Raw genomic sequence first — 72,089 nt, forward strand, 5'->3', positions numbered from 1 at the left:
AGTATATATACATGTTCGCATATAAAGAAATATATAAAAATCATCTGCTTGAAAACTCATGAAAAAAAAGTAGGGGCACTTTCACAGTAACCTTGCCTGAAAAGTGAAAATTCTTATTTTACATAGGAAAAATCCTAAAGAGACTATATTTTTAAATCATATTTTATAAACCACTTGATGTGGCGGTCGATGGTGAATTTTTTTTTTTTTTTAATGATTTAAAAAAGGAATTCAACCATCAACTACTACATATAGTGGTGGATTTAGGATTTTAAATTTGGGTGGTTCTAATCAAGTGATGTTAGGCAATAGTCCAGCGGCGGGATAGGGCGCCTATGCGCCTAGACGAGATCTAGGCAACGGACTAGGTTGACTAAATAGATTTAAGTAAACTTACTATACCATACAAGTAAGTGCCTATTTACACTTACAAAAAGACCATACTTGTATTGAGAATTTAAGGTTTATTATTTTGATTAGCTTTATTATAGAGCATACAAAAAAATAAAAGAATTTTTGTTGTACTAATTTAATGAATTTGATGGTATGAGATGAAAGTGCAAGTGACTACGAGTTCATAGTATATTACAAAATACTTTTAAGAGGTAGTATGAATTTATAGGAATTTTAAAAAATAACAGTAACAGACATATGTTATAAAAATATTGGTTAAAATTCACTGTTTTAAAAATCCACGCCTAGAGCCGCCTAGGCCCTGCCTAGGCGCTAAGCGGTTGGCCACCGTCCTGATTAATGCCTAGGTGTTTGAAAATTAAGAAAGAGCATCTAGACCTATTGAGGTGCCAGCCTAGACCGCTTAGAGACCTGCCTAGCCCACCTAGACCCGCCTAGACACCCGCCTAGGTTGCGATTCATTTAGACAGAAAATAGATAACTTTCATTTTGCATTTTATTTTTTTAATAAATTGTAAGAAACTTGTTGAATAATTAAAGGAACACACATTATATACTTGTTCCCCATGTTTTCATTATGTTCCAATAGCTCATAATATATATGTCATTCTATTTTGTAGTTTATGATGAAATCATATATATTTTAAGTACAAACGGATACTTATTTACATGAAATATAATAGATTTAATTAAATCCGCCTAATCTGCCTAAGTGCCCGCCTAGACCCCGCGTAGGCGCTAGGCCCCAGCCCACCGCCCGCGTAGAGTCTAGTGTCTTTTAGAACCTTGGGTTGAATAATACATCATTCCTTTGCTAATCAAAATCCTAGGGTGGCAATACAACAATTAAAAAAAGTGAAGAGTTGGTCATGTGGGAAATGAAGAGAAAAAATATTTCTTCTTCGTTGTAACCAAGGTCCAAAAACAGTAAAATCATGGTGGTCTTCTCTCTTCCATCACATGTCCAGACTGTTAGGTAGTCCTCAGAGGTTCTCACAGGCGCTTCTTCGGACGTCCGGGTGGTCCTGGAACCACCTTGGTCCAAGAATGGCCCTGGCTACATTATGTGTTTTACAAAATATAATTCAAGAAGATGGTCCTTCTAGCATCACCCTTTACATAGAAAACAACTGTTCTAAATTGTTTATGTATGTTTCACCTCATAAATTTTTTTTTTCTAGCCCACTTCCCTTGAACTTTGATGGATCTCTGTAACTTCAAAAGGTTCTTCTCTGAACACTATAAATATGGGGTTATCTCCAATCAAAAGCCAATTAAGAAACCAGCTGCTTCCTCAGGAAAAACAGGAAGGTTGTAATCTTTGAGATATCATGGCAATGCTGTCATCAGATCCTCTTGTCGTTGGGAGAGTTATTGGAGATGTTGTTGATTACTTCTCCCCAAGTGTAAAAATGACAGTCTCTTACAACTCCAACAAGAAGGTGTATAATGGGCATGAGCTATTTCCTTCCTCAGTAACCATCAAGCCTAAGGTTGAAGTTCATGGAGGCGATTTGAGGAGTTTCTTTACACTGGTACGTGCATATGTTACCCTCCCAGCTGCTATATATTCTCATGTTATCATGTATACATATACCATAATTTATTTTCTTAAGTAAGGGTTTTAATTTAAAACAATCATTTTGTTTTTCGTAGGTTATGACGGATCCAGATGTTCCCGGCCCCAGTGACCCATACCTGAAGGAACACTTACACTGGTAAACCTTTCCCTGAGAGAGATGATCATAAAAAAGCAATCCGAAATAATGAAAAGAAATAAAAGGCAATCATTTTCCCGGCCCTAGCGACCCTTATCTGAGAGTTCACTTGCATCTACTTCTAATTAATTAACTTGGCCATAATATTATTTCCACCTGAAGATTAAAATTAATATGAAATACAAACCTTTTATACCATTGAGAAATATCAGTTATTAGGGGAGTTTCCATTAAAATTAACCATGTTTTAAACTATGTATATGCTTCTTTTTCGTTATGTAAAATAAAATTAACTATGTTTCCTTGAATCTTGCTAGTCTTTTTTTTCTTCCAATCAATAAGTTCGTATGTTTACATGGTTGACTTGGTAAATTTATTTGGTTTATTTATTTATTTTCCTGTTAGATCCTGGATGCAGGGAGTTTCCATTTCCTTCTAATTATTTTTGGATAAAACTTACATGATCAGAATACAGAAGCTTCTATTGCATATATACTCATGCATTCAGTGTGATATTTTGGTTACAAAATTTGGACTAAATAATTTGCCATCTTGATTACAGGATTGTGACCGACATCCCAGGCACGACTGATAACACATTTGGTAAGTCCATTATATGTTCTGAGAGAGAGAGAGAGAGAGAGAGATGATGATGATGATGACGCTGAATATGATTAATATGATTTTTTGTTTGTTTGTTTGAACGTGTGATAATATAATTAAAAACAGGAATAGAGGTGGTGAAATATGAAATGCCAAGGCCAAACATAGGGATCCACAGGTTTGTGTTTCTTCTGTTCAAGCAGAAGGGCAGGCAGACAGTGATCCCTCCTGCTTCAAAGGACCACTTCAACACCCGAAAATTTGCAGAGGCAAATGACCTTGGCCTTCCTGTGACTGCTGTTTTCTTTAATGCTCAAAGGGAAACTGCTGCAAGGAGACGCTAAAACAATAGTAATAACCGAAAAAAATTAAGAAAAACCCTGCTCTGCTCTCCAAGTTGTACCTGGAAATGAATTGCGACAATAACCAGAGGGGACTGTGTGTTTAATATTTGTTTTAAGAGCACCCTCTGGCTTTATTAACCTAACAAATGTCTATTAGTTTACGGTTGTATACTTTATGTAACTTTTCTCAAAATAAATATAATAATATGGGAAAATTATACTGTACGACTAAATTTCTCTCACAAGTTCATACTAATAATTAAACAATTTAAGTATTCTATAGGCCGCGATAGGTTCTCTGCTCTAACCGCTTGAGGGTGGAGAAGGTATAAACTGTCATAGTAGTCCGATGATTAGCGTAATTATGTAACTTTATCCGGCGGAAAAAAATTTAGCGGGGCAAAAGTGGTCAACCGTCAACATTTTGGTTTTTTTTTATTTTTTTTTATTTATTTTTTTTTTCCAGAGATTTTAGGGGAAACGTTCGATGGGCAAAATAAATTTTGTCGGGCAAAGTTTTTGTGCCAAGAGAGAAAATTGGCACGAATTACGCCACCATCTTGACAGAAGAATAGGTACATCGGCAAAGATAACTTTGGCTGATGAAAAATTTGACGGGGGTAAATATATCGATCGTCGGACAAAAATCCACGATGACCTGCCCTAATTTCTACCGACACGTTTTGTCTGACATTTTTTTAATGAGTTTGTCCGATGAATAACATTTGTTCGACGACTTTGGTAACTTTGCCTGACGAACCATTTCGTCACGCAAGCCCCAATTCATTAAACAAGCCGTGCTGCCTTCTCCTTTCTTCTTTCTTTCCCAGCTCTCTCTCATTTCTGCTTTCTCTCTCACTCAGACCCTCATCACCCATCTCTCATTACCCAGCTGTCACTCTCCCTCTCCTAATTAATATAAGGTTTGTTGTAGCTTACGATTGAATTGGAAAAAAAATTAAAGTCAAGGTATGTATTTGTTTCTCAATTTAATTTTTGTAGTAAATTTTAATTTATTTAATTATGATATATATGTATGTTGAAATTGTGGGTTTTGGAAAATTTTGAGTTTGTGGGTATTGAAACAAATGTAGCTTAGGTGAATTAAATTTGTGCAGCATTAGCCTAGGAAACCCTGATTTGAAATTTGTTAAAATTGATTGTTTATACAAAGTTATATATGTTGAATAACTTCGTTTAATAAAATAAAAAAAACAAAAAAAAACTTACACCCGTTTGAGAGTCTGTGGGATATATGTGTAGACGCAGTATGCGTCTCCGACATCCAACTAATTCTTGAGTTGTCCAGTTCAAACAGTTCGGACAGTTCAAGAGTGCACTAAGATGTGTTTAGGGTTTGTGGTGAATGCAGCTAAGTTTAAATCGTTTTAATATAGTGCTTCGTTGTAATCACTAATCATGATAAAATATTTCTTAGTAATCATTAATCATGATATAGTGTTCACTGGAAAAAAATATATATCACGATATAGTGTCATGTTGACTATATTAATCGAATGATATAGTGTTTAGTGTGCACTACTATACGAAAAGTACGTTAAGTGTACATCAATATCTTCTAAAATGTTTTGAAGTAGATACTAGGGAACAATGAACAATTCAATAATTAGACTTTGGTTTTGTTATATATTTTATTGTATGGTTTGGGGTTCTTTGAGCGGAAACTTGAAGTCCTACTCCCAATTAACTACATAGAAAGAAGGAACTAGATCAAACTATTTTTTTTAGTTTTTTTGTAATTGAGTTAGTTGAATTGGGCCTCCAAATATGTATTATACAAGAAATACGAAAAAAAGCTATCGTTATTCTTACAACAAATTTAATTAGAGTTGAGAATATATATATATATATATATATATATATATATATATATATGTAAGATATTGATGCAAGATACCTTATTGTGGGGATTAATTGTGGGACTCACATCGAACTTCAACGATCCAAACGTCTATTTTTCAAGTTGGGCCTCATAGATCATCCTTTTAAAATATTAGCCAAATCGGAAATATTTGAGACATCTAATTGAGTTTTATGAAATTGACGAACACTTTGTTCTACAATAAACAATGAAACTTCATCATAATAATTAAATAGGCAAATGGTTTCAGATTAAATTGAATTTTTGTAAGGATGATCTATGAATCGAAACTTACAAAATAGACTGTTTGAATTGTTGAAATTTGACGTGAAGTGGGCCCTACAACTAGTCCCTATTTTTACCCAACAATGGGGATCCCTTTGGATAAGGGCCTATATATATGGTTAGGATTTGGAGACACCTTGTTCACACACATTTTGACGGTTGGATCATTGAAATATATTCACAGTGGGCACCACAAAAATGTGTATCAAAATATATATATTAAGGGGGTGTGCTATCTACACACCCATTTTTACTTCTCACACAGTCCTTGTTAATTTTTGTCATTTGATATTCTTTAATTCAGTCAGTTCAAAGGCCGTAAATCAAGAGGATGTGCATGAAGGAAAAATGTGTGTGTGGATAGCACACCCCTATATTAAGTATTATTCTTGTCAAGCTTAAACTACCGACCAAGCTCATGCCTACCTCAAGTTGTCTCGTAAATTTTTTTTGAGGTGCCCATGAGATTTATAAGCCGTACATACCAATTCTTAAGATTGACTTGTTTATTAATCAGCCGAATTAAACTTGGCTTGGTTTTTTCAAAAATCGAGCTTCGACGAGCCAAACATGAGATGAACCCAGTGCGATCTTGAACAATTTCTAGCCAATTTACTGCCCTATTTGCAGATCCTGAGATTTGCTATTGGATTCTAGCCAATTACTTTCCACACCATTGCAATGAATGTCTTAACTTTCTGATTTTTTGGTTATTTTTCAAATGATTTCTATTGAATCTTAGCTTGTAAGAAAACTCAGAGGTGTAAAAAATACTTCTTCTCAGTTCATTAAATGACTAAACAATGTACACATTTCAGTATATATAGGTACAATTCAATTACACATAATTGACCCTAACATTTACAGCTAATTACACATAAGCCCTTCGCTAACTAATTCCAACTGTACAAGTACTATTAGACTTTTTACACCTCTTAAGCTGAGACTTGCTGGAAGCTTGGACAGTAGAAAACTAAATCTGTGGTTTGAAAAAGATTTGGTGTGTATATCAGCTAGTTGATCCTAGTTGAAAACGTATAGAACTTTAACCAGATTTTCCAAGGCTAATTCCCTGATATAATAATAATAGTCAATTTCAACATGCTTTGTCCTAGCATGGAAAATAACGTTAGAGGTAAGAGAAATAGCTGAAATGTTTTCACACCAAATAGTTGGAACTTTAGACAGAGGGGAACTGATATCAGAAAACACTTTGCAAATCCATGTAATTTTTGCTGCAGTGTGTGTTAAAGAACTATTTTTAGCTTATGTTGAGGACTTAGCTATTGTGGGTCACTTTTTGGAACTCCAGGACATACGCCACTTGTATATCTCCTATCAAAAGTGCAGCTTGCCCAATCTGTATCAGAGTATGCAGTGAGTTGAAGATAACCCTTTTTAAACCATAGACCTGAAGGATTATTTTGGAAGATGACATGTTCATTTAAGCAACATCATTAGCATGCAATTAACAAATTAAAGGCGGAATCATGCTAGCATGCACTTAAAAACAAAACATTACCCATGAATGTTCAAAGCCTAGTAAAATGGTGAACCAATAATCAACTCAAAACAAAGTGAGTTGAAATATATACCTTTGTAGATTCCTCTTTGTATTTAAACAAAGGCTAATCACCCAAAGAGAGGGCCTTTATTCCTTGCATCTTAGATCTATGGATTTGGATGGATGAAAAAGGTTTCTCCAAAGTTCCCAAAATTGAGAACCTCTAATGATTCATCACCAAGGCATAATGAAGAAGAAATGAGTGACCTTGGAGGAGTTTGATTGCTAGATGATCCCTCCAAGGTGGCCGGAATTTTAGAGAGAAAGGAGAGCTTGTGTTCTCATCCTTTCCCCAAAAACAACCCTTAATGAATTTTAGGCTATAAAGTCCTTTATATAGTCCCTTCAAATAAGTGACCTAATGGACCAAAAGCCCTATTCTTCTAACATGGCCGGCCTATAAGGTTTATTGGGCTTTCAAGCCCTTTGTTTATTCAAGTTGTCATACAACTTGAGTTAATGGGCTTGACATTCAAATCCCATTGGGCCTTGCGGCCCAATACTAACCCGAGGTCTTTAACGAACTTATTCGTTTGATTAATTAACATATTAATTAATCCTAGCCTTAGATAAATAATTAAACCATTTAATTATTCTTACTCATCTCTGTTGTTTCTTCAAACTCTACCTTACTCGGTGAACGATCCATTAGGTTCCTTTTAGCGAGGCAGTGGGCGATTAAAACTCTTTCTAATCGATTGTGAATTGAAACTTACTTTCAATTCTCCCGTTAGTGATAATACACTTTTAGGGCTTCCACAAACCATGGTTGACGCCTAGCAGCATGTCATGGTTACCCAAGCTAATCAGAAGAGGTGGAGAACCTATTCAGTTTTAGGATTACAAATGCAATACGGTCTTTCTCTAATACAATACTCTTGACCACATTGTTTGGTTTGATAGTTTATTCATGTCTACTATCCAATGTGAGTCTTGTGCTTATATGATTACCTTGAATGTGATTTGGAACACATTCCTAAATCTCATTCATACTTTGGCCAAAGATTCTTAATCATATCATAGAGTATTCTCCCTCAAACAGTTTGAAGGTTAGAGATCCCTTGTTGCGCATTCACTTGCCTCCATGGCTAAGTGGCTTAACCCCAACGATGTCGTGGACACCCTCCTGATGGAGTGACTTTGACATAATCAAAGATTAAGGACCTAACCACAAGACAACTGTGATGCCTTAGGTCAAAAGACTAATTTGCATTATCCCAACCATGAGTTCTCATGTGACATGAATATGAGAACTCTTCGTTGATCGTGTTCAGTGAACTCATTCTCTATTGAGCACCTACGTACTTGTCTTGATGTCACACACACCAATGACTCGAGACTAGTCACTCTCCCTGAGAGAAGACATAGCACGTACTGATCTTAACGGACTGTTAATGCCCAATTGACAATCCTATGATCAGGAACGTTTATGATGTGTCAATGAAAGAATGGTCTCATGAATCTAACTTCTTTAGATCGCATTCTTCCAATCACATATTCCTTGGACTTATCGTTTAAGCATATAACATTTATATGAGACGGCTCAAACAATAATCTTTGCCCTTTACATTTAAACTACATTAGTTTAACTTTGTGAAATGTCCGTAAAGTATCATCATATGATTGGTTTTAGGGCACATTTCCAACAAGACCATGTGTAATTATGCCATTGGGAAACCTGAGAATCATTTTTGCAGCTTGCATATGTTGTTTCCTTAGGGCATGCATGAATTGACAAACTTGGTTTACTGCAAAGGAAAGATCAGGTCTTGTCCAAGTGAGATTTTGCAGGCCACTCATTATAGACGTATATTTAGTGGGATTAGAGAGGATAGACCATTGAGGTCGAGTTTAGAAGTACCAAGATGAGTGACACAAAGCTTTGCACCTCCCATATTAGTTTTGGTAAGGAGATAAAGTAAATATTTACTTTGATGCATGAATATGCGCTCAAGAGTCATTTGTACCTCTAAACCCAAAAAATAATGAAGGGGTTCCAGGTCTTTAACAGGAAAAAAGTTGACTAAGCTTGTGAATAAACTGTTGGCAGATGGTTGTATGTGGTCAAGTGACAAAGATGTCATCAACATAGACCAAAACAATAACAAGAACTACAGCTTGAAAAACAAACAGTGAGGCATCTGAGGAAGATTGCTTGAATCCAAATGTGCACAATGCTTGAAAAAGTTTATCAAACTAAGCCTTGGGAGCTTGTTTCAAGCCATAAATGGATTTGTTGAGTTTGCTGACATGATGAGAAAGATTAGAATCAATGAAACTAGGTGGCTGAGTCATAAAAACACCTTCCTTTATATCCCCATGTAAGAAAGCATTGCTAATGTCCAATTGGTTGAGAAACCAATCAAATTGAACTACCAAAGTCAATAAAATTCAAATTGTGATTTGCTTGGCTACAGGACTAAAAGTCTCTTGATAGTCAATACCTTCTTGTTGATGAAACCTTTTAGCTACTAAACAAGCTTTGTATCTATCCATTGTGCCATTAGGTTTCATCTGATCATGAACACCTATTTACAACCTACAATATTCTGAGACTGAGAGTGAGGTATCAAGTTCCAAGTACTAGCGAGTTGGAGAGCATTAAACTCTTCCTGCATAGCTTGTCTCCAATGTTCATACTTGGAGGCTTGTAAATATGTAGTGGGAACAAAATCAACATTTGTAGGTAAGGGATGCTTGGTTACAGAATAAGTTATTGGTTTAAAGATGCCTACCTTAGATCTTGTAAGCATAGGGTGTGTCTGTTTGTAGCAACAACAGGAGATTCATGAGTGGATGCAAAACTATAGGATATTTCTGGAGAAGAAGTACTTCCAGTAGAGGAAGGCACATGGTGATGAGCTTTAAGCCTTGAAGATGAATTAGACTCATGAGAAATGGGAGTAGGCTCGTGTGGTATTGAGTATTGCAAATCAATAGAGTAGATGGAGATTGAGAGAATTGTGAAGTTGATGTAGTGGAGATATGATGAAATGGAAACTGTGATTCATTGAACTGCACATGTCTTGAGATATACATTCTCTGAAAAGTAAGATCAAGGCAACAATAACCCTTGTGCCGCAAGCTATATCCCAGAATTACACACTCTTTGCTTTTGCCTTCTAACTTGGAATTAACATAAGGCTTTAACCAGGGATAACAACAACAACAACAACAAAAAACCCTTTAACTTGGAGTAACATGGTGAAGATTTAAACAAAATTTCCCATGGAGAAGTATTAAAACTAGAAATGGGCAATCTATTTATGAGATAAATGGCAGTAGAAAATGATTTAGCCCAATACAAATAAGGGACTTTGGATGCTACTAAAGTCCTTGCTATTTCAACTAATTGTCTGTGCTTTCTTTCAACACAACCATTTTGTTCAGGAGTATGTGTATAGCTGAGTTGATTAGATAAGCCATGAGTTCGAAGAAATTATGTAAACGGGTTACTAGTAAACTCACCCTCTGAGTCTGATCTCAAACACTTTATTTTATTACCAACAAAATTTTCAACGTAGTTTTTGAATACAATAAAAGTGATGTATACATCAAACTTGGCTTTTAAAGGGAAAAAACCATGTATATTTACTATAATCATCCACAATTAAGAGATAATACTTATAACCATAGACGATAACAATTAGAGCTGGGCCCCAAACATCACAATGCAACAAACTGAAAATGGTAGTTGAAGAAGAACTAGAATGCGTAAATAGAAGCTTAAGATTCTTCGCAATTGCACATTCAGAGTAGAAGAAATCAATAGAGTGTTTCCCTTGCAGTGCAATCGTAATAGTGGATATAACTCTCCTGAATATGGAAAAAGATAGGTGCCCCAAGCGATTGTGCCAAATTTTCACAGGTGCTTTAGTACATACTAAAGCATGAGATGGCAAATTAGATTGAGGTAGAGAAGCATGGATACCTTGAAGATCATAGAAACCATTCTAACCAGTCCCTGTAAAAGCATATTCCTCGTAAAACAATCCTTAACAACGGATTCATTGGAATTGAAAGTCAAAGAATAGTAATTATCTTTGAGAAATTGACATGTAGAGAGTAATTCATTGTTTAATTGAAAAGAAGCATGAGCAGTATTTAAGGATGAATTGCCAGTATGATAGATGGACAAACCTTTACCATTGTCGATATACACCTTGTCTTTACCTGTGTAAGGAGTTGGGGATGAAATATTGGAAATATCATGTGTGATATGAAAGGTAACACCAAAATCGAGAGTCCAGGAAGGAGATGGTTTGGATGTATAATGAGTATACATGGCTGCAAGCTTGGTAGAAGGTATTTTCCCAAAGATGATTGGATTCATTCGATCATAGCAACCAATGGCTTCATGACTTGTTGATCCATAGATTTGACATGTATTGTGAGAACCAAAGGAACCTTGAGAACAAAATCCTTGATTGTTATACTTATTGAAGCCAGAATTGGAATGATTTCTTCGATTGTTTCCTTGAAAATTGCAATTTCCTTTGTTGTTGTGAAATCGATTGTTATTCCTGCCACGGTTAGAATTGTAACGAAAAGAATTGTGTAGAGGCTAATTTTGAGCTGTATAAGTTTGAGATGAATGTGGTATGGGAAGTAGTGGTTATTCGTTTTGAGTTGCACAAGTTTGAAACGGTTTAGCAGCAACATAAGAGATCTGTTTCTATCGATGAGCCATTGACAATTCTTTGGAAAGAAGAATACCATGAAGTTCATCTAAAGTATTAGATGATAATTGAAGAGTAATGGAATCAACAAATGAATTAAATTCCTCTGGTAGGCCATGTAACATAGCAGCAATTAAGTTACAATCGGACACAAAAGCACCAACTATTGTTAAGGAATTTGAAATTTCCTTGATTTGCTGCAAATACTCAGAGATCGATTGAGATCATTTCTGAAGAGATTGAAGGCGAGATTAAAGCTGATGAACATAAGCAACAGAGACTCCACCAAAGTGCTGTTCCAATTTGAGCCACATATCATGAGAAGAAGAAACCCCAACAGTGAAATAAATGAGTGATCTCTTCTGAAAGTGTAGAATTCAACCAGATCAAGAGGTTTTGATCTTTTTTCATACCATAGTTCAAGCTCAGGATTGAGTGAACCATCTGGGAGTAGAGGAGATGAACATGGCTCAGAACCATCAATAGCTCCGATGAGTTTGTACCGACGGAGAATTGGAGCAAACAACGCACACCATGGAAGGTAATTCAATCTCTTGAGATTAATAGGCACCATACTCATAATATATTGGATCGTGAGAGAGGTATAACTTTGCACCGAATTAGGGTTTGGAATAGAAGAATTTGGGAGAGAAGACGAACAATCGGACGCCATTCTTGAAAGAAAGATCAAGATTCAACTGATTTTCAAAACAATGGACAAGAATTCAAGAGAAAATTCACTAGAGATCGAAGCGGAGAAGCAATGAGGTGGTGGCGATTGATACCATATTGAATCTTAGCTTGTAAGAAAACTTAGAGGTGTAAAAAATATTTCTTATCATTTCATTAACTGACTAAACAATGTTCACATTTTAGTATATATAGATAGAATTCAATTGACATGACCCTAACATTTGCAACTAATTACACAGCCCTTGGCTAACTAATTCCAACTGTACAAGTACTATTAGACTCCTTAATTTCATGTTGTGCTTCATGATTGGTTGATCGGCCAATGGAAAGGAAATGACACTTTTACTCTAACATTTGACAAAAAAATGAGATTTTTTTTTTTGTTTCTGTTTTTTTGGGACTATGAATGCTAAAGGACTTTAGTACAAGGTTACGACTAATAACTTTTTGACCACATAGATTGATTTAAATGTAAGATCTGACCACACTGATCACAAGAAAAATGGTAATGTTAGGGAGATTAAATTTATATATAAAATTTTGTAAACTAAATGACATGAAAGTTAATGATTGAACTATATCTACAAATTTAGTCTCTTTAGTATTACCCTAAGAAAAAAAAGTGGCTTTCCTTTTTATCAAAGCAAGAATGCAATTTCAGTATTCATTCAACATATACATCAGCTTGGAGAGTAGGTGACAATGTAGAGCAAACTTGGCATGCTTGTAGTCCGCCATCACTGTGACTCATGAAATAATTCATTAAATCAAAATCTCGTAATTATACTTACATCACAACTTAACTTGAAGCCTTTGCCACGGTAAGAGTCTTCTATACCTTGGAAGAGAGAGGAAGGGACCATTTCTAAATTACATGAGGATATCACTTTTTTTTTTTTTTCCCCCAAATTACGAATACATTTAATATACAATTAAACCAAATCCGTAGATAGGCTATATCCAATTTAAAGTTCAAAGTTATTGAATGATATTTGATTCCAAAAGTCATTTCATCTGAAATGCATAAATTAGAGCAATCATTTTAAAAGAAAAAATTGGAGTCAATATGGTTGTGCATATTATTCCAAGAGTTACTTAGAATCCTTAATTAGTAAGGAGAGAGACTTTGAATGCGGTCGCTAGCTATGAATATTCTTTGACTGAAACATTGTTGGTTTTCAATTTTTGATCGAAGGCTCTGAAATTAAAGTGATAATTTATTTCTATATATGTTACTATATTTTTTAAATTAAAAATTGAAATTTATAGTCGTTTATATTAATGAGATTTTAAATAAAAAACCATAATTTGTGGGATTAAAAATATTAAAATATAAATATACTATTGTGTGTGCGTGTGTGTGTCTATATATATATATATATATATATATATATATATATATAAACATGGGTACACATTCTTCAAAATCAAAATCAAAAAAAAAACAAAAAAAGAAAAAAAAAAAAAAAAAGAGAAGATATTAGCCTTAATAACATTAGTAAATTTCTTCAATTAAACTTGACATGGATACATTCTCAAATCAAAGAAAAAATAATGTAACCATATGAGTTTAAAAATGGATTAGAAAAAAATTGAATAGATTTTATATAAAAAAAACATTTTACATATAACAAATTGGTATATTTAAGAATGAGTGCATTTTAAGATTAAATTTTTTTTTAAATTACATGAAAGGGTACATGTGACATCCCGTCCCGGAAATATCGAAACGTACATTTGAAATTACAATTTTACCCCTAGTTCGTTACTTTACGTGTAGTTTTGTGTTGTGTGGTGTTGTAGGACCACACACACTCATACACTCTTTTTCTCTCCCGGGATTCCCTCCCTCTTTTCCTCTCTCTCTCTCTCTTTTCTGTCACTTCTCTCTCTTTCTCTCCCGAGCTCCCTTTTCTTCTTCTTCCTTCTGAAAACGTACGGACGACACCCAAATCACCCAAACCTTGATGGATCGAAGGAACTAAGGACACCATCGAACTCGTGAAGCTCGTACGAGTGCAACCATACCATTTTCAGGTAAGAAATCATTCGTTTTCACGTCGTTTCGACTTTGGCCGATTCGAGTACTGTTCATGCAAGATTAATCTAGTTAGTTTTTGGACTTTTGAAGCTTGTAGATGTGTTAGTGAGGTCCAAAGGAGCCTCGGAGTACTTCGTTGGAGAAGTTTGGACGTCGGGATCATCGTGGTCAAAGTTAGCCGGAGCTTTCGAGGGGTTTTCCGGCGAATCCACGGCGAGTTAGGGGTCGAGGAAGGTATGGATGTGTTCGTCTCGTCAATACCTTCAATTTGATATATAGTACGTCGAAAATGGTTAAGAAATGAAGAAGTTATGACACTTTAAAGTTTACCCAGAAATTCCGGCAAAACACCCACCGCCGGCGAAACCAGTCCGGCGACGCGAGGAAGAAGACGCGCGCGTGGGCAGCGCGTGAACAGTGCGCGTGGGGGCGCGTGAGAGCTCCAAATTGAGTTCTGAAAATTGTCACGCGTTCGTGACGTCGTGTAGATCACTGTGGTATATTCATACACCCAAATTGAGCAACGTATGAGAAAGTTATGGACAAATATTTGGTGTATGCGCGTTAAATAACGTCAATTTGGTTACTTTTTGTATAGGTGAAAATTATGCAGAGGAAGAATGTAACCAAGCTAGGGGAGGTTCAGGGACCTATGAGACGTCGATGTGATCAGTTTGTGGGCAGTTATTTTTCAGTATATATATATATATACGTATGCTTGACGTATTTCCCAGAAAACGTATTTTAAAAGAAATACGAATTAAATATCCTGTCATATATGCATCATATTTTAATATGTGCATTACCATAATTATGCATACTGTTGCATGGTGCTGAGGAGGCCCAGGTAAGCTACATTTCAAATACATTTGATATACGTATGAAATACGTTTGGAATACGATTGAAATACTATCATCACATGCATTAGTAGTGGCATACAATTATATATGTGTATTTGGTGCTGTGGACGCACAGGTAAGTGCCAGGTAAGTGGTATTCATGTTTGTATTCAGTAGTAGTTGAGATGTTTAGAGAGCTCATAATCTGCACCCCCGGTGTTAGTGCTCCCGCCCGAGGCCAGGGTACAGCCTTCACGTGTATGTTCACCAGCACCGCATGCTCGCCTTGGATCCAAGTTAGGTGCAAGCCTTGTCGTGCAGACCACATTAGGTGGTTCCGACTCGTAGGTGACCCGCGATTATTCGCACAATCTTCACGTGATCGTAGCACTAGAGCGTATATATTACACCCAGCCTGTCGTACAGACCACGTTAGGTGGTTCCGACTTGTGTGCAGATTCAGATGTTGAGTTGAGATTGGAGCTCTATATGCAGCGGTACATGTCACGTTAGGTGACTCCCGGCTGCCAAATTATATGTTATTGATGTGAATTATGCTTGAGCATTTACATTTATTATGAGATTCTAATGTGGCATATTCTCAAGCATGAATGGCATATTCTCAAGCATGAATGGCATATTTTGGAGCATGTTTGGCATATTTGTACATACGTATATATGTTATTTTCTGGGAAACTATACTTGTTTTACGGCGAGGGGTTAGTATATGCAAAAGAGAAAAGAAGGTTTTGAATACGTTCGTTTTGCTGACCCACTCAATTTTGTTTTGCGCCCCTCCAGGTTTAAGGAAATGCAAAGGTGTGGTGACTACGAGGAAGTTCAACGGTGTTCTGACAGAATGGACCAAATAAGGACTCACCTTCGGGTGTTTCATTTTAGAAGTTGTATATCTTTAAAGCTTCCGAACTGTGCAAATGGTTACGTCACTCTCACGTGACGGCCAGCATGCCCTCCTTCGGGACGGGGTGTGTCAGTACATACAAGTTTAAAAAAATGAAAACATTTTCTTTTTTTTTAAAAAAAGCTAATGGGTACAAACTGATTCTAATTTATTTATTTATTTTGGAAATGTTTTGAATTGAAAATTAGTTAGGAGTTTAATGAATGTGTGAGTATTAAAGTTCTAAATCAATTAGTCATTTTTATTTTATAAAATTATGCAGCTAACATGTAAATTCATTATTACATTAATGCTAGAGACTTGGATCAAAATCTGAAAACTAATAAGATTTCAGTCAATAAATATTAGTAATTAGAGGTTGAATACTAATTTTTCCTATATAATATGACTGCATTTTATTCCAAGAGTTACTTAGGATCCTTTGTAAAGACAAAAAAAACAATCATATATAATATGACTCCAACTTTTCTAACATAATTTGAAGTCAGAAATATAACTTTTGACTCTAACTTTTCCTGCATGTATTTCAAATCTTCATATTTGCGAACTTTTTAAACAACTTTTTGGCATCCCATCCTGGGCCAGAAGATGTTTGAGCCATATGCAGGGCTTAGGACTCAAATCTGGTGAGGCCTTTCCCAACCAGTCCAACCATTTTCATATACAATTAACTAACCCAATTTAAATAACACTCAGTTTCTTCTCCTCGTGTTGGAACTCATTGTTGTTCCAACATGGGCTAGAGAGCGAAAGAGAAAGTAGTTTAAATAGAAATACCTCTCTTTAACTAACATCGATGTATTTTGTGATAAAATTCTACACTTGAGGATTGTGCAAGTGATTAAGTGATGACAGTATCAGTGTTGTTAAAGTAGGCTCTCGGCCCGTAAAAAATAACGTAAAATGAGAGTGTAGTCCAAGTCAATCCTTCAGAACATGGTTTTTGTTAGTTGGCGTCAAATCCCAATTGTAGTTGAAATTTTAGTCGTCCAAGGCAGTGATGAAGATTAAGAATCAACTTTGTTTCAATTTCAAAGCATAACAAAAGCCCTAGACATAAGTGTGCGCACTTTGAATTCACAGACCCTGTTTGGTATTCTGCCATTGGGATCTCAACGTCTCAAAACTGCCATATGTATGAGTCAAGGTCCACTCAGCAGCCAATCTTTTTATCTAATGGAAATTCAATACCAGAGCTATACCCAATACCCATGCACCTCACTTATTCATCTTTATAAGATGAAGAAAACGAGGTTAACCCCAACAGCCTCCAATTACATCTGCTCGAATAGTCGTTTAGTTAAAAAAATTAATTAGTAAAATGATGATTGGCCGGAAAAATATACATAGTTCACATTTGTACCATATTTACTTGATTATATTGTTAAAGTTGTACATTTAACAAGAAATAATAGAGAACATTGTAACCGAAAAAAGAAGATGAATAGAGTCCACAAGTGCCAAACTTTTAGTTCTAATATTCTTCTTTCATATATCTTTTTAGTGAACTACTTATATGGCACATAACACCATCACAGTAGTGTTCTGTGTCAATTCAATAAAAATGCGTAAGCTTTTCTTCACATATCTTTTGTTTCATTGGCACGAGAACCCTAGTATCCGTATACATGTGCCATACAATAAGTTTTCATCATTCTTGGGGGTGATACTTACTCCTTAAAGTTGTACATTTGCACTGCTGTCTTGCTCCAACGGAAAAGCTATAAATCAGATATAACAGACATGCTACTCCCTGATGTTGCAATGGATAAAAAAAATGCAACTAATGGATTATGGATAAATGTAAAACATATATGGAAACAAGTCAATCTCTGCAAAATTAAATAAGTAAAATGTCACATTTACTTGAAGACTGTTTTTGGTAGAACTAAGAGGCTTCTTAAAGTATACTAGGTGGAAGTGCGGGAAGCAAAAGAAGACAAAAAGGGACACGAAGAGATGCAATGCATGCAGATAAAAGTTTGGCAGAGTTATGGTATTTGTTGTAACTTTGGTGTAAAAGAGAAATATAAATTTTATACAGTGGAAAAGGATGTGAGGTGAGAGTTTATGCGTAGTTATCTCCTGAAAATCCGTTGGGATATCTTGTTGTCGGCAAGCTTTAACTTTCTGAGTTCAACTAAACCCAGTTGCCTTTCTGAATTCCTGTGCTCTGTGCGCCTACCTTTTTATGTTTTTCCAAAGAAAGAAGACTAAATTTTGAAAGAAAGTAGTTAGATAGACTAAATTTTGAAAACTAAAGGATATGAAAGTTGATGATTCATTTATTACTTAATCGTTGATAAACATGCTCAGTCTTATTAGTGACACATAATTTAATTTGTAAGTTTATTCTTTCTAGCATTATCTTTTTTAAAACATTTTTTTTTACCTTTTTTTCCCCTTGCATTGCGTATTTAGTCGGTTACTTTTGGCAAGTGTGCTCGTTAATATTCTGCGCGTGGGGAGTAATTCTGGTATAGACTATTGTTTATAACGTGTGGCAAAGAATTAATCTTTGTTCAAATATATTCCTAATTGCACGATGGACAACCGGAACAAGAGTGTTGAATAATAGAGTTCGCCATTTGCATATACACGGAACAAAAGAAAACATCACGCCGCAATTAAACTTACTTACCGTGGTGTTAGGTGATAAAGTGATAAAATTACATATTAAGCGTTGATAAACGTGCTCACTTTCTATTGGTGACACATTATTTAGTGTGTAAATTTTGTCTACAAGTTTAATCTCCCTGACATTACCCACCAACAATATCTAACAAGCTACCTATGATGAGTGTCCCTACATCAATGAATGAAAGTCTCAAGCGTTTGTATTAAAAATTTATTATGAAACAATAAAAAACGTACATAAGAAAGACATGCTAAAAGTAATCAAGATGTCACATAAACCAAAAGAAATATCATAAGCTTACAAATATAAAAGCATCTACAATTTCTCAACCACATAAACAATATGAAAGATAACACTTATGAGAACTAAACTTTGTAAGTTATAGTTACACCCATTGTTCTAAAAATCTCCGCCTAGCGACACCTAGGCTTCGCCCAGGCACTAGGCGGCTGGTCACCGCCTCGATTAATGCCCATGCATTTGAAAATTAAGAAAGGGCACCTAGACCTGCTGAGGCGCCCACCTAGACTGCGTAGGCACCCGCCTAGCCTGCCCATACCCTTCTAGGTTGCGACTCACTTAGACAGAAAATAGATAACTTTCATTTTGCATTTTATTTTATTTTATTTTATTTTATTTTCAATAAATTATAAGAGCTTTGTTGAATACGTAAATCAACACACATTATATGCTTGTTTCCCATGTTTTCATTATGTTTCAATACTTCATAATATATATGTCATTCTATTTTGTAGTTTATGATAAAATTATATATATTTTAACTATAAACATACACTTATTTACACAATATGATAGATTTTATTATATTTACTTAAATTTGCCTAGTCCACTTAGGCGCCTGCCTAGGCCTTGCCCATCACCCGACTAGCGTGTAGTGTCTTTTAGAACCTTGATTACACCGTAAAGGCATCATGAGGAAAAGACCATTCCACCCTCTGATGACCTTGCAATCGTCGACAAAGAAGCACTGCTATGAATCACCTCTTACAAACATTGAGCTTCCTTCTCATGGGCTTTTGGCATGTGCACAAACCAGAAGAACAACACCACTACCTTAAATTTGAGCAACAGTCACCGTTCAAGGATTTGAATTTGATCTTTAAGCTGCAAACCTTATAAAGAAATGAGAGAGAGATAGATATATATAGAAAGAGAGTAGGATCACAACCATGAAGAGTCTTCTTGCTAAAGTGAAAGAGCAACCACAATTAGAGAATGAAGATTGTTCAAAAGAGAGGAGAACAAAGAGACCAAGAGAAATTGCTACCGACCCCAAAGCCAATGATTAGGGTTGGCGGCTGAGTTTTTTTTTTTAATTTTTTTTTTTTCGTTTTTCTCTCTAGCTGGCAGCTAGGGTTAAGCCTTTAAGGCCCAAATGACCTATGATTTAAATGATCAGCAATTACATTAAATATCCTAAGGTTGTTTAAGCGCCATTTGCTTAAAGAATTACGTGGTGTTTTTTTAACAAGTTGCACGGTTTTAAGATTTATAAATATTCATACGAGCTTTCATGAGCAGTCATTACCAGAAATTATGGCTAGCTCTACAAAATTTTAAGGAACGGACGAATTTCGTCGATTAAATTCTTCTCACCCAACGAATTCACAGGTACGTAGAGTTAGTAAAGTCAACATTGTAGGTTTACTGGAAAATCTTTCGAGACGGAACAATGTCATAGGGTAAAAATATTTCCACCAGGAAAACATTTGGCAGCAAAGGAAAAATTTGGTGGACAATAAATGAGGGTGGATATCTGTTCGTCGTGTAAATATAGTTTAACTGATGGATGTATCCATCATGTAAGATTATGTGGTCGTCAACAAAAGCATAAATTATGATGTGCAAAAAACAGGGGAATATGTACTTAAGAGACGAGCACTTGAAGTTCTGTCCAATATATGGATGGGATCGACAATTTTATTAAATTTGCAAAGAATCATGTTAGTGCTCAGAATCGTAGTCGATGTCCATGCATGAAATGTAGTAATTATGTGTGGATGATAGCGGATGAAGCTCAATATCACATGTATTCAAATGAGATGGTACACAGTTACTATAGTCAACTTATCATGGGGAATCGTCCATTACAATGTCAGCGTCCTCCGGCAGTGGGATAGTTTCGCACGAACCTTTTACATTTGGTCATGTTGATGAGGACCAAGTGATGGACATTTTGAATGATGTTTTTCCAAATGCTGCATTGAACATAGAAGATGAGGTGTTCACTGACCCCAATAAGTATGATAAATTGTTGAAGGAAGCTGAGCGAGAATTGTACCCTTGTTGTAAAGATTATTCCGTCCTCACAGTTGTTGTAGAATTGATGCACATGAAAGTACAATGTAATATGACCAATCCAAACTTCGATATGATGATGGGTATTCTCAAACGTTTGCTTCCGAAACCAAATGCATTTCCTTCAAACCATTCTGGGTCGAAAGAGATCTTGAAAGATCTCAGTTTAGGATATGACAAGGTACATGCATGCAAGAACAATTGTATATTGTTCTACTGTCAGTTTGAGAAGTTAGAAAATGTCCCAAGTGCAAGGAGCCTCAATATCGAACTAACAAGATTTCAAATAAGGTGTTTCATTATTTTCCCCTCACACCAAGATTACAGAGATTGTACATGTCAAACTATATTGCACGTGATATGATGTGGCATAAGGAGGGATAGGTTGACGACTAGGACTTGCTTTTGACGATTTCAATCCGCGTGGAAAATTTTCCACTGAGTACAGCAGTTGGCCGGTGGTCATTATTCCTTACAATTTGCCATCCTTGGGGTGCATGAAGAAAAAATTTAGTATTATGAGTATTTTAATACCAGGGCTAAAATCATCAGGCGACTCCATTGATGTAAATTTGCGGCCGTTGATAAAGAGCTCATTTGGATGTACTTTTAAAATTACTGAAAGCGCTTTTGATGAAAATAATTTTGGAAACAGTCCTTAGTAAAAATGTTAGTAAATCTTGGAAAAACACTTAAATTGCTTCCTGGAAGAAGCACATAACTGGTGCTTCTTGTAGAAAGCACTTAAAGTGCTTTTGAAATTGAAAAACATTTTATATAAAAGCGCTTTCAGTTTTTTTAAAAGCACATCCAAACGAGCTCAAAATTATGGACAAATGGTGTACGAACGTATGACAGGTCGACGAGGGAAATGTTCACCTTGAGAGTTGCAGTAATGTGGACAATTAATGATTTCCCTGCTTATGGTATGTTGTCAGGCTGGAGTATTAAAGGGTATGTGGCATGGCCAACATGCAATGAGTACATATCGCCATTTTGGCATGCTGGAAGGGTATGCAACTTGGGTCACCGTAGGTGGCTTCCCTGGAATCACGAGTGGCCGGAGAAGCCTGCGTCTTTTGATAGGATAATAGAGTATCGAACCCGACCATGAGAATTACTCGAGATGAAATATTGGCCAAGTTGAATATGCTCTAATTTGATGAAGGTTCGAGACTGGTGGAACAACTTAATTAGACCAAAAAGAGTATCTTCTCTGACTTAGAATATTGGCCAAAATTGAAAAGCAGACACATTGCGGATCCCATGCATGTAATGTATGTGACAATGTGTTGGGTACAACTATACCTATCGAGGGAAAATCGAAGGATACAATGAAGACTTGTATTGGAATGCAAGAAATGAGGATAAGGCATGTGGCCTACATTGGAAAATGGTAGATACAAGAAAAAGAACATCAATTTAACTTTCAAGTCGACTAGTAAGAAGAATTTCTTAAACTGGTAGAATTGTGTGAAATTCCCAGACAGGTACGCAAGCAATATAGCAAGACATGGGAAAATGGACATTGGGACAATGTCGGGTCTGAAAAGTCATGATTGTCATGTCTTGCTCCAACGGCTACTCCCGATTGGTATTTGGCCTTACTTGGACAACAAGGTTGTTGAGACGCTAACATATTTGTGTCAATTCTTCTAGCAACTATGTTGTTAAATGCCATGCAAGTCCACCGTAGCTAAGATGGATGAAGATATTGTGCACATCCTATGGTCGGATAAAGCAAATGTATCCATCGACATTTTCATGAGTATGGTTCACGTAATGATACATCTGCCAAATGAGGCAAAGCTTACTGGCCCGGTGCACCCTCGTTGGATGTAATCATTTGAGAGGTAAGCTTGAAAATCATCTTAATTTATTAATATTAATTATGAAGCGCTTCAAAATGAATTTTTCACACATTTTTTTATATTTTAGGCTCCTTCGCGGTTACAAACGGTTTGTCCACAACATGGCACAACTAGAAGGACCCATTGCGAAGGCAGTAATTGTACAAGAATCACTAACATTTTGTTCGAGGTACCTACAAAATGTTGAAACTTCGTATAACAATCAACTGCGCAATTTTGGTGGTCGTGGGTGGGTGGAAAAGTTAAATGTGTTTGCACAACTTGAACGCCTATTTGGCGGAGGGCCTTCGTCTGAGCCTTTTACTAAATTTGACTTAGAGGTGGCTCACTGGTTCATATTAAACAACTACAATGAAGTCGAGCCATTCATTGAACAACATGAAGTAATTATGAAGACTCGTTATCCATCAAGTTGGGTTGAGATGCATAGGCAATTATTTCTTAATTGGTTTGAGGAACATAAGTGTTTTCATTTTACTTAAAACTAAAATTGTTTATCTTGTGGATTAAATTATGTATTAAATCGTTCTTGCACTTTACTAGATGAGACATTTAAAAGCAGCTAAGTCACCTATGTTTGGCGAAGAATTGTTCTAGCTCGTTGTCTTGTTAGAGCTGAAACGTACTCTGGATGTCATGTCAGCGAAGTTAAATTTTTGACAGTTGCACATGATGATAAATTATGCACTCAAAACAGTGGCATTTATGTCCCAAGGGAAGATGAAAAAACGTTTTTTTTTTTTTTTTTTGGGGTAAACTGTTGACTGTGGTTCAATTGTTATACACAAAAGCATAAGGAAATGATGCTTAAGTGTCATTGGTATGATACAAACTTGGACAAACCAAACAGTGTCGTTGAAGATATATATTTGTTATCTGTTAACACGAATATTGGTGATTTGAAAGTGATCCTTATATCCTTGCCAATATGGCAAAACTAGTATTCTACTTGGATGATCCAAAGCTCAAGGGTGGTTGGAAAGTAGTCCAAGGCTTACTACATGGAAACCTTTGGAACTTGTAAGCTTAAGATCACGAAGAGCATATCAATGATGACCATGATCACGATGTGGGTTCTTCATTCACCAAAAACCTTCCTAGAGTACGAAGAAACCACATTGTTCAACCACCATTCGAGCTAGAAGGTGCCCCCAAAATTGAAATAGATGCATTATCTATTGACCTTGGACGCACACCACCAAATCAATAGAATTCCTTGGTAGAAGATAGCAGCGATGACTCAAGGAGTGAAAGCGACATTGAGAGGGACATAAAGGAAGCAAATTAGTATATCGACAATGATTGAGAGTTTATTAATGTACAATTGTTGTAACAAACTATATTTAATTATCTTTTTTTTTTTTTAAATGAAAAATGAAAAATTCATGCTCTTATGCGACGGACCTCCGTCTTTATAACATTACGCTATATTTTACACGACAAATTGTTTGTTTGGCAATTGATTAGGGCATTTATTGAGCATAAATTAAGGTACAGGGTTTAGGTATTTGTTGAGCATATATTTTAAGTTTGCCCGACGGAGGCTCCATCTTTTAAGTTCAGGCCTTATTTCACATATTCAAATCCATATATGATTGTTGGTGTATAATTATTTTCGACAATCCAACTGTCAGTATTATTCATATAAATATGAGATCGTAAACGCCAAAAATTACACATAATTTTTTCTTTTATGTTAGGTAACGTGACAAAATATTCAACGGTTATAAACTTTAATGTAATTTTCAACTGTCATTTTATCTCTGAACTTTCCCATTTTCTACCAAAACAATAACTGACTCTACAATAATACAATGAACGGGCCCGATCATCATTACAAGAATATTGATTATTAGAGGCAGTAGCTTAGGGGCGAAAATAAGGATTCATCTCTATTAATTTGCATTAGGGGCGGATAGATAGATTTGCCTCTAATTAAAGTGATAGGGCCGAAATAAAAATTGTTGCTATTAATTTCAGATATTAGAGGCAAATAAATGGGCCTCTAATATATTTAATGAAATTTAATAATTTTAGTTAGGTATTTACATATTTTTCCGTTTTTTTATGTGTTTGCTTTGATAAATCAAAAGATACTAACTCCCAAACCCCTAATTCTCCGATACCTATGCACCCACATCCCTTAATTCTCTCATTCCAACCTTCCTCGCGCACAGACCCTCCATCTACTCCTTCCTTTTGAACTCGTGTTCTCTCTCATTTCTTCCTTCTTCATAATCTTTTATTTTCTATTTCTTCTTTATCTTTCTTCATTGTGATATTCCAGAGATCAAAAAACTGAGCGACAAAATTTAAGAATGGGGAGAGTGCCTGGATTTGAAGAATTTGAAGTAGAACTGATAGTGCCTGGATTTGAAGAATTCGAAGTAGAACTGATTGAAAATTTTCAAGAAATTTTAAGGTAAAGGCCTTGTGCTAATCTTCACTTATGGATTTTATTATACTTTTGACTTGGTGCAAGATTTCTAGGTTTTATTTTTAGAAGATTACCTTATGAAACGGCTCAATTTGGGATTGGGCTTTCTTTGTTATTTTTGTTTGTTTTGCTTTTGCAGATTTAATGTACAATTCTTTTGAGAAGGGTGACAATACAAGTTTCTTCTTACTTTTGTGAGTTCTGTTTATATTTAAACATTACTTTATCTTATATTGCACTTTTATCTGGGATTTTCAATTGAAGTTTTATTTTGTGGAAATCTATTTACTTTTCTTTCATCTCTCTCTACTGTATCTGCAGGGATGAAGGAACGATAAAAGATGTATGCATTTGGGCTTTTGGAGGCTGAAGATTGAGTCTGATTATATATAATTTTGTTATAATTTTATATGTACTACATTTTGGGCTATTTGTACTTCTTCCTCTTTCATGTATTCCCTATAAACATTGTAAATCAAAGATTTAACATTAGTAAAGAAATTTATTTCCTTAACTGGTACTAGAGTTTTTGTTTCAATGCATTCAAGAAAAATATCTAGAATATATATATATACACAATTCAATGACATCGGGCCCTGTGGTTGCGTTGATGACAAAGCCCCAGTAGTGTGCTAACGAGCCTGCCCCATCCCCAGACAATACTTCCCCAGCCTTTGCCGAGGGTCGCATCCAAGGTCTCAGTCAAGATCTGAAACCCCGTATCTTCGGGTTAAGCCACGGACTCGATAGGAGTGTCCGAGGGAAGCTGGGAAGCAAACTCTTGAAGGACGGTTTGGCTCATCTCCACCATCATTGACTATGACAATGAGGTAAGAATTAATATTAAATTAAATTTTGTAATTTTTGGAAAGGTAAAATAGGAAATTGAAAAGAAGTACTTATGTGCAGCTGCTTGGCAAGCTCATCCCCGGGTCGAACATAAACGTCCTTAAAGACGTCTATCTAGGGGAATTTATAACCCCTCATGTAATAAAAGCAACAAAAAAACATAAAGATAGTGGAAAATAAATTCAATATTTGTAAGAAATTGGAAGTGTGAATATTAAACTCTCATTACAAGTCGCCGCACCTCCATCCTATAGGAGATGGGTCTTGAACCAGAATGGTGGAGAAAAGTTTTCTTTTCCCGGTTGATCTCGTTTGCCTTCGCCTTCTTCTGTTAGCATAAAATAGACGTATTAGTGTAATATTTGAAGACAATGAAACAACTGCATAACCCAAAGTAGGAATAATTTTTAAAGCAGTTAAAATTAAATAAGTACTACATATAAAAACATACCACATAGGTGGGCTCTTGAAAATGGCCACAAAGCCATGCCCAGTCGTTCGCCCGATCCTCCAACTCCAGCGGGCAACCCTCCTCTAGAGCGACCTCAGGATCATCAAACAACTCATAATGTTTGTAGAGGTTGCTCTTCCACTGCTTGTATTGCTCGTAAAACAACCTTTGTAGGTAGCTGTCCATCGACTCATTTACGTCGTCAAAATTGTAGTTTGTCTACAATTTACCAAGTATTAAATTAAAATAAAAAAAATCAAAATTAAAATTGAAGTCAAAGTTGAAAAAGGAAAAAAAAAATAATACAAAAATATGAACTTGATATATAATTGAATAAAACAAAGTTAGGAACTTACCGATAAACAGTTGCAGACTAGGTTCTTCATCTTCGTCGGGATCTCGCACCACGATTTTCACAACATAGGGCACTTGGTCCTAACGACATGTCCCACGTCATGGGCCAATGCACTATGCTGCTCCGCTGTAGGTGCAGCTCAATGCCTCTCTTCATATCCTATCGTCACCTGGGTGACCTGCCATGTGTTCAGTTGTTGGCAAGGTCCCTAGGTGTTTTTCTTAGCTGCAAAACAACAAAACAAATGTCAAACATTTAAGTTAAAACTAAAAAGCAACATTGTGAACAATTTTTAAGGGACGAAAAATTTAAAACACATATTTGTTAAGATAAAAATCAATTTTTGTAAATATACTTAACTAGTCATTTAGCTAGGTTTAGATTTTTCTTCTCCATTTCTTTTGTTAAAGTAGCAAATAACTGCATTTGAATTAGCTAAATTAAATGGATTTTGTTATTTTACCTGAGTAGGGGCGTTGGATGCGGATGTCGTGTCGGGAGTCCGAGCACGCCTGTGAGTACGATGTGCACTAGGCGGAAGCGCCACCGAAGACTTCGATGATGCCGGCGCCTGTGCCTAACGCAACCATGGGAGGGTCCACTATCGTTAGAGCGCTCCTCGCAGTACGAGATGGTGGAGGAGGTGCTGGGGGGGGTCCACTGCTCGCAGCCCTTCAAGTAGATATAAGGCGAGACATCTACAAAAATATAAGAGAAATAAAATGAAATCTTAGAATATAACTATTATAGGTAAACAAATTTAAAACTAAATGTGTAATTACAAAATAACATTATATAACATGAATGCACAAATTTAAATTAATCCACTACAACCGTAACCTATTTGATAGGAGCATATTCATGCGACTTAAATGGCTTGTTCTCGTGCATTTACGTTATGTTTCTTTAGTTATTTTAGTACTTTAAGCTATTTTCGTGTGTTTATAGGTCCAAAGGGCTAAAGGAGCAAAAAGATGCATTTTGGAGACTTTTGGAGCACTTTTGGGCTAAGGATGGATAGCTTATGCTTGGCGCCAAAGTGTTGGACGAAATTGAAGACCAAAGTGTTGGAACCTTGTTCTCTTTAGTTTTAGGACATTTAAAACCTTTCCTAATCCCAATCATGCCATGCATAACACACATCCATTCTAACACATTGTCATTGCACATGCATTTCCTTCATTAGTTAATTCACATGCTCCATACTTATCATCACCACTCATTACTTATCACATATCATCACCACTTATCACTTATCATAACCACATATCATTCACCACTTATCATATCATAATCATTCACTTATCACTTAACATATCATACACTTATCACTTATCACTCATAATCACCTACTCCACCTACAACATCCACCTACTTCACCTACAACATCCACCTACTCCACCTACAACATCCACCTACTTCACCTACAAATGACATAGCCATATGTTCCCTCCACTACTCCTATAAATACCCTTGCATTCATTCATTCAATTCACATCTCATTTCATACACAACACATTACAAACACATTCTCCCTTCCCTAGCCGTGAGCTTCCCATCCATTCCCTTATAATCCAAACACCACTCCTCATCCATTTCCATAATCCCCCAAACCTCACCTTAGACCTTGTGCTACAACAACGAGGAAGATAAGAGGGCCTAAACGTTCATACAATTCAAGTGTGAGTTGTTGGAATGTTTAGGTGTTTCTTTGATTTCAAAGTTTAAATTCAATTCTCTTTGTTTTGTACGTATGAGGAATGGAAGAGAAGAGTGCCTAAACGTTCATACAATTCAAGTTTGAGTTGTTGGAATGTTTAGGTGTTTCTTTGATTTCAAAGTAATGAGGAACTAATCCCCCTTTAGCTAGGGGGTGATTCGAAACTATGTTTATATTTGCAATATGAATTGATTACTTTTGGTTGGAATTTCATAAGTTGTGGATTCAATTCGTTTAACTGTTTGATTGATAACTTATTTATGTATGAAAATTAAGCTTGCAATCTCAATGAACATACATTCGTTTAACTTACACCTATACTACAATTTGACAAAAAGAGGGTTTAATTTGTGCGCGTATAAAACTCGCATCAAATGAAACTCACTTATATTCTAGCGTCATATTCATGCATGAAAATTAAGCTTGCAATCTCAATGAACATACATAAATAAGTTATCAATCAAACAGTTAAACGAATTGAATCCACAACTTATGAAATTCCAACCAAAAGTAATCAATTCATATTGCAAATATAAACATAGTTTCGAATCACCCCCTAGCTAAAGGGGGATTAGTTCCTCATTACTTTGAAATCAAAGAAACACCTAAACATTCCAACAACTCAAACTTGAATTGTATGAACGTTTAGGCACTCTTCTCTTCCATTCCTCATACGTACAAAACAAAGAGAATTGAATTTAAACTTTGAAATCAAAGAAACACCTAAACATTCCAACAACTCACACTTGAATTGTATGAACGTTTAGGCCCTCTTATCTTCCTCGTTGTTGTAGCACAAGGTCTAAGGTGAGGTTTGGGGGATTATGGAAATGGATGAGGAGTGGTGTTTGGATTATAAGGGAATGGGGCTAGGGAAGGGAGAATGTGTTTGTAATGTGTTGTGTATGAAATGAGATGTGAATTGAATGAATGAATGCAAGGGTATTTATAGGAGTAGTGGAGGGAACATATGGCTATGTCATTTGTAGGTGAAGTAGGTGGATGTTGTAGGTGGAGTAGGTGGATGTTGTAGGTGAAGTAGGTGGATGTTGTAGGTGGAGTAGGTGATTATGAGTGATAAGTGATAAGTGTATGATATGTTAAGTGATAAGTGAATGATTATGATATGATAAGTGGTGAATGATATGTGGTTATGATAAGTGATAAGTGGTGATGATATGTGATAAGTAATGAGTGGTGATGATAAGTATGGAGCATGTGAATTAACTAATGAAGGAAATGCATGTGCAATGACAATGTGTTAGAATGGATGTGTGTTATGCATGGCATGATTGGGATTAGGAAAGGTTTTAAATGTCCTAAAACTAAAGAGAACAAGGTTCCAACACTTTGGTCTTCAATTTCGTCCAACACTTTGGCGCCAAGCATAAGCTATCCATCCTTAGCCCAAAAGTGCTCCAAAAGTCTCCAAAATGCATCTTTTTGCTCCTTTAGCCCTTTGGACCTATAAACACACGAAAATAGCTTAAAGTACTAAAATAACTAAAGAAACATAACGTAAATGCACGAGAACAAGCCATTTAAGTCGCATGAATATGCTCCTATCAAATACCCCCACACTTAGCTTTTGCTAGTCCTCGAGCAAAACAAAACAACAAGAGAACACGAAACTAGACAAAACGAACAAAACACAACCTACACCTTCCAACAATCGTCTCACGGATTTCCAATGCACATGACAAGTTAAAAATCATTAGTCCCATAGATTTTAGTCATCTTCACACTTGAGTACATTCTTAATCATAGTTACCACATACTATTTCACAATTAAGCATTTAAAACCATGTTTTGAATGTAGTAACATGCCTTAGAGAATTTTCTCAATTCCTTACAAGATATGCACTCGATTTTCACTCAGAATTTCTAACTACACACCCTAATCTAGTCATATGTGAGAAGATTGATGTAACATGAAAACGAACACTCACATATATGTATCGCAATTTTTGGAGTTAATAAGCATGTTTAGATATGATCTCATGAATGGAATGCTACTACTTAGACGCGAGAACCAGTGACACCATAAGCCCATACCAAGTTCAAACTCCACAAATTGAAATACACAACACTCAAGATAGAAGTCAAGGGTTGTAACGGGGCTTGGGGTATGTGGATAACAAAGAAGGGATATGGAAAACAAAGGTTTTTAAAGAAATAGTGAGCAAAGCATTTGAATCAACTTAGAATTCACTTTTGAATGAAAACTCAACTTTTGAACAAAAAGGGAGAGTTTAGACAATTTACACCCAGAATTGGTGTTTTGGAACCTTTCTTCAATCACTTATTCTTTCATTTTTTTCTTTTCTCTTTTTTTTTTTTTTTTTTTTTTTTTTTTTTTTTCTTTCTTTTCTTTTGAATCTCAAAACATCAACACTTAAACATTCTCTCCCCCACACTTATTTTCTTTCATAATGTAACTCAAAAGGAATTCAATTAAGTCATGCTCACTATCTTTTAAGAACAAGGGTGGGGATTGTCCTAAACTAGGCTAGGTGAGGAAAATGTGGGTAAACAAAGAATAACGGCTAAACAAGGCTCAACGGGGTTAAAACTTACAACATATACGAAGTATGGGAAGTAAGGCTATTTGGCTATGGTGGTGGTCACTACACAACTTCTTCTTGAATATGTGTTATGCAAATCAATAACATGCTTTGAATGAAATGGGCATGAGTTCTAGCATTTGGAACTATATGATGAAACGCCTTCTAAGTAGTAACCAAGCAAAGAATAATGAGATCATGCAACGACTTTAGAAAACAAGAAATCACAGATTAAACTCTCCAAAGAACGTTATAGGCTCAAGTCTCTCAGGGTTGTAGCGTTTGTTTGAGTTCCTTCCTTCAAGCATGTTACAAAAACGAATGTTTTTTCTTTTATGATTGCATGTGAAGTCATACATTATAACCATAACCAAGCATATACCAAGAGTAAATCATACTTTTCTCTATGTTTATAACTCTTTCTAACCGTCATGCAATTATAAACCAAATCCTTATCATTGTGTTGGAAGGTACCCTAAGACACAAAAACGACTCAAAACACTCTTTTTAGGCTTTTCAAAACATTTTTTTCAAATTTTTATGTGTTTTTCGGAGTTACAAAACAAAACACGCTAAAACAGTTTAAAAACACCTTCAAAACATTTAAAACAGCAAGGAACAACACTTGAAGTTATGGGTGATAAAATTCAACGAATTTGCATTAACATACTTAGTTACCCCCCCACACTTAAATCAAACATTGTCCTCAATGTTTTAAGCATAGATTCACACAAAGCATAAGTAAATACACAAAAAACACTTAAACATACTAAACATGGCAAAATGTAATTAACAAAGAGAAGAGTTTAGGGACGCAAATCTGGTTATGGAGTGTAAATTCCATCTTCTCTTTGTTGATTGCATTGAGGCTTGATCTTGATGATTCCACAGGCTTACTCTCGAACTGGTTTCTGCCCATCGTTGATTTTCCTTTGTGCTACTTCTTGAACTGGGCAGCAGGATGGTTCTTTTGGTCTTCCCCGAAGGTCTGAGCTTACCCCTTTGGTCTGTTTCTTTGTTCAATCTTTCCAATTCGTATTGAAAAGGGTTGGAGGATAACTCAGCCTATGTTTGTCTCCACATGCTTCAATGTATCATTTTCACTTGCCTTACTCGCTCCCCTTTGCAGAAGTGGTCCCTTCTCCGGAAGTGTATCAACCGTTGAAGATGACTACTCGAGAGCAACGCTAGGTAAGCAATCAGGAATAGGTTCCAGGCAGTTGGCTCCAGATCGGAAGATTGACTCCAAGTGCCGGCTGATTGCTTCTTTTACTTTGCCATGCGAGTAAGAACAAGGACAAAGAAAAAGACAGGGAAAAAGCATGATATGAGATACTTTTGCTTTTGACCTTGATGATATGAGATACTTTTGCTTTTGAAGAAGCGGTGAATGAATCAGCACATGTATTTGTTGTGCTGTTTCCTCCTGGGTCATCTGTACTCCAGGCATCTGGTATCATCTTTGGGGAAGAAGAAAGAATTGAGTATTTTGAAAGGCTTTGCTGGGAGTGCGCCCTCAGAGGTGAGGGAGAGGTGGGCATTTTCTTCAGGTTTGCCCTGCCATAAAAGACGAAGGTCGACATATATAGAGATAATATCAAGTGGTGGTACTTTTTACCCTTGTCGACAAACGTTTTGATCCCGCAATTCCGGCTTTTTGAAATAGTGGCGCCTCTTCGATCTCTGAATACGCCTCTTCGATTTCTGAGCAGGCGCCCCTTCGATTTCTGAACGACGCCCCTTCGCTTTCTGAACGACACGTGGTAGTGCAGATGCGGCTCCTTTTGACAAAGCTGCACGCGTCTTCTGAAAAGCAGAGAAAGCGTCGCCGAACTTTGCGCTTGTCGGCTAAAGATATGTAGTTGCGGTGATGGCCTCCACGTGTTGTCTGAAAAGAAGAAATCTTTTGACAAAGTTGAACGCGTCTTCTGAAAAGCCGAGAAAGCGTCGCCAAAATTACGCCGGAAATTCCGGCTTTTTGAATTGGTGGACGCGTCGCCTTGGCTTTTTTATTGAGCTATCGATCACCACAACAAACACTCTCTGAAGATTTCCCATTCTTAAAAATCGACTCCGGCCCTTTGAAATTTAACTTCATCCCTTTTCTTTGAACACTTTTGAAAAATGGCAAACTCATCGAACCTTAGCTTGGAATTGAGCCTTAGCAGTGATACGGGCGCGCCGCGTCAAGGTAACGTATGGCGCCCTTCTTTCTTATCTTCTAACGGTCTTCTTACAGGTGAAGACTCCGTGATGCAGGACGCCACAACAGCTACAATAGTAGCTAGGAACCTCCTCACTCCAAAAGATAGTAGGCTGCTGTCAGGACGGTCTGATGAGTTGGCCGTTCAAGAGTCCCTCGCACTTAGTGTTCAGTGTGCGAGTTCTGTGTCCAACATGGGCCAACGCCTGCTTGCCCGCTCCCGTCAAGTGGAATCATTGATGGCAGAGGTGGAGAGTCTTAAGCAAGAGATCCAGCAGCTTAAGTACGAGAATAGAAGTTTGCATGTGCTTGCAAATAACTATTCGTCGGGCATGAAGAGAAAGCTTGATGAGCTGCAAGAATCTGAGGGTCGAATTCACAGTGACCGTCAAAGGCTTGCGGCTTGTCTCCAGAGGCACCTTTTTCCTGGGTCATCCAGCGCTTGGCCAAGTATTGAGGCCTGGAATGCTCTAGCTCCGATGGCTTCCGCTCCGATGCCTCCCGCTTCTGCGCCTTCCGCTCCTATGCCTTCCGCTTCTATTCCTTCTGCTTCGACGCCTCGTAGCGGGGCTTCACGTAAACATCCTCTGTGAAGGCTCCATCTTTCTCCATGTTTAGTATCTCTTTTTTTTTTTTTTTTTTTTTTTTTTTTTTTTTTTTACATAAATAAAATCAAACGGCATGGAATTTATCTTTGAATGGGCGGTGATACTTGAAATGATCCGGTAATAGTTTAAATTCCAGATTGGGTGCCTGAATCATTAACCACATGTTAGTATAAAAGAAAATTGAAATTCGGGGAGGCGGCTTACCTGTGTGCTCCAAAATGAACTCCAGAATAAACACCCCTTCGAAAGTTATGACTTGTCCCGTGTCATAAAATCCAACTTCCTTGGGAATTGTGGTTTCAAATATGTCCTCTTTGATGCCTTCTACATCTTCTCCAGCCACTACCTTCTCTTGAATCATTCTTCTTGGTGTACAAAGTCCTTTGAAGAATTCAACACCATCTAAAACTTGCTGTGTTGCACCAAGAATTTGAATAGCATTTTGCACCTTTGGGAAGGCTTCCACGATGTCCTTTTTACTCTCTTCTTGGTTGGGAATCAAAAACCTGCTAGGAAAAGGGACATTGGGTGGAATAACATCAGAATAACATGGAATTGGGACGTCCTTACTGGTGGTGGGTGGTTTAGAGGGCTTAGGGGGCTGCGGCAAGGGTTGTTCTACCCTTGCCGTGTGCATGTCTTCTTCCTCCTCCTCAATTAGCAGCTCTTCATCCACTTCTAGGCTATGTTTGGACATTTTTAAGTCAGCTTCAACCTCCATAGCACTTCCCAAAGTGATAGCATTATGGATTTCAAAATCTTCCTTCGAGTTTTCAATAGTTGAGTTGGAGAGTTCACTTTGCTCTTGAATTTGTTTCATGAACTCCATAATCTGCCCAAATTGCTCGTCCAATTTACCCAACTTCTTGTCTTGATTTTGTTCGTCCTGCGTCAAAGAGGTTAGTAATTGAAAATTTTTATCATTATCCATGGACATACTTGAACTTGATTGGAATTGTTGTGAGGGAGGTTGTGGTGGCTGCATAGGTGTTGTATTGAACTCCTCATATGGTTGCCAATATGCTTCTTGTTGAGCCTCCTTGGCTTGATTTTGTGACCCCTGCGCCAAAGAATTTATTTCATTAAGAATTTGAATATAATCTATTGGCGAATTTGAATTTAATTGAGCATATTGCATATGAAGTTGTGGTGGCTGCATAGGTCTTGAATAGAACTCCTCATATGGTTGCCAATATGCTTCACGTTGAACTTGTTGATCTTCCCACCATATAGAGTTTGAATGATCCCTCCAATCTCTTTGTGGACATTGATTGGCTTGAAATCCTTGCCTATATGAAGCACCAAATGTAGGGACACTCTGCATTGTGGTCCTTTCGGCATACGGCGACAATTTAGAAGTAAGATTTGCCAATTGAGCTTGAATGCTAGCAAAATCCATATCTTACTTCTCTAGTACCTAAAATCAAAGAAAGAGAACTAAATCAAATATCAAAAGTAACAACAAACAAAGAAAACAACACTAAGTTAGAAACTAAAACGAAAACAACTAAACCAAAAAAAAAGAAAAGAACCAAGGGATTAGCAAAGTTGCTAATCCCCGGCAACGGCGCCAAAATTTGATGCGAGTTTTATACGCGCACAAATTAAACCCTCTTTTTGTCAAATTGTAGTATAGGTGTAAGTAGGGATCGTTCTGGACCGGGGATTAGGAGGGATTGCAAATCTCTTGGAAACTGACTCAAAAACGTAAAATAAAGTTTAAAACACTAAACTAGACTCAAAGAATGCAAAATTAAAGTTTAAAACACTAAGACAAACCAAAAACAAAAAAAATACTTTTAAAACATAAACTAAACAGATTCTAAGCACTAAAGAACAAGAAAGTAAAGGGGGGGGTTTGATTTGACGAAATTAGCTAAATTGCACAAATTGTAATTAAAGGCAAAACGTAAATATAAATGTGATGAAAATATGGATGATGGAATAGCCAAGGGGTTCTTCTTCACACATGTTACACTTGCATACAAGATTGATTCTCAGTTGGTCTTTCGATAAGTTGTGAAACTCAATGCTCCAAGTTAATTAGGTCCGCTTAAATTAACTTTCAGATTTCCCTAAATTCATTGGATTGAATGGAATACGCATTACAACCAAATTATTCTTAATCAAAGTCCCTAACTATGGAATACGCATGATAGAGACATTCAACAAAGATCATTAAGTTCAATGAAAATTAGAAGTGTTGACGAGGCATTCGTTACTATGGAATACGCATGAAACTTATGCCAAGAATTCGTTTAACGCGATTGTTTATAAGCAACCTCCACTACTTGTGAATATAAGTTCATAACGATTAGGTGAAACTCACTTATATTCTAGCGTCATATTCATGCATGAAAATTAAGCTTGCAATCTCAATGAACATACATAAATAAGTTATCAATCAAACAGTTAAACGAATTGAATCCACAACTTATGAAATTCCAACCAAAAGTAATCAATTCATATTGCAAATATAAACATAGTTTCGAATCACCCCCTAGCTAAAGGGGGATTAGTTCCTCATTACTTTGAAATCAAAGAAACACCTAAACATTCCAACAACTCAAACTTGAATTGTATGAACGTTTAGGCACTCTTCTCTTCCATTCCTCATACGTACAAAACAAAGAGAATTGAATTTAAACTTTGAAATCAAAGAAACACCTAAACATTCCAACAACTCACACTTGAATTGTATGAACGTTTAGGCCCTCTTATCTTCCTCGTTGTTGTAGCACAAGGTCTAAGGTGAGGTTTGGGGGATTATGGAAATGGATGAGGAGTGGTGTTTGGATTATAAGGGAATGGATGGGAAGCTCACGGCTAGGGAAGGGAGAATGTGTTTGTAATGTGTTGTGTATGAAATGAGATGTGAATTGAATGAATGAATGCAAGGGTATTTATAGGAGTAGTGGAGGGAACATATGGCTATGTCATTTGTAGGTGAAGTAGGTGGATGTTGTAGGTGAAGTAGGTGGATGTTGTAGGTGGAGTAGGTGGATGTTGTAGGTGAAGTAGGTGGATGTTGTAGGTGGAGTAGGTGATTATGAGTGATAAGTGATAAGTGTATGATATGTTAAGTGATAAGTGAATGATTATGATATGATAAGTGGTGAATGATATGTGGTTATGATAAGTGATAAGTGGTGATGATATGTGATAAGTAATGAGTGGTGATGATAAGTATGGAGCATGTGAATTAACTAATGAAGGAAATGCATGTGCAATGACAATGTGTTAGAATGGATGTGTGTTATGCATGGCATGATTGGGATTAGGAAAGGTTTTAAATGTCCTAAAACTAAAGAGAACAAGGTTCCAACACTTTGGTCTTCAATTTCGTCCAACACTTTGGCGCCAAGCATAAGCTATCCATCCTTAGCCCAAAAGTGCTCCAAAAGTCTCCAAAATGCATCTTTTTGCTCCTTTAGCCCTTTGGACCTATAAACACACGAAAATAGCTTAAAGTACTAAAATAACTAAAGAAACATAACGTAAATGCACGAGAACAAGCCATTTAAGTCGCATGAATATGCTCCTATCACTATTCTCCTAGAACCCTAACCTAATCCGGCCACTAAAAACTATCCCTAACCTTAATTTGATTATATAACTATAATTCAGAAAATTAAACTAAATGTAATTTTAATTATATAACTATAATTTAATTATCCAACATTCCCGAAATTAGAAAATTACCCTATCCCTAATCTACTCCGTGACTACACCTAACCCTAATCCCCCAAATTACATTCCCTAATTAAATTCCTCCTAATTAAAAACTACCCCTAATTTCAAATTAGTCCTAATTTAAATTGAGCCCTAATTATGAAATTAACCCTAATTATATGTCATTCCCCTAAATTAGAAAATTCCCTTATACCTAATCTAATATGTGTCTACCCCTAACCCTAATCCCCCAAATTACATTCTCTAATTAAATTCCCCTTTAAAAACTACCCCTAATTTCAATTGAGCCCTAATTATAAAATTAACCCTAATTATAAATTAGAAAATTCCCCTATCCCTAATCTAATCTATGCCTAACCCTAACCCTAATCCCCCAAATTACATTCTCTAATTAAATTCCCCCTAATCACAAATGAACCCTAATTTCAATTGAGCTCTAATAATTAAATTAACCCTAATTATATATCATTCCCCTAAATTAGAAAAATCCCCTATCCCTAATCTAATTCATGCCTACCCTAACCCTAATCCCCCAAATTACATTCTCTAATTAAATTCCCCCTATTTAAAAACTAACCCTAATTAAAAATTAGCCCTAATTTCAATTAAGCCCTAATTATAAAATTAACCCTAATTATATACCATTCCCTTAAATTAGAAGATTTCCATATCCCTAATCTAATCTGTGCCTACCCAGAAGCCCCCTCAATTACATTCTCTAATTAAATTCCCCCTAATTAAAAACTACCCCTAACTACAAATTAAGGATAAAATTCCCCAAATCTAGAAACCCTAATGTTGAACCCTGATCCTTAAATCTAAACCCTAATCCCCAAATCGAAATCCTAATCGGCAAAACCTAATCCCCAAATTGAAATCCTAATTGGCAAACCCTAATCCCCTAATCTAATAAGTCTAAATGGTTAATTAAAATGAAATTAAAAATAAAAGAAAAGAAAAGCAAGATACCTGAGAATGAAGGACGGCGGCTGGATCGACGGATGGTGAAAGAGGGAGGGACGCACGGCGTGGGTTGCGCGGGAAAGGTACAGGCATATTGTGCCTGAGTGACGGAGATAGTAGGTGAGAGAAGGGGAGGGTGGCTGGGAGAGACGAGGACGGTGGCTGGGAGGGAAGGAGAGTGCGTATGAGAGAGGGAGAGAGCGGCGGAGAGAGGGAGTGCACAGGCAAAAGAAAGAAAAAAGTGAAGGAAGAGGAGGAGGGTTGTCTGAAATAATTAAAACGTACACCTTTGCGCGGCGCATGCTTTGTCGTGTAAATGTCGTTTAGTTTTTCACGCGACAAAGGCATCTGTCGCAAAACCCTAAAGTCAGTTGCACGTTTTTTTGAATTTTCGTGGAAATTTAAAATTTTCAAGATAAAATTTAACGGCATGCCAAATATTTGAAATTGCGCGACTGAACATGAAAGTTTGTTGCGCAAATAGGCTTCGAGCGACGATTTTTTGTTATTCATTGCACAAGAATGTGTAATAATTTAAAAAAAAATCAAATTTTTTCAGAAACACTTGAATTTATAGGACCCAACATGGTGTCCCCGCATAAAATTAAAAACCTTGTGCAATGAATTTATATATTTCGTTGCACAAGTGTGTGAATTTAAAAAAAAAAAAAAAATCTTTTGGTAAACCCAACATTTAACTAAATACATAAATTTACATATATTTCCCCAAAATTATTTTATGATAAATACAGTTGCATTTAATTTACAAAAAAATTCCAAATTATATTAATTAATCCTCAGCAGAACTATAATAACTTTCACTATCGTCGGTATCATCATCTTCAGTGTCCCATTCCTCCTCATCGATAGGTACATCACTGTCGTCGTTCACAGCCTTTGGTGGATCATATAGGGAAAGATCACCGAGGTCAATTGAAATTGAATCAATCGGTATTTGGTGTCTGAAATGGTTCTTGGACAAGATTATTATCCCGTACTGTTTCCCCGCCAATTTATATCAAAGACTCAAGATGTGGGTCCGCGACATTGATGTTGTCCCCATCGGAACGAGAATCTTGGCCTGGTACAACATACATGTTCCTATGCTCAATCCTTTTATCAACTTTTTAACCCTTTCCGGCCTTAGGGTCATCGACATAAAAAAACTTGTTTTGCCATACGTGCCAAAATGTAAGGGTCATCATTGTACCAAGTTTTGGAAGTGTTGACTAAGAGTAAGCCATGGTCCCTCTTAAGAGTTCCGTGCCCATGTGGGTTTGTATCAAACCATCAGCATTTAAAAAAGATAACTTGGTAACAGTCTTTGTACATCGCTTGCATGCCACTGGATAGTTTGCCATAAAACTCAATGTCTGTACTTTCGCCACCACCCAGGACATGGACATCGCAGTTTTGTGTACACAACTTATCATCATGCTTAGCCCGCAAAAACTTGACGCCGTTAATATGGCAACTGGAGTACAATTCTGCCCGAATAGGATCGAATGCCAAGTTATATAACTCTTCAATGTAAGCGGGTGAATTGGATGCTTTTAACTAATTTACCTAACATGATAGAAAAAAATAACTTCTTGTTTTAGCCACTTCGAATATATTGATGAAATTACTACAACATGTTCAATACAAACACAAAAAACTTACATATTCAAGAAACCACCGAGGAAACAATTCACGGTGCTTCTTCGCACATATATGTGAAGGATAATCTCGCTTCATCATTTGTTCATGCTCATCCACGTAAATCATTGTCTGGTCACAGTTGTTTAGTATGAACCAATGCACAACCTCCATGTCCTTTTTGGTAAATGCCTCCCCTCGAACAGGTTCACCAAAGGGTCGTGCGACTTGGGCAAAAGCAGAAAATTTCTCTTTTCACACACCCCCATCATTATTGCCCTGAGGACGATTAAAAGCCATCTGAACATCTTTTAGATACATTCCACAAAATGTAAGTGACTCATATGCAACCCAAGCCTCTATAATGGTTCCTTCGGGCTTGGCCCTATTTCATACACTTTTTTTTAGGTCATCAAGAAGCCTAGAAAAATACAAACACCGTTAGCAAATAAATTAGATAAACACGTTGTATGATGACGAATAGACATTTGAATAACGAGTTTATACCTTTATATTGGGTACATCCATCGATAATTAACTGGTCCAACAAGCAGTGCCTCATCTGGCACGTGAACCATAACACAGATCATACTTGTGAAGAAAACTGGAGGAAATATTTGTTTGAACTTGCAGAGGACTTAGACAATGTCGTGGTGCAACTAATTAATGTCTAATTTTTTGCAACGACCTTGCAGTCAATTGGTAAAAAAAATACTGACAACAATATGATTGGCTTCACAACATCATTGGGCAACAGGCGTCGAATACCAACTGGAAGTAGGCGTTGTAGAATGACACGGCAATCATGACTCTTTAATCCTAAAGTTTTCCGCCGTCAACGTTCACTCAACAACCAATATTTGAAGCATACCCATTTTGAAACTCTACTGGAGATAGAAACTTCAAAAATTCTTTTCTGTCTTTCGATTTGAGTGAAAAAAACACAAGGAACCTTCTTGCTATGTCATCGTCCCTATTCATCCATAAATAGGGCCGTATTCCCATTCATTCCAAATCGAGACGAGCTTTAACAGTGTCTTTCATCTTGCCCTTAATATCTAGAATTGTGCCCACCAATGTGTCAAAATTTTTTTTCTCAACATGCATAACATCGAGGTTATGTCTCAAATTTAGCTTGGACCAATATGGGAGCTCAAAAAATATAGACTTGTGGGTCCAATTCAAATGGGTTGCTAGTTGAGGCCTAGTTACAATTTTCCTGAAAGGATTGAAATCTAACTGGTTAAGCTACTCTAAAATTTGGTCATTGGACCATTCACTAGGTCTGAGCCGAGGCTTTGTTTGGCCGTCAAATCTTTGTCCTTCTCACATCACTCGTGGTTCCAAGGTGACCATCTTTGATGACCAAGATGTGACGTCATCCTTACAAACTGGACATGCAAAATGACATTTAGTGCTCTACTCAGTAACCATGGCATATGCTGGAAAATCGTTTACTATCCACATCACTGCTGCCCGCATTGTGAACATCTTCCCAATAGATTTATCGTACGTGTGGACACCATTTTCCCATAAATCTTTTAGCTCATCAACCAACGGCCACAAATAAACATCAATAGACTTACCGGGACCCTCGATGATCAAAAAAGTCATCATCATATATTCTTTCTTCATGTATTTCCAAGGCGGCAAATTGTAAGGAAAAATAAATATCGGCCAAGTGTTGTGGTATTGGTTTAGAACCCCGAAATGATTGAATACGTCAGTGGCAAGTCCCAACTTAACGTTACAAGTCTCAAATACAAAATCGGGGTACATTTGATTGAAATCTTTCCATGCCTTTCCATCTATAGGATGCCTCATCACGTCATCATCCACCCGACTTTCTTTATGCCATCTCATGTCACTTGCAATATGCGTCGACATATACAATCATTGCAACCTCGGCTTTAGTGGAAAATAGTGCATAACTTTATGTGGAATCTTTGTCGGTTTATTCTACGATGTCATTTTGAACCTCGACTCGTTACATACCGGGCATTTGTCCAATGCTTTATTCTCCTTATAGAACAATAAACAATTATTTTTGCAAGCGTGAATCTTTTTATAACCTAATCCCAGACCATTCAACACCTTTTGCACACTTTTATGATCTTTCGGCAAACTATTGTTGTTTGGGAGCATTCTCTTGATAACCAACAAAAAATGGTCTAAGCACTAGTTGGAATTGTGATACTTTATTTTGCCATACATTAACCCCACAATGGTCTTGAGCACCGAATAGTCTTCGCATCCCAGGTATAATTCTTGGTTCACACTTTTTAACAGTTTTTCATATTGTTCGAAAGCTTCACTATCGTCGGTTCAAGCAAACCATTACCCCCTCCCTCGTTTGTATTAATCGAGGGAAATGGAAAAGTGTCATTTATAATATTCATAACCTGTTCATTAGAATCCACATTAGGTTCAACATTTTCCATTCGTGTCACGTTTGATGACAAAGCATAGTGTAATTGTTCCCCATGGTAATTCCAAGTCGTATATGTGTCTGTCATCCCATTTGTTAGTAAGTGGAATCGAACATTTTCAAAAGTCTCCCTTAAAGTGTTGTTACACCTCCTACATGGACATCAGATTCTAATTGCCCTCGTGTTGTGTCTGGATGTGAACTCAATAAACTCATTTATTCCATCCAAGTACTTGGGTGCACATCTATTCGGATTCTATATCCATTGTCTGTCTATAATGTCTGCAAGCACAATAAAATTGCAATAATACACGATTCCAGCGAGATTTTGTCACCTTATGCCTCCAGTTAGGGCCCTAATCCCATTCGGGAATGCACAGTTATGTTACGCAATTTACAGCTCCATCAGATTAGATTTTGACGTGGGAAAATTCTTGTAGCATCTCTCTACAGTTCTTTAAGCGGCTGACGTAGATATCAAAATACCTATCTGGCACTCGAAGAATGTAAAGAGATGTGACTGAAATTCCCTATGAAACCTAATCCTTCAACCGTAAACTACGCCTCATAATTGGGCATTCCCAAACTGTCCAAATAATGGGACAATTCAAGAATCAACTAGACCTTAGTCATGCTTTCACATCCATGAGCGAAATCCAACTAATCCTTAAACGGGAGACTAAGCTTTTATTAAAAATACACGTACAAAGTTAAATACTATTAACTCAGTACAACACAAAACAATTTTGTACGAGACATACACTTCTGGATTTCATCCAAAAACCAAATACAAACAATACACCTCTAATTAACAAAAAAATTAACAACCCTCATTAACAATTCACATCTAATTTGTTGTAAATTCAAATAACTCCTAATTAAAAACCCAAACAATTTACCTCTAATTTTATCATTCACCAAGCCATAATTGTACACACCAACCCTATACACAACAAATTTAATGGTGTTAGTTTGAATTCACAACAAAGTTTTGAAATATATAACGGAAACACTTACTAAATATAGCACCGAGGAAGGATGGTAGAGGCAACAGCTGCAAAATTCGCAGTTGTTGCTTCTGCACCTAAGGAAACTGATTATAGAGATGAAGAATTTGCGCGACAAACAAGATGCCACCCAAAACATATAGGTCCGAAATATGGAGCCAAATATATCCGCATTTTTTACCACCCCTTATGTGATGAACAATTCGTCACGCAAAACATATAGATGCAAAATATTATGGTAAACTTAACCGCCTTTTTACACCCTTTGTGCGACAAAATGTTCATTGCAAGCGTATTTGTGGGCGATCGTCGCATAAATTCTATGTGACTAAGTTTCGTCGCGCAAAATTTATAGCGACGAACAAATACGTAATTAATTATAATTATGGTAAACATAGATCTTTAGTATCTATATTTATGTAAACTTCATAAGTACAAACAAATATTCAATTATAATATTTATTCTAAAAATAATTGAAAACTTAAATAAATTAAATTAACTCATTTAATTATTTAAACAACAAAACATGAATTAAAGCCTAATTAAGTCCAAATACATAACTTAGAATAAAACCTTCAAATTATATATTGTCCTCAAAAACATAAATTTAAAACTACGGCTCTGTTGGTCTTCCATTCAGCTCAACATCATAACGCCACTACTTGTAACCCATCTTCAACGCCTCCTCCATCAACTTCATCAAGTCTTCATTCGAACCATCAAGAGTATAGTTACACTGTTACACATATATACAAATAATTAATTACAATATTTAACAAACAATTTCACAAAATTAATTGTTTTCAACATTTGTCACACTTACTAATAATTGATCCATCACCAATTCATCATGTCCTCGGACACAAATTTCCAAGAGCGCTGCTTAGCCGTAAGACAATTTTTCCGCATTGCTACACCAATTGCATGTGCAAACTCTACATATTTCGTCATATCATAAGGCTCGAAGGGCATGCTCTGCTGCCGGTTTCTTTCCTCCATTCAAGCCCAAACCATCACTTTCATACTATTATTATTATCTACCATCAGGTCTACAAAAGAAGGTGAAGAAAACCGCAACACAATCTATGCTTATAAAGAACATGTAACATTTTACGTGATGAACTATTCATCTCGTGTTGTGGACTACAACCTTTGCACGACGAACCTTTTGTCGCAACAAAATACGAAATAAATATGTAGTAAATAAGCAATAAATGACACAACTTCAACACCACCAATCATCGCTTTGCGTGACGAAGTCTCGTCCCTCAACGTTCTGCGCGACCAAACTTTTGTGGTGTAATTAAGTGATAAATATGCAGTAAATATGACAACTTAAACGCTAAGCGACCGTTTTACAGTGTTTTTGCATGACAAAATGTCATCCCGCAAAAATTTTAGCGAAAAACATTTTGTCGTGTAAATCCTTGTGTGACAATCAGAATTATTTATTTTATTCTATCTCAAAAACAGTTTCTCAAAATACTAATGTTAATATTATAGTATTTTGAAAATTTGTTCTTGAGACGAAATAAAAAAAATACAGTCCATACAAATTTATTCTTCCAAATTAATAATAATTCAATGTCATTATTTAATAAACCATAAATAGACTACTAAAAAACCTTAATCTAATCATCAGCTAGTTCAGCCACTCCGTGTCGCTCTGCGTCACGTTCAACATCAAACTTCAACTCCAGGGAACGATACTTGAACACAACGTCGATGCACTTCATCAGATTTGCGTCACTTTTGTCAATACCCCAATTAGGCTTATATGCAAAAATAAATAAATTATATGTATCACTATTATATTTTATCTAAAGAACAAAATTATTATTTATCTAATTAATAATTTACTCGTACTACTAACGCATCGATCATAACCGTCTTTATCTCCTTGGGGATGTCTCTCCAAGACTCCCAATTCACTTCGCATCTGTCACGCACCAATAACCTGATTTCGCCCCTAAACTTGTTCACCATATCCAACTTCTCATATCCTACTAATTCTGCGTAAGTTTCGGTAGTGCCTCCTAGAAAAAGAACTGTATCAAATGCATGTCGTAGATCTCTTCTTTTTCTTGTCTACCAACAAAATAAAAACTCATATTAGTCTACTTAAATATTTAATTAATTTACACAACCAACAAAATTTAGCACATATTACCCTTCTCAGAATATTCGCCTTGAGCTCTCTTTGACAAAGAACCACCAGAGTTTTCCATCGCGTGACACACCCAACTGAAGTCGACATATGATGGCCGTCACGTGAGGGAGACGTAGCCAAGTGCGCAACATAAGTGATGATAATAATAAGAAAATGCGACTAAGTAAAAATAAAAACTAAACTTACTTAAACTAGAGATAATATGTAAGTGTGTGAAAGTGATCAAGGACTCGATTCGTGATGTTTTAGTATGGTTTGAGTGTGGTGGTCTCATGGTTGTACGGACATAAAGAAGAATCGACAAAGAAGGAGAGGGTGAGGGATATGTGTGTGTGTGGTGATGGATTGGACAAAAAGAAAAGAAGTCAGGCCCTGATTGGACTGCCATGAGAAAAAAGAAAGAGAGAGAGTTTTAGGGTCCAATTAGCCCTAGGAAAACAACAATTCAACCTAAAACCTGATTAGGCTAGACATGATAGGAACTAATTGAATGGTAAATAAAATATTGTCAACCCAACAATATATTTCTATCCTAACTCATTCGTTAATTGTCGTAACATTTTCATTAGGAATCTGATTCGACCATAACTCGCATCGACGTGCTCGTGACGTCGAGTACGATTTAATTATAATAGCAAGGAAGATTATTTAAAACTACATATGTACATCCACGTCACTAAGCCACTGAGGGCATAATCGTCATCTCACATACTCGGTGAGAAAATTATAATGACAGTTGGGATGGGCCGTCACAGTCTATCCCCCTTAAGAAAATTTCATCCCCAAAATTTGTACACAACAACACGTATCAATAACCATAAAAAAGACGTGGATACTGGTCTCGCATATGCTTTGCAGTTTCCCAGGTGGCTTCCTCGACCGAATGATTCCTCCATAAAACTTTCACCATGCGCATAGTCTTGTTCCTAAGAACTTTATCCTTCCAATCCAAAATCGTTACTGGCTCTTCATCATAGGTCAAGTCTGGGTTAATCTCTAGTGGTTGAGGAGGGATCACGTGCGATAAATAAGAGATATAATGATGAAGCATAGATACATGGAAAACGTCATGTACCTTTGACAACTCTGGAGGTAGAAAGGTCGAATAGTGTGATACATCTTGGTACTCCCAAGATGCATCACATAAGCCGAAACATGCGCCTCATCAAGTATATCTTTCTTTAATTCTTTGACATTAGGCACGTACATTCGGTTACCCTGCATCATCATACCATCAGAATTCCTAATCTTGAGATCTTTCTTTTTCCCGTCTGAACCTGCTTGAATTAATTCCTGAGATTCTGCATCATTCATTTGAGCCTCGAAAACTTGCAAGTAGGGCTTTTTCCCAATCTTCCACTTCTAAATCAACTCCAGTAGATCTCAATTCAGTGAGGAGATGCATATAGAGCATTAATTTGACCGCGGGATTTCCTGCTAAGTGCATCTGCCATTGTATTCGCACGACCATGATGATACTCAATCATGCAATTGTAATCACTGAGTAATTCTATCCATCTCTGCTGCTGGAGATTAAGATCTTTTTGTGTGAAAATATATTTGAGGCTTTTATGATCCTTAAAAATCTTACACTTTTCCCCATAAAGATAATGCCTCCAAATCTTCAAAGCAAAAACAATGGCCACCAACTCAAGATCATGAGAAGGATAATTCATTTCATGGGGCTTTAACTGTTGCGAGGCATGAGCAATCACCCTGCCATGCTACATTAACACACAACCCAAGCCATTCAAGGAAACATCACTATAAATCTCGAAGTTCCCAGTATCATCTGGAAGTGGTAAACAGGTGCGTAAGTGAAGCAATACTTCAGCTGCTGAAAAATCTGCTGGCAATCATCACTCCACTCGAACTTAACTCCCTTCTTGGTTAACCTCGTTAATGGCAGAGCTATAGCTGAGAAATCTTTCACAAAACTTCTATAGTAGCCAGCCAAACCAAGAAAACTCCGTACTTCCATGACAGTACAAGGTTGTTCCCAATTCTCTACTGCAGCTACCTTCTGAGGATCCATAAGAATACCCTGGGCTGATATCACATGTCCCAAGATCTAGCCAAAATTGACATTTGCTAAATTTAGCATACAACTAATGTTCCCTCAATGTCTTTAGAACCAGCGTGAGATGTTTAGTATGTTCCGCCTTAGATTTAGAATATACCAAAATATCATCAATGAAGTCAATAATGAACCTGTTGAGATACGGCCAAAATACCAGATTCATTAAATCCATAGAAGTAGCTGGAGCATTAGTTAACCGGGATGGCATTATAAGAAACTCATAATGACCATATCGAGTTCAAAATGTTGTCTTAGGGACATCCTCATGCTTGATCTTCAACTGATAATACCCAGATCTCAGGTTAATCTTTAAAAGCACACAAGCACCCCAAAACTGGCCAAAAAGATCATCAATATGAGGCAACGGATAACGATTTTTAATCGTTACCCGATTCAACTGTCGATAATCAATACACAACCTCAGAGTTCTGTTTTTCTTTCGCATAAACAAAACTGGAGCTCCCCACGGTGAAGTATTCGGCTAAATAAAACCCTTATAAAAAAGTTCTTGTTTGAGTTTCAATTCTCTCAATTCTGCAGGAGCCATTCGGTAAAGGGTTAAAGAAATAGGATCTGTACCTGGAATTAAATCCATAGCGAATTCCACCTCACAATCTAGTGGTAATCCAGGTAAATCATCAGGAAATACATTAGGAAAATGCCTAACTACCCGAACATCTTCCACATGAATAGAAGTATCCTAGTTCAAAACCATATGAGCTAGATAGCCCTGACATCCTTTCCTCAACAGTTTCTTCACACTTACGGCCAAGATAACGCCCTGTCTCAATCCATAACGCTCGCCAACAAAAGTAACCATAGGCAAGCCCGGCCGATGGAAAGTGACAACCTTCCCATAACAATCTAACTTGGCACGATTGTAATGTAACCAATCCATGCCAAGAATAAGATTGAAATCAGCAATATCCAGATGAACAAGATAAGCTGGCTGACAACATCCTCCACCAGAACAGGACATCCCTGATACTCCCAGCTAACATAACATGCCTTACCTTTAGGCATCGAAAACTTTAACTCATACCCGAGAGGTATTGGGTAAGGTTGAGTCTTTTGAGCAAACATATAAGAAATAACAGAATGTGTAGCACCTGAATCAATCAATATTCTAACAAAATGACCAAGAATATTCAACGTACCCATAATTAAATCAGGGTTGCTCTGAGCATCTTGCAGAGTGACGTGATGAACACAGCCTTGCCCCTATTGCCGACCTCCAAGACCTTTATTCCCGTGATTACCGCGTCATGGGCTGATTAGGCTGTCTCGTCGAACCAGCATTGGTAGAAGCAACATCACTATTCTGAGATTGTCCTCCAGTATACCATTGTGGTCCACCACCCTAGTATGGTGCATACAGGGTATAATCTCCCTGATATGGTGTATAACCACCCTGATAATACGGATCAACTAGATATTGATAGGCTCCACTAGAATACGGAGCTACATCCCCATGATAGTGGTAAGCACCATCGTAACCTATCGGGGTATAACCACTAGAATACGGAGCTACATCCCCATAATAGTGGTAATCAACTGCTACCTCGTCTACACTCCCAAAAATGCCAATTATTGCATCTTTGACAAAGTAGAGTACCAAAACTATTAGAATCTCTCTGTCTCTGGAATCGGGAACCTCTTGAAGACCGGCTGCCCCTCCGAGGCGTAGTAGAACTCAAACCACCACTAGACAAACCAGAGCTAGTACCATTTCGTTTAAAATTTTGTGTCTTACGAGTACCATGAGATGATTGCCCTTTGTCCTTACTAGTATTATTTTTCTAAGCATTACCTTTTTCTTCCTCCTTATCACTATCATCTGGAGCATTCTCGGAGTCCTCAACCTGGAGTAGAACCTCAAAAAATTCTTGATATGTAGAACAGGGAGTCGAAGTCACCATAGAACGCAACTTCTTTCGAGTACCTCACTTAAAACGTCGGAGCATCTTAGCAGGATTTGCAGCAATCTCTAGACAATATCAAGATAAATCTGTGAACTTTCGATGGTAATATGTAGCTGACATTTTCCCTTGCTTCAAATTCGTGAATTCTTCCCTCTTATGATCCAAAAACTCCGGAGGTATAAATCTCCCCTGAAATAGATGCTTGAAAATCTCCCAATTTGTGGCATCTTCAGCTGTCAACTGAAAAGATTCCTATCTCCATCATGATGCAGCCTCCTCACACAAGAACCAAGTGGCTGTCTCAACCCATCTGTCCTAAAAAAGATTTCCCTGTTGCTGCATCACCCGAAAAGTTTTCCCAACATGGTTGAGCCAAGGCTCAGCTCCATCGGACCCCTCATTTCCAAAGAAATTACTTAGCTTCAAGTTATATACCGTCTCCAAAGGGGTCATCTGGGGAGGACGAAGTGAGGACTGAATATCATTAGCAATAGCTTCACCAAGTTGTCCAATATCTGGAAAATTAGACTGAGAAAAAATAGGTGGCTCTCTACGAGACGACATGGTTTTGACATAAGAGATCAAAATAATTAGGACTTAAACAAAAATGCAGGACTGCCCAAACCTAGTGCTTTGATACCAAACTAACATACCCCGATTGAAGTTGAGACGTGTGGCCGTTATATGAGGATGACGTAGCCAAGTACGCAACCTAAGTGATGACAATAATAAGAAAATGCGACTAAGTAAAAGCCAAAACTAAACTTACTTAAACTAGAGATAATATGTAAGTGTGTGAAAGTGATCAAGGACTCGATCCGTGATGTTTTAGTATGGTTTGAGTGTGGTGCTCTCACAGTTGTACGGATGTGTGTGTGATCACGGATTGCCAGAAAGAAAAGAAGTAAGGCCCTGATCGGGCTGCCGTGAGAAAAAAGAAAGAAAGAGAGTTTTAGGGTCCAATTAGTCCAAGGAAAATAACAATTCAACCTAAAACCTGATTGGGCTAGACATAACAGGAACTAATTGATTGGTGAACAAAATATAGTCAACCCAACAATATATTTCTACCCTAAGTCGTTCTTTAATCGTCGTAACATTTTCATTAGGAATCCGATTTGACCCTACCTCGCTTCGACGCTCTCGTGACGTCGAGTACGATTTAATTACAATAGCGAGGAAGATTATTTAAAACTGCATATGTACAGCCATGTCACTAAGCCATCGAGGGCATAATCGTCATCTCACATACTTGAGGAGAAAATTATAATGACAATTAGGACGGGTCGCCACAGTCTATCCCCCTTAAGAAAATTTCGTCCCCGAAATTTCTTCACAACAACACGTATCAATAACCATAAAACAGACTTCTCGCATATGCTCTACAGTTTCCCAGGTGGCTTCCTCGACCGAATGATTCCTCCATAAAACTTTCACCATGCCCACAGTCTTGTTCTTGAGAACTTTATCCTTCCAATCCAAAATCGTTACTGGCTCTTCATCATAGGTCAAGTCTGGGTTAATCTCTAGTGGTTGAAGAGGGATCACATGCGACAAATCGGAGACATAATGATGAGGCATAATCGTCATCTCACATACTCTAGGAGAAACTTATAATGACAATTGGGACGGTTTGTCACATCGCGTACAAAAAAACAAACAAAAATTGAAATAATAATTCGATGAAAGTAAAGATTTTTCGAATTGAATTTTGTTGAGACTAAGCGAAATTGTCAATTTAAAGGAATTCTGGCTTCTTTGCGCAACGAAACCTTCGTCACGCAAAACCATGGAGTAAATACCGCATTCAACACTTTGACTAAACAACTCACGGTCTAGTAAATGTGTGAACCTTTGTGCGATGAAATATTGGTCACGCAAAGTGACACACGCTATATCTATTTTTTGGCGCAAAATACAGGTATTCGCGCATTTTTTTGTGAACCTTTGGACGACGAAGGGTTTTTTTTTTGTCATACGAAGTGGTTTTGCATGAGGAAAGATTGCGTCGCGCAAGTTGTTTGTCCCATTAAATTATTTTCAACGAAGTGGCTCGACAAAATAGTATATTTGTTGCACCAACCTGTTCTACGTGACGAGTTTCCTTTTGTCGCATAGAGTTTGGTCGCGCAAATAGTTTTTTCTACTAGTGTAAATAAATGTCTAGGAACATTGTTCTTGTCAACGGACAAGTTAAAGTTGACTATGATGAACGACATAGGTGTCCGACTTGTCTTTGAGTTCGGGTTGTGTTGTCTAGCTCCATAGGTGCACTCCTTCGTACCCAGTTCTCTATTACTACCCACAAATGGAAATATGTCCCCCTTAATGTGAAGCACGACCTAATGGAAAAACTTCATATAATATTTTTATTAAATTTAATTATATATATAATTAGTATTTTTTTTTTTTCCTATAGCTAACATTTGTTTGTGTTTTTTTTTTTTTTTTTTTTTTTCCTATTTTAGACCGAGTTTGATATTGACTCTGGTGTATCACAAATGTTTGACATTAATTCGCTATGGATGGCATATTTCAAGGAGTGGATGTTCGAGCTACGCAACTACTATGTTGATCAAGGAAGTCGTCAACAAGCTCTAAACAATCCTCCCAATGAATTTGAGGATCGAAGGGAGCAGTGGCATGGCTATGCGAGTTTTTTTATGGGTATTTTTGAAGGACAATTACTTGTTTTTTTATTTATTTGCGAAGGACAATTACTTTAATTACATAATTGTGTTTACTATTTTAATATTAAATAAGTTGATTTAAAAATAAATTAATTAATTAATCAAACATTAATAATGTTTGATTAATTAATTTGTTAAATTTTTAAAATTTTACTGCTTTTACCCGACGAACCATTCCGTTGGTTAACTCTTACTAAACTGACCAAATTGTTGATCAAGGAACTACTATGTTGATCGAGGAAGTCGTCAACAAGCTCTAAACAATCCTCCCAATGAATTTGAGGATCAGAGGGAGCAGTGGCTTTCGAAGGACAATTACTTGTTTTTTTATTTATTTGTGAAGGACAATTACTTTAATTAAATAACTGTGTTTACTATTTTCATATTAAATAAGTTGATTTACTATTTTCATATTAAATAAGTTGATTTAAATAACTGTGTTTACTATTTTCGTTGGGTAAATAGGAGAAATTTTTCCAAGTGACGGGAACACCATGACACGTGGTGTTCCTTCACACATTAGGATTTAGTTTTATTTATTTATTGAAATATAAAATTGAAAGATATTCAAGATGTCAAATCCTAATGTGTGAAGGAACACCACGTGTCATGGTGTTCCCGTCACTTGGAAAAATTTCTCGGTAAATAGAAGTTAACCGACATAATCATGTTGCGGTCAGGAAACTACATTTACAACAGTGTTGACACAATTAATTTTGACTGACAAACTTCCATCCGGTAAAAGATTAAGTGGCGACCCTTGGTTTTAGGAGACGGTTCTTGTTCGTCTCACAATTTAATTTTTCCAATAGTGAGTGCTCAAACCCGCTCAAGAATTTCTAGTCCCCATCTGACTGATTAAAATTCTCTGAGTCTAAAAAAAGGGGCTAAAAGCTTTGATATATATGTCTAAATTTTGTTTCTTATCAAAATTTCTTTCTGGTTCGTGTCCTAGGTGGACTTGAATAAATAATAATAATAATATAAACAAATTAGCTTGTCTCATGCCCTTACTCTAATTGCCTAGTTCACAAGGTAAGCTATATGGATATGAAAGAGCACCAATTGGCAATATGGAAAATAATTTAACTTATAAATTTATGTAAGGTCTCCCTTCATATTAATGTGTGATCAATTCTCAACATGAGAAAGCAAATATAATTCAATTCCCATATGCACTGAATGTTTGGAATAAAGATGATGATAAACAAATGGCAATGAACTTCCGTCCATATATCTAACAATCTAGTACTAGAAGCAAAATCGGTTCTACAACCCTACTATATGGGAACAAACATCAGTAACTAGTAATTAATAGTTCAAAAATCTTGTTTATATTAACTGCAATGAAAAGGACAATCACGAATTAGCTATCGAAATTGTAATGGTTACAAATGTACGGGGTCGAGTAATTTCTTGGTTATATGCCGGGGCTTGTGGATTCAAGGGTACAAGAAGGGGTACACCATTTACCACTCAAACTGCAGTAGGAAATGCTATTCAAACAGTAGTGGATCAAAGTTACAACGAACATGAGTTATGATAAATGGCCTGGGTTTCAGAAGAGATGCGGCATTAAAAGCCTTAAATCTTTTCTACGTAAAGTATACTCCGAAGACATCGGACAATTATTTATCACCATGATCAGATCGAACAAGTATATATCCTATTATCATGTAATATCCTTTACATATATATTGTTTGATGGCGTATATCTCCTATATATTTGTCTGAACTTTTGAGTATTTTAAATTGATTAAAGTTCAACTGATTACATCATATGCAAGACAATAAACAAATTGTTCCGCAGCTAAATTTGAAAATTAACTTGTAACTCCCATCAAGGCTACCTAACCGCAATGCTTATATATTTAGTTTAGTATTTTTTTCTTTTCTTATTTGATCCTTGTAATCTTGCAGTTCTCGCTGAATTTGACTTTCAACAAAGTGCTTGAAGTCTAGTAATTGCTTTTTGCGGTTTATTATGCTTTATTTGTAATTATTTTGCAAAAATTGTTTTAGAGGTGAATGTTTATTCAATAAATTAAATATTTACTTCTTAAAATAAAATAAAAAGTTAGTTTGAGAATTGAGATTTATATAATGGAAGTTAAACGAGATTAGGCATAATATACTCGTTAGTCGACAAGCCTATCATGTCCAAGTGCTCTCGCCTTTTTCCTTCCGCTATTTCAGGTCATTGGTAAAATGTCAATGTAGTATGAGAAATGCGTGCACATATGTCAAATTCAATGACATTATTATTAACACGAAAAAGAATTAAAGAAAATACGTGTATAATTGTAAGAAAAATTTATTGGGATCCAACTAAACAATTTTCCCTACTAAATTTTCAAATTTTCACTTAATAAATAAGAAAAAAAAAACATGGTTGTTTTTCTCTCTACACCCAATAACCCTAATTAAACCCACCACACCATTTCTATTATTTCCAACAAACTCAAACCAAACATCTATAAAAAAAAAAAATTCCAAGGTCGTCTACGACGGTTAACTTCTATTCTTTTCCTTCTCTTTCTCCTCCTCCCTCTTCCAACCTTGAGAAGAATATGAACCACCAAACTCTGCTAGTTTTCAGCATCGAAATCAAACATGGGTCCGCACCATTCACACTAATTCATAGTTGTCTCTCTTTTTCCTGATTGATTTGATCCAAGTTCACATAGAGATGCAAGACAGAGAGAAAGGAGAGCATCAATTGAATTCGTCAGAGCTTCAAATGTGTTCGCCGAAAAAAAAGAAAGGTGTCTCGTTTTGGTGGGTAGACTTATTTATTGTTTTTTTTTTTTTAATTTATTTATTGTTAGATCTACAAGTTGTAATTGTTGTTAAACTTGTTTCTTTCAGGGAAAAAATGATATTGTATTAAATAAATTTTGAAGTTGGGTGGAATGATAAAATAAATGGGCTCAAATAGAATTTTCTCTTTACCTGAGTCTCAATTTTGCATGTCATAATCTGTAACCCCACCATTACTCCACTCTCTCACTCTCACTTTATAAACCAAACAAGGGCCAAAGGTAGACAATGAAAGGAGAAAAAAAGGTTCCAAAACAGACAAACCAAACCCCATTTCATAAATCAACCCTATAAGCTAGTGAAGCTTTCCCACAAAAGGTCTGGATAAATTCTCTGAGGAGAGAATTAATCAAGGAGCTCTCTCTCTCTCTCTCTCTCGCCCCATCCCCCTCTACAGATGGGTTTATGGAACCATCATGTGGAAGACCAAAATTTGTGCTTTCAAGCACCTCCTTTTATTGAATGGCTGAAGCCATCTTCCTCTTTTTCATCATCATCAACATCATCATCGTCTTCCCCTTGTTTATCTGAGCATGGCACTATACAATGCTTGCCTCTTTTAAGCCAGTTTACGGATACCAAGCTGGTGAAAGTAGAAGATCGCGGGGTTCAGGAAGATGGTTTTGGAGTCAAAGAAGAGCAGATGGAGAAAGTTACAGTTGCCTTGCACATTGGACTTCCTAATAGTACTAGTAGTACAGGTGATAAATCAGAAACATATGATGAAAATAAGAAGGTTTTGAATCTCAAGGAAGAACAAGTAGTTATGAAGAAGAGCATTCATGGTTGTTCGTTTAAGGCAGAAAGTAGGTTTTGGATACCAACGCCTGCTCAGGTTCTTGTTGGGCCGATGCAGTTTGCTTGCTCCATTTGCAGCAAGACCTTCAATAGGTACAATAACATGCAGGTTAGTATTAATTCTTACCCATCATCGATTTGTTTGAATAAATTTGTTAGGGTTTCGAAATTGTGGACCTTCAAGATTAATTTTCGGCTACAATCAAACTACAGCCTGAGTCAAGATACAACATGGAATTAAAAATAAAACAAAAATATAGAGTTTGTAGTGAATTTATAATCATTATATACAGATTTACTAATTTTACTGTTGACTATGCTTAGACAAATTTTTATCATTGACTGTAAATTTTAACACAAACTGCTTTTCTGTGAGAACTGGTGGTTGTAAGTAAATACGTGTAGTAGCATATGCATCTCTCCGCCCTAAATTCTTACTTTCGTTTTGCAAGATTGTATTTACAATGGCTTGATAAAGTTAAAATATAAGTTACAATCATATAAATCTTTGCTTTTTGCTTGGCTTCATAAAGTAGTTCGACTTTTATAAAAGAGAGACACCGGATTTTGAGGAAATTATTAATCATTAAAGTTTTTCTTGTCTAGAAGGAGAAAAGGAACGTACAGAAGAATGGTAAAAGAAAATTCTTGGGGAAATTAAGCACATTATAGTACTAAAGTTACTAATAAAGCGCTACAGCTTAGTAATATTTATCTTCTTTTGTAAGTTTAAGATTTTAAGTTCTACTCATATGTTAGTGTACGTATTTACTTCCACAAATTCTCAAATAAAGAGAGTTTGAAAATTAAAAACTTAAATGGTTAGTTACAAAACGAGGCATTTGTTTTCACTTTTCTTACAACGAAAACTTAAAACTTAAAACTTAAAACTTAAAACTTAAAACTTAAAACTTAAAACTTAAAACTAAAAACTAAAAACTAAAAACTAGAAACTAGAAACTGAAAATTGACAATTGAAATGATTATCAAACGGATCCTCTATTAAATACTATTGTTGCTCACAGTTTAGGTTCATATATCCATTCAATTTCATTCTCTGTGGACAAATAAGAGGGTAAATTTTGTCCCTTTTCATTTTAACATGCAATGTTGGTTGACCCTGAGGTTTTTTGGTTAACGATATTCTACTTTAATTTAACATGACTTATTAGGAGGTGGCTTCAAACTCGTTTATTGAACTTTTGAGTGATTCATATCTTAATCCATGTCAAAATGAGGAAGAGGTTGACACCGAATCCAAAAATCTCTAGACTATATTGTGGTACCAAATTATTTTACAAATATATAAGGATAGAACTATAACAATGATCAACCCTCTGGCTATATCATATTAACTCCCATTGCCATTTCCTTTTCTTCTTCTAGTCCCTCAATGTTCAAATCTGAAGTGAAAGGTGTGGTTTTAAGAAGCTGAAGCAAGTTGGGGAAGGTTTTTGGGCTTGTAAAAGTTTACATGATATAAATTGAGGGCATGAATGAGTTGAAGGGCAATAGAAAAAGAATAAACAAATAAACAATTTTTCTTATCTATGTACATTGTTAGTGTATATATATTTGGTTCATATTTTGTTGATATTTTGATAAAATCGGTTAATATCGACCAAAGTATCTATAATGTTTCCCTTATTGTAGATTATTACTTGACACCAGCCAATCACTAGCCTACAACAATTTTTACACTTAGAAGTTCTTTTTGGGTTCGTAAATACTTTTTTTCTAAGTCAAAGTACTGTGTATTCGGGTTACAGATGCATATGTGGGGTCACGGATCTGAATATAGAAAAGGGCCGGATTCTCTAAAAGGAACACAACCAGCCGCAATGCTGAGGCTACCATGCTACTGTTGTGCTCAAGGCTGCAAGAACAACATCAACCACCCAAGAGCCAAGCCACTCAAAGACTTCAGAACTCTCCAGACTCATTACAAGAGAAAGCACGGAGCAAAGCCGTTCATGTGTAGAAAATGTGCCAAAACATTTGCAGTTAAAGGAGACTGGAGAACCCATGAAAAGAACTGTGGCAAGCTGTGGTATTGCACTTGTGGATCGGATTTTAAACACAAAAGATCACTCAAGGACCATATTAGATCATTTGGTAAGGGGCATTCTCCACACCCTTCTCTTGATGGTTTTCACGAGGATGAGAAGGAATGTGTAACTGGTTCGGAAGAGGAATGAGTTTTTTTCCAAACTAGCCAAAGTAATTTGCCCCTTTTTTCTGAAAAAAATAAAAAATAAAAGATTTGTTCCTATCTCACATGTCATGTTACAAGTAACAAAATGTGTGAGACAAGAACAACTAGGAACGAGGGGTAAACTTCTGCTAGTTTTGATAAAAACTCAAGATGTGGACATTATGGAGCTTAATATATCTTTCTTTTGGGTTTACGATTTCAAACTATCGAAGCTCAGAGAATGAAGGTAATTAATTAGGAGGGTACGTACTATATATATCCAAGCTTGTGCTCTGTAACAAAAAATTCTCAGCAGCTTGCACACCATGCACATAGGGGAGCGGTTTGCTACGGAGCACTTGCTGTGTGATAGGGAGTAGTTAATAACTCTAAGCAGTTTGCTTAGTGGTTTAAATATAAATAAGTTGATGATTACTTGAAGCGATGAAGCAGATGAATTTCTTTCTCCTATCAACACATGGTAGGTATCATGCAGTTACAATCTTTTGTAGCATCTCCCCATGGAGAAAATTTATCAGCTTCATTGTCAACTGGTAATCTATTCATGATTGTTGTATTATCAAATTGAAATGTTTGGAATCTTGATAATCTCCTCTCTCTCTCTCTCTCTGCATTTTTTATTTTATTTTTTCTTTTATTAATGACAAACTTTTTCATGCTAAAAGAATGAAATCTTTGACTTTTTCTCTAACGTGTGATGATCCTAGTATCTACTTATGACTAAAATAAGGGTACATAAGGGGTAGGGTACAAATATGAGGAAAAGGATTCTCGCCGGATTTTTTTTTCTAGGGATCCTAGGGATTCTGTGATCATGATCGTTCATTGTACATTCTATAGTTAATTTTCGCTAAGTACTATTTATATTTAATTTTAAATTTTAAAATGATTTTTGACCGTACGATGTATGATGAATGGTCACGGTCACGAGATCCCTAGGATCTCCCGAAAAAGAATCCGACGAGAATCCTTTTCCCAAATATGAAGTAAAAAAAAAAAAAAAAAAACGAAGGAAGGATAATTAATTAACTAGTATGGTAGCTAGATCGCCTTTTGACTAATTCCATGATAATCCTTAATGGCATGCTTTCATAAATTAATAGCTAGAGAAAGTACTGCCATTTGTTGTTTAAAATAGAGGGGGAGATGCATGTAGTTTCATCTCCTTTCTCTGCTTTGGTTGGCAGCATAACTACAGAAGATGCATGTACATAGCTGTGATAATGTTAAATCATTATCAACAAATGGTCACTAAGATTGACCAAACTCATCATTTTGGTCATTCACTTTCAAAATCAATCAATATCATCCCTAACATTCACTACCACACATCAATTTGGTATTTTCATTTAGATTCCGTCAATTATTCTTTTAGTTTGTACGTGGGATCCACAAATCCAATAAAATGGTGACATGTGGATTATACAAAAGAATGGTTTTTATCGCAGATGGTCCCTGACTTTGATCAAACTCTTCATTCTAGTCCCTGAGTTTCAAAAATCAATAAATTTGGTCCCTAACTTTCACTTTCGCACATCAATAGAGTCTTTCCTTTAAAATTTTGTCAATATTTTTTGTTAGTGTGCTGATGTGGTCCCACTAATCCAATCATATAGCGCCAAGTGGATTAACTATAAGAAACTAATTTTTTTTTTCTTTTAGTTTTTGTTTTTAATTTCTTATAGTACTTTTAGTTTTAAATCTTAAAAAAAAAAAATTTTTTATAGTCAATCCATGTGGCGCCATATGATTGGACCAGTGGAACCATATTATCACACTAACAAAAAAATATTGACGAAATTTTAATGGAATGACTAAATTGATGTGCAGTAATGAAAGTCAAGGACCAAATTTTTTGATTTTTCAAACTTAGGGACCAAAATGAGGAGTTTGATCAATGTAAGAGACCATTTGTGATAAAAACCCTTCTTTTGTGTAATCCACGTGTCACCATTTTATTGGATTTGTGGGTCCCACATGCAAACTAACAGAAATAGTTGACAGCATCTAAACGAAATGACCAAATTGATGTGTGGTGGTGAATGTCAGGGACGACATTGATTGATTTTGAAAGTGAGGGACCAAAATGATGAGTTTGGTCAATCTCAGAGACCATTGGTGAAAAAAACCCTTACCAATATGCTTCAACATAAAATAGTTTTTTTCAATTCATTATTTCCAATTTTGCAGTGGCAAGGTGGACATCCAGTGTAAGTCCAATTTGGGGGCCAATACCTAATCACCCATCGAGGTTTTAACATCAATTATATAATGATTGGGTGTTGATTTGTTGAGATGGATATACGTAGAAAAACTTTAATCTTACCTTGAGCATTTTCATCCTTTAGTTATAAAAATTTAAATTAATACCCAAAACAAGTAAACACAAAACCGAAATGTGTTTGTGTGAAAGGGAGATTTGGCAAAGACTTTTTATAAAGAAGACGCACAAAAAAGAGTGATGGAGAGAAAAAGGCGCTTAAAAGAGGTTGAAATTTGGTTTCTTGTGAGGTAGGCTTGACCAGGTGAAACAAAAAGAATAGGAGAAACGTGAAATGGTGTTTGATTTTTGAAGATAATTAGGGTCCTCCACCATATTTTGTCGGGTGAGAGAAAAACTTGAGAGGAAGTGAAAAACTACTCCTTTTTGTCAATACGTTAGGTGTTCTGAGGGGAGGGAAAGCAAAGGGGGTGGGGGAACTTCGAATGGGTGAGAGAAAAACTTGAGAGGAAGTGAAAAACTACCCCTTTTTGTCAATACATTAGGTGTTCTGAGGGGAGGGAGGGCAAAGGGGGTGGGGGGAACTTCGAATCCTGGGTGCTTAATTTCTATTATAGCACAAGTCCTCTTCAACAACCACCCATTTTGTTTGTACATATTTTTTTAGCTATGTCCTTTCACATTCAACCATACATGTCATATATGTATACTTGCATGCACCAAAATGTAATCACATAATCTATGGTAGCAAAGCCTCGAAATGTAATCACATAATCTATGGTAGCAAGCTAGGGTCTGTTAGTTAATTTGGGGTTAAGGGGTGTATGGGAGTTAAATCATATTCTATACTACTCTGAGCCAAGTGAAATGAGCATGGTATGGGATGTATAGGCAAGATACTCTAGGTATGTGTTAGCATAATTAGAGGGGGTGAGTTCATTTTTTCATCTCATCAGAGTTAAATCATATTCTATACTACTCTGAGTCAAGTGAAATAAGCATGGTATGAGATGTATAGGCAAGATACTCTAGGTATGTGTTAGCATAATTAGAGGGGGTGAGTTCATTTTTTCATCTCATTAGCATCGATTTAACTTATTGTATTGTTCAATGCATAACACTTTGATTAATCGTAATAATTGAACTTGAGGGTTGTACATTTCTCCATGGGCATAACTTGTGTGCCTGATGCATAATCTTATTAAGGAACAAATGTTGAATGTCCTAAGAAGTGAGTTGGGTTAAACCGAATCATCCTTAACTCGATTTTTTATTAAGCTGACAATTGCAATAACTCTTTTTGTCTGATAACGTTAAGGTGAAATTATACATCAAAAACTTTCACTAGGAAAAGAAATTCTAAAGGAAAATGCTAGGGAAATCAAAATTTTGTAAAACAAATATGGTTGTTGATGATTGGATTATTAAAGTTTAGTGTTGATTAACATGATTATTTCTTATTGGTGACACATAATTTGATTTGCAAATTTAATTTCAAAAATTTGATCTACCTAGCATTACTCAAATTTAAAATACAAAACTAGAAGGAAAAAAGAACTATACATTAGATGTGTCATTTTGCACATTTAATTTATGTTTTAAGAGTTGAGCATCACACCCATCATGAAAACTATACATTTGTTGTAAAGCTTTTTTTTTTTTTTTTTTTTTTTTTTTTTGAACAAACGATTAAGAGAGAAGGGATAGACTTAGCTCCACAATGGGCTAGCAATAATATGGTTCAAATTCAACTTTGCAAGAATCGAACCTAATACCTCTCATTCACAAGTAAAAAGAAATACCACTAAACCGTAGTGCTAAATTGTTTGTTATAAATACTATTAATTGTGTAGTTGTCCACTTGAGATCAACATGTAATTAATTAGTTAGTATATTTTATATATAAATTCTAAACCTTCAAATAGGCACTCAAATAACTACTTCTCCTCACAATCTCTCTCTTGTCTCAATTTCTATGTCTTACTCTTTATTTTATTTCAAACAATTTATATTCAAACACGAAAATGGCTTCGATCTGGGTATTCGGGTGGTAACTGACGACGTTTTGTTAGACCCAGTTGGTGGCGTAAGACTGGTACTTGGCGACGGTGGACAGGAACTCGCTGGGAAGGTCGACGGTGACTTTGATGTCAAATTCAAAAGTCCTGGAACATGGCTGGGTTGGAGTTGAAGGCCTTGACCTACTCAAAACCTTGGGATTTTCAGATGTTGCACTACCTTGTGTGCCGAGAGAGGTTTTCAAGTGAGAAAGAGGTAGAGAGATGACTGAACGGTGGGGCTAGAAAAGAGTGTGAGATAGGATAAAGGGAGGTCGAGAGAAGGGTTCCAATATGGCAGCTAATAATTGGCCATTCAATGACAATTTAACTTAAAGGACCAAAAAGCACTGCCACGTAAGCCAAGTTAAAAATCCTTAACAGAATAGACGGAAACATGGCAATGCAAATACAAAACGGTGTTTCAGGGGAAAGTGGGACAAACTGCATTTTAGGGGATAAAGTGACACTATGTAGCAGTTTAAGGGGGTGTTGCTGTAAACAGTGGGAATGTGTGGTCACATACCAACAGTAACTTTCTCACATGCCTAATAGTGTTGTTTTTGTTTGTTGTATAGCAATTATCCATTTTTTGTAAACTAATCATGGATGTTGTTGGATTGGTCACGGGTGTAATTTTCATTCATTATAAACCTACGGATGTGGCTCTATAAATATAGCACTCCGCAAGTGATCAAGGGACAACAACTGAAAGAGAAAAGAACTGAATGCAATAATATCAGTATCCCTCCATTCCTCTCTTTACCTATAGTCCTTTTGTGTTACTGATAGGAGCATATTTAGGCGACTTACTTAGCTTGTTTTCGTGCATTTATATTGTTAATTCATAGTTGTTTTAGTAGTTTAAGTCATTTTCGTGTGTTTTTAGGTTCATATGGCTAAGGAAGCAAAATGGTGCATTTTGGAGCATTTTGGAGCAACATTGGAATTGGAATGGATAGCTTATGTTTGGAGCAAAAGGAATGGACGAAATTGAAGACCTAATTGAGTTAGGATTCCTAATCACAAGAGGATTCCTAATCACAAGAGGATTCCTAATCAAATGAGGAATCCTAGTCAAAGAAGGTTTCCTACTTGAAGTAGGAAAGTTAAGCCAAGATTTCCTATTTTGGTTTAATCTCTCCTAATCCTCAAAGACTCCATATTTCAGCAATATCAAAGGCTCCTACCTATTCTAGGTCACAAAACAATATCCCTTGCAACCTTAAGTCATGTCGTGTGTCCCCTTTATGTTTCCCTATTCTAACTACTTAAACACTTTCCTTTTTCATACCAAACTCAGCCATAACTCACATACCCTTTTATTTTCCTAAGTCCTTGCCTAATTTCAGAAAATAAATGACATTCCCTTTCTTACAAACCTTTGCCGCAAGTCACCTTCCTATTCCCTTCAATTTCTGATTTTTTGTTTCTTATTCTTGAAAGATTTAGAGTTAATTCCTTTCCTAAACTAAGAAATAAAGCCTTAGGGTTCTTTCTCCCTTATATAAACCCCTATGCCGCACCTTTAGAAGGCTAATCTCCCTTCCACACAACCTGCCTCCATTCACAGAAAATCCCATCCTTTGCCGCAGCATTCCATTCAACTTCCCACCATTCCTCTACTTCAAAACCTCCATCCAAACCTCCCTACACCACCACTAGGCCTTGCCGCACCACCATACCTCCATAAACCCATCTAAAACCCAGAAAATCATCCACTAAACCACCCTAGCAGTTTGTGCCGTGACTTAGCAAGGAGAAGGAGAAGGAAGACGAAGCCATGGACGTTTATGCATTCAAGTTGGAGTGTTGGAACGTTTTTAGGTGTAATCTATCTTTTATTTTCAATGTTTAACTCTCTTTTCCTTTGTTTTGTTATGAACATGAGAGGCTAAACCCCTAGTTAGCTAGGGGGTGATTCAAAACCATGTATATGCTTGCAATATAAATTGATTACCTTCAGTTGGAATTTCATGAGTTGTGGATTCAATTTGTTTAACTGCTTGATTGATAACTTATTCGTGTATGTTTATTGAGAGTGCACGCTTAGTTTTCATGCATGAATATGATGCTAGAATATAAGGGAGTTTCACCTAATAGTTACAAACTTATATTCACAAGTAGTGGAGGTCGCTTATAAATGATCGCGTTAATTGAATTCTTGGCACTAGTTTCATGCTTATCATAGTAACGAATGTCTCGTCAACACTTATAGTTTTCATGTTGCTTAATGATCTTTGATTGTATCTTTATTGTGCTTTTCACGTAAAGGACTTTTGGAGAATGTTTTGAATTGTTGTATGCGCTTTCCCATCCAATTCATTAACTTAAGGAGAACTTGAAGGTTAATTTAAGTGAACCTAATTAACCCGGGGTGTTGAGTTTCATGATTCATCGAAAGACCAACTGAAAATCATCTTGTATGCAAGTGTGACATGTGCAGAGAAGAACCTTCTAGCTAGCATTCCATCCATATTTTCATCAAATTCGTTTTTACAATCTGTTTTCATTACAATCTGTTTTCTTTGTTTTAATTTCGTCAAAACTAAATCCCCCTTTACTTTAGTGTTTCAATTTAGTTAGAAAGTGTCTTAGTTTGTGTTTCTAAGTGTTTTGAGTGTTTTGTTGCTGTTTTGAGTCTTTTGGTTTGTTTTAGTGTTTTAGTGTTTAGTTTTGCATTCTTTGAGTCTAGTTTAGTGTTTTAACCTTTGTTTTACGTTTTTGAGTCAATTTTCAAGTGATTTAGCAATCCCTCCTAATCCCCGGTTTAGAACGATCCCTACTTATACATATACTACAATTGTCAAAAGAGGGTTTTAATTTGTGTGCTTATATATTTCGCATCAGTTACAAAACTAAATAGTGTGATATTTTGCACCCACTTCGCTCATGTCCCTAGCAAAGGTTATCTCTCTAATTTTTACCTATTTATAACACATTATCAGCTCGACTCTCTAACCCTAAATAGTTCTCATCTCCATTCGCCGAAAAATGCTTCCTCTAAGGATTTTACTGTTCTTTTTCCTCTGCCTCACTTGCCTGGTGTACCCTCACTAAGAACTGCTAGCACCATGCCTGCTTCTAGTTGTCAATATAACAATTACTTATATCTTTGGTTTCTTGTTTGGTGTAGTTCCTGATTACTAACCCAATGTATATTTATTTTTGCTGCAATCGAAGATGGTGCAGTATCATCGCCCATCTTGGACTGCAGATTTAATTTTACTGCAATTTTAGGTGGTGCGGTATAATCGCCCACCCTACTCTACATATTTAAATTTTCTTGCTGCTTAAGTGGTGCGGAATCGCTCATCTTATGTTATATTGTTTCAATGAGAGTGGTGCAGCACAATCGCCTTCCTCATCAATCATGTAAATCTCGAGCCTGAAGTTTCAAGTACTTATCATTTTGGCCTGAAGATCAAAATGAAGAAAAAAAAAATTTGTAAGAACCAGAAGTTCTAACACTATATTCCTCTAGAATACATATTATTGCAAGTTCTTACACATCTCATTTTTCTTTCAGAAAAGAAAATGACAAACTTGACAAAGCTTGATTTTGTTGCCCTGGATATTACTGGAAAGAACTACCTTACCTAGGTAGTGGATGCCAAGATCCATATGGAGGCAGGGAATCTTGGAGAAACCATTAAGGAGGAGAACAGTGCATCATCTCAAGATCGGGTGAAGGCTATGATCTTTATTCGTCGCCACCTTGACAAAGGACTGAAGAGCGAATACCTAACTATTACGGATCCATCAGCCATCTGGAAGGCACTGAGAAATAGATACAATCACCAGAAAACAGTGATTCTTCCAAGGGCTCATTATGAGTGGACTCACCTAAGGATTCAGGATTTCAAGATAGTGGCTGAGTACAATTCTACAATGTTCAGAATCAGCTACCAGATGAAGCTCTGTGGGGAAACCTTCACTGAGGAAGATATGTTGGAAAATACTTTCAGCACATTTTATGCCTCCAACGTGCTCCTGCAGCAACAGTATAGAGAGCGAGGCTTTACTAAGTACAACCCGCTGATATCTGTATTCCTTGTGGATGAATAAAACTCCTAATGAAGAATCATCAGTCCCGACCTACTGGATTGGCACAATTCCCAGAAATGAATGCTGATACCCTTGAAGTGAATACCACATCCTCTCATGGCAATAATTACAAACGAAGACGTGACCACAAGCGAGGCCGATGGAAAGGGAAAGGCAAGAATTGTGGTGCCCATTTTCACAGCCAGGTTCCAAGGCATAATTCAGGCCCAAGCTTCAAGAATGCAAATCACCAAAAACGCAAAGCTCATATGAATAACACTCATAGAAATCTTGAAGGAGTTTGCAATAGGTGTGGTGACAATTGGCACTAGATGCGTACCTGTCATACCCCAAAACATCTGGTGGACCTGTATCAAGCCTCCCTCTAGGAGAAGGGCGTCGAAACTAATTTTATCGACCAGGCTAAACTGATGGATATACCTGATCCAATGTCCGATTTATCAGGACAATTGAACACAACCCACCCGGATGTTTCAGACTTCATTGTGGAAAGAGGGAATGAAGTGAATCGGTCAGATTGAATCACTTCTGTTTGATGTACTCTTATCTGAATTTGTAGTTTAAATCTCGCATTTTCAATTCCATAAAAGTGGCATTCCAATTTCCTTTATTATGAATAAACTGTTTTTTAACTGAGATTTCCTTATTCAGAGAGCATGGATAAAAATTATGGTTATTCTCAAAATAAGAGCAATGGTGAAGGTATTTGTCTTGCAGACAGCGCAACCACACTTACAATACTTTGAAATCGAAAATATTTCTCAAGCTTGATGCTTGCAAAAGTAAAGGTAACAACAATATCAGGCTAATCAGATGTAATTGAAGGCTTAGGAAAAGCCCAGATCATGTTACCAAGTGGAACAATATTGTCCATACAAAATGCATTGCATGCTACTCAATCTACTCGAAATTTGTTGAGTTTTAAAAACATAGGTTTAAATGGATACCATATTGAAACGAAAAGTGTAGAAAATGTGGAATACCTATGCATTATCTCCAATGATACCCAGAAATGTATATTAGAGAAGGTGCATGGTTTATTAAGTGGATTGTATTATACATACATAAAGACAATCGAAGCACATACTGTCATGAACTAGAAGTTCATTGATTCAAAAGTTCATATGCTTTGGCATGACCGTCTAGGTCATCCAGGATCCACCATGATGCGTAGGATCATTACCAACTCTAATGGACATCCATTATTAAGCAAACACATTGCTTTCTCACATGATAACCCTTGCAAGGCTTGTTCTCAAGGAAAGTTGGTAATTAGACCATCACAACTAAAGATTGATGTTGAATCCCCATCAATTTTGCAAAGAATTCAAGGGGATATTTGTGGGCCTATTCAACCACCTTGTGGACCATTTCAATATTTTATGATTTTGGTTGATGCATCTACCCAATGGACACATGTTTGCCTATTGTTTACTCGAAATGTAGCTTTTGCGAGACTTCTTGCTCAGATAATTAAGTTGTGAGCACAGTTCCTAGATCACACCCTATTAAGTCAATTCGACTTGATAACGCTGGTGAATTTACTTCTCAAACCTTTGATGATTACTACATGACACTGGGCATTAATGTTGAACACCTTGTTCCTCATGTCCATAATCAAAATGGTTTAGCAAAAGCATTAACCAAGCGGCTTCAATTAATAACTCGCACTCTGCTCATGAACACAAAATTGCTTGTCTCTGCATGCATGGGGACATGCCATCTTACATGTTGCATCATTGGTTTGACCAACCATCAATACTCATCAATACAACTTGTGTTTGGGCATCAGCCAAATATTTCACATTTACGAGTTTTTGGTTGTGTTGTTTATGTGCCTATTGCACTACCACAACGCACTAAAATGGAACCTCGGCGCAGACTAGGAATTTATGTGGGTTTTGATTCACCATCTATCATTAGATATTTGGAACTTTTGACAGGTGATATGTTTACAACTCATTTTGCAGATTGTCACTTTGATGAGATAGTCTTCCCATCATTAGGGGAGAAAATACCGTTCCAAAACAACGGCAAAAGGTGACATGGTTTGTACTTAACTTATCTCATTTTGATCCACGAAGCACTCAATGTGAAAATGAAGTGAAAAAGATCATTCATCTTCAAAGTATTGCTAATCAAATGCCAGATGCATTTAATGATGCTACGAAAGTGACAAAATCACATAAACTAGTTGCAAATGCACCTGCAAGAATTGATGTCTCTATTGGACAAAATAAAATGGCAGTGAATTATTCATCCAGTGCACGCCTGAAGCATGGTAGACCTCTAGGTTCAAAAGATTCAACCTCTTAAAAAAGAAAGATGAGGGCATAGCTGAATCCAAATAAAATCATTCAGGAAAAGAAAATGAATGACAAATTCACAATTCATAATTCTAAAATTTCAGAAATGAAAATTGTCATTAATGAGACACATGCCCCTGAAGAGACAAAAGTACATGAAAGCAAAGAAATCTCCATAAATTATGCATGTACTAACGAATTGTGGGATCGAAATGAAATAATCATCGACGATATGTTCACTTTCGCAGTAGCCACTGAATTCATATTAAACAATAATTTTGAGTCTCGCTCTATTGATGAATGCAAACAGAGACAGGATTAGCCTAAGTGGAAAGATGCAATCCAGGCAGAATTAAATTCCTTGGAAAGGCGAAGTGTTTTTGGACCGGTAGTCCAAATCTCGCCTGGTGTCAACCCCGTGGGTTACAAATGGGTATTCACAAGAAAATGCAATGAGAAAAACGAGATTGCAAGATATAAAGCATGACTCGTTGCACAAGGTTTTTCACAAAGACCTGAAATTGATTACGAGGAGACATACTCTCCTGTAATGGACACAATTATGTTCCGTTACTTAACAAGTTAGGTGGTTTCAGAAAAACTTGACATGCAACTTATGGATGTCATCACTGCATATCTATATGGAGAATTAGATACTGACATATATATATATATATATATATATATATATATATATATATATAAAAGTCCTATAAGAACTTAAGTTGCCTATAGATCGAGCATTGTGCTAATGGAATTTTGGTCCATCAATTAGCTTACATTGAAAAAATCCTAAAGTGATTTGGCATAGACAAGGCTTATCCACTTAGCAGGCCAATGATCGTTCGTTCTTTGGACATTAAGAAAAATCCATTCCGTCCAAAAGAAGATGATGATATGGTCCTTGGTCCAGAAGTATCATAGTTGAGTGCAATAGGTGCTTTATTATATTTAGCACAATTTATTAGACCAGACATAGCTTTTTAAGTCAACTTGTTAGCAAGGTATAACTCTGCTCCAACAATTCATCATTAGAAGAGAAACAAAGATGTTTTACGATACCTTCGTGGGACAACAAACATGGGCCTCTTCTACTCAGAGAAATCCACAAATGACCAGATTCTTGTTGGATATGCAAATGCTGGTTTTTTCTCTGATCTGCACAAAGCCAGCTTACAAATTAGATATGTGTTCACTAATGGAGATACAACAATTTCATGGCGCTCAACAAAGCAAACATTAGTTGCTACATCTTCCAACCACTCAGAAATACTTGCTTTACATGAAGCAAGTTGTGAATGTTCTTGGTTAAGATCAATGATCCATCATATCCAGAATTCATGTGGTTTACCTTCAAAGACAGACACTTCAACTATCATTCATGAAGATAATGCAACCCGTGTTGTCTAAATGAAGGAAAGATCCATCAATGACGATAAGACTAAACATGTATCTCCAAAGTTTTTCAGTGCACATGAGGTTTAAAAGGCTAAAGTTATTGAAGTTAGACAATTTCGTTCCAATGAAAATATGGCAGACCTGTTCACCAATTCTCTACCAAAGTGCACATTTCAGAAGCTAGTGCAGGGTATTGGATTACGTCGGCTTACCAATGAGCTAAATTTGAAGAATGCAGAATCAGGGGGAGCATCCATGATACATGCATGTTGTACTCTTTTTCCTTCGACTAGGATTTTTCCCACTAGGTTTTTCCTATCAAGGTTTTAATGAGGCAACATAAGCATGCTTAACACTATATCAACAATCCAGGTAAAGTTGTGCTCTTTTTCCTTCGCTATGGTTTTCTCTCACTGGGTTTTTCCAAGCAAGGTTTTAACGAGGCAACTGATGTTGATTTGTGGGCATTCAAAGGGGAATGTTGTAAACAGTGGGAATGTGTGCCTACATGCCAACAGTAACTTTCTCATATGCCTAATAGTGTTGTTTTTGTTTGTTGTATACCAATCATCCACTTTCTGTAAACTAATCAAGGATGTTGTTAGATTAGTCACAGGTGTAATTTTCATTCACTGTAAACCTAAGGATGTGGCTCTATAAATAAAGCACTCCGCAGGTGATCAAGGGACAACAACTGAAAGAGAAAAAAACTGAATGCAATAATATCAGTATCCCTTCATACTCTCTTTACCTACAATCCTTTTGTGTTACGAAACTAAACAGTGTGATATCTTGCATCCGCTTCGCTCCTGTCCCTAGCAAAGGTTATCTCTCTAACTTTTGCCTATATTATAACAGGTGTTTCAATGTATAAGCATTTTTATTTATTAAACAATGCCATTATGTTCCTTTTGATTTTGTTTTCGTTTTTTTTTTCTTCAGTATTATTGTGAATTGTTATTTCAATATCTTTTGTCTGAGAAGCTATTATTTTCTTTTATAAGTTGTATTGCACAATAATAGAAGTAGTGTACACTTGCAATCAACTAGAAGTTCATTGACCAAATGATGACATGAGTATCTTGGCTATTCAAGATCCACAATGACGTGTAGGATTACTACACATCCGAACATTCATATTGAGACCACAATATAGTGCATTTTTCACGTCCTTGCAAGCACTACTAAACAAATAGCTTTTCCTGACGACTATGTTGGTGAAAATTTGTGCCACGATAGGTAATTTTGTTACGACCTGTCCTAAATTTACCATATTTTAATCCTCAATGTGGGAAATATCCAAAATGCCCCTAGTGGGTATATGTTGACATAGTAGTTAGGACAAATGTGACATTATTTAGTGTGTTATTACGAACGCGTAAGCACATGCAGTACAAGATTTGGAGTTAAAATGAAGCTTTTACGAAACGCTAAAGTCAGAAGCAATTTTGTAGATTTATTTTTTATTTTAGAGACTTCAGTTGGTTTTTTGGGTTTACTGGGGCCCAAACCCCTTTTTTCTTCTGTATTTTCTCTCTGCGGAGGAGAACCCTATTGAACTCTCTCGTTTTCTCCCTTCCTGGAGCTATGCCCACTGAGCACCACCATCGCCTC

At 36.4% G+C, this 72,089-nt stretch overlaps 3 protein-coding genes and 2 long non-coding RNA genes across 5 annotated transcripts; all 5 read left to right on the forward strand.

Moving 5' to 3' along the window:
• Positions 1 to 1,705: 1,705 nt before the first annotated feature.
• Positions 1,706 to 3,267, forward strand: LOC137716304 (CEN-like protein 2). The gene is made up of 4 exons (XM_068455741.2): positions 1,706 to 1,949; positions 2,071 to 2,132; positions 2,695 to 2,735; positions 2,862 to 3,267. Exons 1-4 carry the CDS (start codon positions 1,746 to 1,748, stop codon positions 3,077 to 3,079), a joined length of 525 nt encoding a protein of 174 aa, XP_068311842.1. The 5' UTR covers positions 1,706 to 1,745; the 3' UTR covers positions 3,080 to 3,267.
• Positions 3,268 to 14,065: 10,798 nt separating this feature from the next.
• On the forward strand, positions 14,066 to 16,091 carry LOC148698091 (uncharacterized). Its single transcript, XR_015960330.1, has 5 exons — positions 14,066 to 14,219; positions 14,314 to 14,457; positions 14,558 to 14,720; positions 14,822 to 14,895; positions 15,865 to 16,091. It is a non-coding gene; the product is annotated as an uncharacterized LOC148698091 (long non-coding RNA).
• An 8,770-nt stretch (positions 16,092 to 24,861) lies between these two features.
• Positions 24,862 to 25,764, forward strand: LOC137714978 (uncharacterized). The gene is made up of 3 exons (XR_011065496.2): positions 24,862 to 25,235; positions 25,390 to 25,444; positions 25,572 to 25,764. It is a non-coding gene; the product is annotated as an uncharacterized LOC137714978 (long non-coding RNA).
• A 29,331-nt stretch (positions 25,765 to 55,095) lies between these two features.
• Positions 55,096 to 59,013, forward strand: LOC137716234 (zinc finger protein WIP3). Its single transcript, XM_068455657.2, has 3 exons — positions 55,096 to 55,370; positions 55,461 to 56,319; positions 57,980 to 59,013. The coding sequence occupies exons 2-3, from the start codon at positions 55,810 to 55,812 to the stop codon at positions 58,406 to 58,408; spliced, it is 939 nt and encodes a 312-aa protein (XP_068311758.2). The 5' UTR covers positions 55,096 to 55,370; positions 55,461 to 55,809; the 3' UTR covers positions 58,409 to 59,013.
• A 7,314-nt stretch (positions 59,014 to 66,327) lies between these two features.
• Positions 66,328 to 66,771, forward strand: LOC137714366 (uncharacterized). The gene has a single exon (XM_068453600.2). It carries the CDS (start codon positions 66,328 to 66,330, stop codon positions 66,769 to 66,771), a length of 444 nt encoding a protein of 147 aa, XP_068309701.2.
• Positions 66,772 to 72,089: the final 5,318 nt, after the last annotated feature.

The sequence above is a fragment of the Pyrus communis genome, chromosome 3 (genome assembly GCF_041283825.1).
Source record: "Pyrus communis isolate YQ-2024b chromosome 3, ASM4128382v1, whole genome shotgun sequence".
NCBI lineage: Eukaryota > Viridiplantae > Streptophyta > Magnoliopsida > Rosales > Rosaceae > Pyrus > Pyrus communis.

Excerpts from the sequence above, each read along its gene's own strand:
- LOC137716304 (XM_068455741.2), top strand. The coding sequence starts at position 1,746 with ATGGCAATGCTGTCATCAGATCCTCTTGTCGTTGGGAGAGTTATTGGA. Across the intron at positions 1,950-2,070 it reads TGAGGAGTTTCTTTACACTG|GTTATGACGGATCCAGATGT; the intron begins GTACGTGCATAT and ends TGTTTTTCGTAG. Across the intron at positions 2,736-2,861 it reads CACGACTGATAACACATTTG|GAATAGAGGTGGTGAAATAT; the intron begins GTAAGTCCATTA and ends AATTAAAAACAG.
- LOC137716234 (XM_068455657.2), top strand. The coding sequence starts at position 55,810 with ATGGGTTTATGGAACCATCATGTGGAAGACCAAAATTTGTGCTTTCAA. Across the intron at positions 56,320-57,979 it reads ATAGGTACAATAACATGCAG|ATGCATATGTGGGGTCACGG; the intron begins GTTAGTATTAAT and ends TTCGGGTTACAG.
- LOC137714366 (XM_068453600.2), top strand. The coding sequence starts at position 66,328 with ATGGAGGCAGGGAATCTTGGAGAAACCATTAAGGAGGAGAACAGTGCA.